The 70,852-nt window shown below is 39.5% G+C and overlaps 2 protein-coding genes across 2 annotated transcripts; one reads left to right on the plus strand and one right to left on the minus strand.

Annotated features, from left to right (window-relative positions):
- Positions 1 to 5,837: 5,837 nt before the first annotated feature.
- On the minus strand, positions 5,838 to 6,878 carry LOC113777170. Its single transcript, XM_027322210.1, has one exon. It carries the CDS (start codon positions 6,876 to 6,878, stop codon positions 5,838 to 5,840), a length of 1,041 nt encoding a protein of 346 aa, XP_027178011.1.
- A 22,404-nt stretch (positions 6,879 to 29,282) lies between these two features.
- On the plus strand, positions 29,283 to 42,439 carry LOC113777171 (zinc finger BED domain-containing protein RICESLEEPER 2-like). Its single transcript, XM_027322211.1, has 4 exons — positions 29,283 to 29,304; positions 41,112 to 41,431; positions 41,564 to 41,827; positions 41,918 to 42,439. The coding sequence occupies exons 1-4, from the start codon at positions 29,283 to 29,285 to the stop codon at positions 42,437 to 42,439; spliced, it is 1,128 nt and encodes a 375-aa protein (XP_027178012.1).
- Positions 42,440 to 70,852: the final 28,413 nt, after the last annotated feature.

The raw sequence follows: 70,852 nt of genomic DNA on the forward strand, positions 1-70,852 counted from the left end.
TGAAATACTTGAAATACGTGGAAATGTGACATGCTAGGCATTATTTGTGACTTGGTTAGGGCTAGACAAGTGTGCCCTTATTCGCACTCGTCCTCCCCTTCTTGAATGATCTTGTACTTGCTTGAATTTGATTGACATGTACTTGAGTTTGTACTTGTGCTTGACTTGTAAGTGCAGAACGGCAGCATGTACCACATTCAAACCTAGTGGGAGGTGCCTCTCATTCCATCTCCGTACTTTTATCTTAATTAAATCGATTAGAGATGTTATCTCATCGACTATACGGACTTCTTGGGAACCCAAACCCCACTGGCTAGTTACTCGAGTCGAGCCGGCAAGGGTCTGGTCGATTAGATAATGAATCTGTCGCGCCCCATTTTTTCGCAATGGAAATAAAGGATGTTTACAAAAGATGTGATTTTATTTAAAAATGAGTAAAAAAGGATCTAAAATGGGACTTTAAAGAATGTGACAATTTGGGTCCAAAATTTAGTCTAAAAGGATTTTCAAGAAAAAGAAGAGTCGCCACTTGGTATTGAGTTTGGGTGTACCAAGTCACCCAAAAAATATTTTTGATAAAAATGAAAGAAAATAAAATAAATAAAATAAAACCCTTTTCGACCACTACAGGTATTTGAAAAACAAGAGAAAATGAGTTTGAGAGTCACGGTTGAAGAAAGGGAAGGCAAAGGTTCAATTAACTCAAACCAAAGGCAACCTTTCAATCTAGTCTAAGTTAGTTGCGAGGTTTAGTCAAAAATTTTCTTAATCTAACCCTTAAATTTATCACGTTTGGATGTTTCCCATATGGATGCAAATCTAAATTTATAAAATATCGAAAGGGACAAAATATCTATTCAAGGGTTTAATTGATACCAATCACATTGATTGCGAATGCCAAAATAATTCTTTGAAGGGGTCACGAGCATGCATGAATGAAATTAAAAGAAAAGAAATTTAAACTATATATATGGGTATAAGTGACCAAAGAATAGAAATGCAACATAATGGGTACGGGAGACAAAAACTCGTGACATAATTTTCTTATACAGGGATAGATGGGGTATTTAAACTAAAAAGTTATAATCACCTATTTCCCATATTTGAAGAATAATTCTCCTAACACAGACAAGCAAATGAACTAACTTATTTCACAATTTCTTAAATGAAGTGCAATTCTAAATGATATGATTAACACATATAGAGGGTAAGGGGCAATAGGATAATATAATAGAAAATATCATGCAAATGAGAAAATATCCTAAAAATAAAATATGCATGAAAATGTAATGAATGTCTGTGACGCCCTCACTTCTCCCAAGGACGAACCCGAGGGTATTTGTGGGACGCCTGCCCAACTCTCGCCAGGACTCGGTACGATTTCAATTCAAACTTATGAATAACCAATCGATACTAAAAATCAAAGATACAAAGGAAGGTCAATTCCTTAATAATTGTTCAAGTCTTACATCATAAGTTACCAAAATATTGTACCATCCCAAAATATACAGCTTCCAAAAATTATCTAAATGAATACATTCAAACTTCTAATCAGAGGCCATCAAGTTGACCTCTCCATAACTCCTTCCATTTCAGTTCCTGTTAAAGAAAGCAAGTCTAACGGGGTGAGCAGATGCTCGTGAGGCCAAGAAAAAAAAATCATGCAAGCAAGTAATTCAAGTAACAATAAAGCTGACATGAGAGATAAAGCAATAACATTCAAGTAAATCTCGAATATTCACAAGACACATTCCAGAAGGATACGGGAGCTCTTAGGAGCTCACTTCCATTTGTTTTACCAGAGTTCCATCTAATAGTCCGTAGAACTTTACTTATTCCATTTATGAGTTTGAGTCGAATGAGAGGTACCTCCCACCCGAATCGGTGTGGTACATACTATCGCTCAGTGGTCGATTGTACGTTTATAGTTCTGAGTTGACATGAGAGGTACCTCCCACCCAAATCGGTGTGGTACATACTATCGCTCAGTAGTCGATGAGACATCGCTCCAATCGACTTATGCTTTGCTTATAGTTCTGAGTCGAATGAGAGGTACCTCCCACCCAAATTGGTGTGGTACATACTATCGCTCAGTGGTCAATGAGACATCGCTCCAATCGACTTAAGGTTTGTTTATGAATCGGAGTCGACATGAGAGGTACCTCCCACCCAAATCGGTGTGGTACATGCTATTGCTCAGGGAATCGATTTTAGCACTGAGACGGTATGAGAGGCACCTCCCACCCAAATCGGTGTGGTACATGCTTCCGCTCAGGGCTTACAAGTTAAACATTTTCATATACAATTACTAATCATATGTATTCAGGTAACAAGTATCACGTAATTAGAAGAGAGGGAACTAGGACGTCCCAACGAGTAGGATTGGTCGATGAGACAACGCTCCAATCGACGTCAAGTCATGTACAAGTATAGATTCAATCATGAGTAAATCGAGTACTAGTCAAGTAAATCGAGTAACAAGTCAAGTAAGTAGAGTAACACGTCAAGTAAAGAGAGCGAGTGGGATAAAGTGCACACACTCGTCTCGACAAGTTAAATTCAAGTATTGAATTAGATACTTTTCAAGTATTTAGCAACTAGTCATGCACTTGACACTCACCAAGTAGACAAGAAGAGATAGCACTCGAAGTTCAAGTATCCACCGTGGGATCCTCTTGACATTCCCCTTATGTGCCTGAGCAATTAACAATGATTTATCACTCAAAAATTCCCAAATATTGAGAAGATTGTACTTAGTGCTCAATCTAAGAAAATTTCATAAAAACGAACCCCAATCACTCGTAAATCGAGGTTCAAAGACGAGGTTTCAAAACACAAGAGTAATCGAGTTTTCGTCTTTGAAATCAAGTATAAAACGTTCGAGTAATATCGAAGGAATAAGGAGAATTTGAAAAACTCCATTTCCTTAAGATTCGGAAATTTCTGTTTTGATACGAATCTTTAAAAAATCGTATCTCACTCTTTGAAAGTCCAAAATTGGAAAAATTAGTACCGTTGGAAACCTCTTTGAAAATATTAAAAGTTCTTAGAAGACATTTTTTTCCATGAATCTAAGTGGAAGGCATTCAAAAATGGGCTTAAAGTTACAGTTTCAGGTTACTTAGGGTTGAGCCGGGGTTGATTTTTCGCTAAATTTGGAAATTCGGTAAAATTCATACGTTGCAAACCATCCTCCAAAATTTATAAATCAATTAGAGTTGCAAGTAAAGTTTAGGACAGATCAAGCGGATTAAGAATCGGAATTTTGAGCACCGAGATACGATCGCTCAAAGTTGGAGGAAAAAATGAAACTGTTAAGCTAGTTTCCAGATTTGAGTTCCAAACTTTGGGACTTTAGTTTGGTAGCAAAATTGACTCGGAACGGCACCAAATTTGGTATGAATATACTACCATATAAGGGCCACTCCCTTACCAAATTTCATAGAAAAATATGAACGGAAAGTCGGTTATCAAAACCGTTGAAATCACAAGAAGTTCTAAGGCTAAGCTGCCTTTGAGCTTCCGGTTTGCCGTTTTCCAAACATTTGGCCAAGAAACAACTCAAACATGATTAATTCCAGTAGGTAATGTCTAAAATATGTCCAAGGTACATGTGATAGGTGATTTACACCAAGAAATTTCGGATAAGAAGTCCCAAATCATTGCTAGTTCAAATCTGTCCAAATGTATGGTATTCCTTCACCAGACCAGATTCGAGTTTTCATCATAAATCACTCAATTCAACTCGGAATTGAGCGTAGTTGGTGGAATTGGAAAATAGACTCATAAGGTTACATTTTCTCAGAAGAAACCATTTTCAAAATCTGTCCATAACCAGCTCGTTCGTGAGCATTAAGTTGCAGCTCATGAGCTGCCTTACAGGAAGCAACGAAACAGGACAGTGGATTTCAAATGAATGGTTTGGCTAGCTCAAGTGGAACCAGGACATGTATTTTATACCAACGGAAATATAGGAATGTCTAGTTTCCAGTGCCACAAACGGAACTCGATTCCGACATCGGAGCAATGAGTTATGGCCGAAACAAGAAGACTGCCTGGGCAGTGACGGGATTAAAATTCCAGTTTTCTAACCTTTCGAAAGTCTAACATTTGAGTGACCAAATCAAGTTATTTTTCAATTAAATTTTTTACACAACCAATATAACATGTAAAAAACATAAATAAGCCATTATAACTTCAAAATTTTGCACAAAAGTGGTCGGACAAGGCAGGGGTAAAATGGTCACTTTTGGCCATTGCACCATCTTGGAGTTTCTAACAATAACCCAACATTATACCACTAATTTAAGCACTAAACCAATATAATTATCATCATCAACCACCAAATCAGTCCATCAACCAAAGTGGGAGTTCATAGAGCCCACACAACCAAATTTCCATCATAAACAAGCTACCCATAAGCATGCAAGGGTTTATAAATGCTATATTACTTCCATAAGCCAAGAATTGAGAGGTTAATCATCACCTACTTGTGTGATGAATCAAAGGCAGAATTTCGGCCCTCTCCTTGTCCAAGAAAACTGTGGATTGCAGCTCTCCTTTGTAGCTTAATGTGATCTCCAAGTGCTAAGCTACGTGTGTGTGAAATTTGAAGTGAATTAGAGGAGATTTGAGTGAGATTTTGGTGATGAAAATTGAAGAACTCTTGGGTGTTCTTCCTTGTGGGTTGCACGCTGGAAATGAAGCTGAAAGAAGGAGTTTTTGCTGCTAATAAAGCTTTTCAAGGAAGCTTAAATGTGTGGTGCAAAATGAAGCAAAAGTCAACTCTCCAATAATGCGCGTACGCGCGCGTTTCGTGCTCGATTTCTCTCGAGTTTATTTCGCTAGTGCACTAAACCTCTAATACACTTATATTCATATAAATATTATCCACTCTTTATTGTCCCAAAATAAGGGTCTAAAGTCTCTTAATTAAATCGCGCGTGTGAAAACGCGTATTTCCAATTTAAGCTCGATAACGCGAAACTTTCAAGAAATTCTTATAACGATAATACTAATAACTATCACTTGAGTATTTAAACATAAAATTACCTAATTTAGGACCATTATACAAGTCTCTAATTTTTCCAAACTTATTATACCCTCAATCGGTTAAAATTTTCAAACACGTTTTCACTATTTTCATTAAACGAGTTTCCAAAAATTAATTTTTGAAACAAGTCACTTTAAAAATATAATGAAACTATAATTCCATATATTTAGGTCTAATAAGGATAGAAAATAATATTCGGGGCAAATATCCAAATAAATAATTAAATGATCCAGAAATAGGGTTTTAAAATAAGAATTTTACGAGTCCTCACATCCTCCCCTCCTTAAAAAGAATTTCGTCCTCGAAATTCATATCTTGATTTATAAATAATCCCAAATACTTTCTCCTCCCGTGACCAATTTTCACCACTTTTAATTCTCCCTTTCAAAACTCACGCTTATTGAACTTAACTATTCTCATGTGCCATTCATGACCTTATTACAGGTCTAGGGGTTTGTAGCAATAGATTACATATACATATAAACTATAAAATCAATTAAAAGTAAGGTAAATTTTCATATGCCATAAAAGATCATAATAGTTACACTAAGTTATAATAAGTTCATCAAATCGTTTCAAAAGAAAATGGGAAGCAACAAGATCAAGATATGCAAAGTCGCAATACCCAACAAAAGGATAGCATCCCCTACACAAACGATTACTGTCTTACAAAAGTTCTAGTCTATACTAAGGTAAAACTACAATCCCTGTTTGTCGAGTGGAGTCAGTTTCACCCCTACTGGTAAAGTTTCCACTACTTGGATTCCTCTTACAATCATCAGTATTAATCACTACTTCTGGCACTCGACTGATTTGCAGTGGATTTAGTAGGTTGTTGAGAATTTCCTTCGCCCTTAGAAGCTCTAGGACAATTCAAAAACTTATACTCGGTACTACCGCATCTCAGACATTTTCCTTGTTTTCTCCAGCAGTCGGCCTCAATGTGGTTAATCTTGCCATAGTATCCACAAGTTATATGGGGAGTCACGGCTTGACTAGTTTGAAATTTCCCCTTTTGTTGACCTCGCCTACCCTGATTTCCTTTTGGCGGGACTTCGCTTGATGGAGTTTCTCCGGGTTTTTCAGGCATCTTCACTCCTCCGGCCCCTTTTTCTATTTTAAGGGGTTGGGTATACCTCTCGGACTGTTTAGGGGTATCGCTTGGGTTACCCCTCTTTTTAGCATGAAAAGCCTTAGATTGAGATTTAGCATTTTCTACCCTCTGTGCCTTATCCAAGGCATCTGTAAAAGTGGTAATCTGGGTAGCCGCTAGGGATTCTTGGATTTCTACATCTAACCCCTGAATAAACCTTCTTATCCTTTTCCGTTCAGTGACTACCAGCTCAGGGGCAAACTTAGAAAGTTTGGTGAATCGTTCCTTATACTCGCCCACACTTAATAATCCTTGTTTCAACTTTATAAAGTCGTCATCCCTCTTTTCTTGTACAATTGGCAGGAGGAACTTGACATTAAACTCCCTCTCAAAGTTTACCCAAGTCCAAGGGGTTTGTTCTCTTTCCCACTTTGCACTAACAACATTCCACCACGAGCGTGCCGCCCCTTCAAATTGGAAAACGGCAAAATTTACTTGCCTTTCCTCGTTATAATCTAAAGCAGTGAAAATATTAACCATCCTTTCAAACCAATTTTTCGCTACTTCGGGATCAGATCCTCCATGGAACTTAGGTGGAGCGAACTTCAGGAATCGCTCCAGGGCTCTATCTTCACCCCTCTCTTGGTCCCTAGGTTGGTTGACTGGTTCAGGTCCCTGGCGCTCAACTAAGCGCCCAAGGATATTGATCATGCGATTAATGGCCGTAGCCATTTGGTCACCTTCTTCATTTCTAGGGTTTTGGTTTGGTCCAGTCGCGGATCCCTCACCTCTCTCGGGAGTGCGGGGTTGCCGAAACCCACGCCCACACCCCCGTCCACGTTCTCGCCGATTCATTTAGCAAGATTCTAAATGCATGATAAAAGAAGATTGCGTAAGCACATGAATTGAAAAGTAGGTGCACATTGCGAGAACACTTTAAATCAAAACATAACTATTCGCATAAGTTAGAAGTCATATCACATGTTAATGTTCATAAAATGAGTTAATAGTATCATATACAGGTCATAGGTAACAAAGTGTCACAAATATATGAGTACATGTAGGCAAAACATAAAAGGTCTCACGGCAGCACTGTGACGCCCCCACTTCTCCCAAGGGCGAACCCAAGGGTATCCGCGGAACGCCTGCCTAGCTCTCGCCAGGACTCGAGACAAATCAATTCAAACTTAACAATATATAACAATTTATACCAGTCTAATAAGGAAAATTCGCTTCCAAAATCGAATATCCAAGTCTTGTACCACGTGTTCAAAATACATCCGTTATCCAATTCTTACGTCAGGATCCAAAAGATACATCAATTCCCAAATATATACAATAGCCAAAATGTCTAGCCAATTACAATTGAACCCTAATACAAAAGTACATCCAAAGGGTTCCAACGAGTTTCACTCCATCCATTCCTGTTAAGGAAAACAAATCTACGGGGTGAGCGAAACGCTCGTGAGGCCAAGAAAACACACATGCAAGCACGTTGTCCAAATAACAATCCCAATATTCAAGTAATTTACAATTCGAGCGAGAAAAAAAAATAAACAGAAACAATTCAAGGATATAGGAGCTCTCAGGAGCTATTTTCCTCTTGCTTCGCCACGGCTCGATCCGATACCCCCTCGTGATGACACTCCGTTATCCTGGTGGGTATTTTATCCGTAGAAACTTCACTTATTACTTCCTCCGACCAACATTCCACCCTCTCGGATCCGAAACCAAACACGCACGAAAAAAAAAAGGCGATACTCGTCGAGTATGCCACACGAGATCTCAGGAGATCAAGTTTTGATTTTTGAACACGCACGAAAAGGGCGATACTCCACGAGTATGCCGAACAAGATCTCAAAAGATCAAGTTGTGTTTTGTTACTCTCTTGGTTTATCAAGCTTCTCGACCAAGCCCATGCCGGCTCGAGTTGCAAGATTGGTTAAGAGAATTGGGCGTCCCCATAAGTCGAGGAGGTTCACTCCACCCGACAACAAGACACGCACGACATACACGACATGCATGGCAACACGACACGCACACGAAAACGGGTATATTTTAATCGACGAGATTCACTCAATCGACTTTGAAAACCAAGTTAATACAAGTAAAGTGCAAGTAAAGGAGAGCGAGTGCGATAAAGTACACACTCGTCTCATCAAGTGATATTCACGTATATAAGCAGGTAAATCAAGTAAATACGACAAGTCATGCACTTGACACTCACCAATTCAAAAGTAATTGAGCGAGAAAATCCTTAGTTGTCCCCTCCGGGATTCTTTTCAAGACTCGCTTGAGCACCTGAAGCAATTAACAAGTATTTTTCACTCACAATCACGTATTAATCAAGAAAGGAGTTACGCTCATTTGGACTAGTCAATACCTCAAACCAAAAACCTTAGCCACTCAAAATAAAGGTTCAAAAGTGAGGTTTTATTAGCACAAGAAAAACTGATTTCCTTCATGAAATCAAGTTTAAGCGATCAATTATCATCAAGAAGGAGTAACAAGTTTTCAAATTTTCATTTTCTAAGAAATCAGCAAATTTCAGCTTTGCGCGTCAAATTTAGAAAAATCAGATCTTGCACTCAGTAGGTCCAAAATTATAAAACTTGGTACCGTTGGAAACCTCTTAGAAAGTACTAAAAGTTCTTAGAAGACACTTTTCCATGAATCTAAGTGGAAGGTATTCAAAAATGGGCATGAAATTGCTGTTCCAGAACATTCAGAATTAAGCCGGGGTTGGTTTTTTCGCTAACTTTGGAAATTCGGAAAAATTCACTCATTGCAAACTAGCCCTTGAAATTTATAACTCAATTAGAGGTGTAAGTAAGGTTTAGGGCAGAATAAACGGATTGAAAATTGGAGTTTCGAGCACCGAGATACGGTAGCTCAAAGTTAGGAAAATTCAAGTCTGGTGAACAATTTCCAGATTTGAGTTTTCAAAATTGGAACCTTAGCTAAGAGTCAAAACGAACTTGGATGTAATATGTTACTCCTATATGAAAGGCATCTCTCTATCAAATTTAAGGGAAAAATACCTTCGGAAAGATAGTTAATTAATCATCCAATGTTCAGGAAAATTTCTAAAGCAACCTGTCTTTTGACTTCATTTCCCAATTCAAATCGTTTAATCAAGAAAGCTATCCAACCATGGTTCATTTGTGAAATAAAGGTCTAAGATACATCCATGATACCTTTGGTAAGTGTTTAGTATCAAGAACATCAATTAACAAGTTCACTCCAATATCTTGTTCCAAACCAGTCCAACATTAGGGTTTTTCCAAAACAGAGCAGTCCACTTGTTTCAGTCACAACTCAGTCAATTTAACTCGAAATCGAGCATGGCTTACGCCGTTGGAAAATACGTTCATAGGGGTAAAATATCACAGAAGAAATCATTTCCAAATTCGGCACCAATCTGGTTCAAAATCGGGCATCAAGTTGCTGCCTGAACACTTCATTCCAGATGAACAGAGCAACAGGACAGCGAACTTAAAACATTTGGTTCGGCTTTCTCACAAAGAATCAGAACGTTCATTATATACCAAATTAAAGCCAGGAATGTCTAGTTTCCAACGCCACCAACGGCACATGATTTCGACATCCGAGGACAGAGTTATAGCCAAAATACTACCACTGGTCAGAATCATACGCGAACAGTTTTCCAGATTGCTAGTTTCTCAAGAAAAATTCATTTGCTCAATCAAACCTCAATATTTTCCAATGAAATTTTTCACACATCTAATACATCCTATAAACATCTAATTCAAGCCATTAAACCATTAAAAATTGGCCTGGAAATGGCCGAACATGGCAGGGGCAAAATCGGAAGTTTTTGCTTCTTACACCCAATGAAGTTCCTACTAATTACCCACCACTAATGCATCATTATAATCACTAAACCAACAATATAATCACCATCAATCATCAAATCAACAACAACAACCCAAGTGTGGGAATTCCAAGAGCCCACAATCACATTTTTACACCATACACAAGCTAACCAAATGCATGCATGAACTTAACAAGGTAAGATAGCTTCCAAACTTCAAGTTTTCAAGAGTGGATCATTACTTACTTTGGGTTGATGTTCAGCAGAATTTTCGGCCCTCTATTACCCCAGAAAAACCGTGATTTCCAGCCCTTGTTTGCAGCTCAAAATGATCCTCAAGTGTCAAGCTAGGTGTGGTGTAAGTTTGGTTAAATTTGGAGATGATTTGGAGTGGTTTTTGAGTGAGATTAGTGAGCAGAAATTTTGTTGCAAATGAGTTAGAGAGAGGAGGGAGCTGGTCGGCAATGAGGAGAGAGAAGGTGGAGGGAAATCTGATTTCCTTTAGCTTCCAAGAGAAGGTGAAATAAGTGGTGGTAATTCACCCAAAAGTCAACTCTCATTAGGGACCGTTTGGTGCGATTACGGCTCGAATTTCTCGCGCGTTTGGTTCACTAGTGCACTGAACCTCCAATGCATTTATATTCATGTAAGTATTATTCACTCTTAATTGTCCCGGAATAAGGGTCTAAAGTCCCTCAATCGAAGTCGCGCGCGTGAAAACGCGTACCGTCAAATTTAACGCTATAACGCGAAACTTTCGGAAAATTCTTATAACGATTACACTACTAACTATCACTTGAATATTTATTCATAAGATTACCTATTTTAGGACCATAGTACAAGTCTCCAATATTCCAAGCTTATTGTGCTACTACGCGGATAAAATCTCCAAGTACTATTCACTATTTTTACGAAACGCGCTCTAGGGAATTAATTTTCGAAACGAATCATTTTAAAAATATAACGAAGTTATATTACCATGTATTTAGGTCTAATAAGACTAGAAAATATTCCTTGGAAATAAAATCCAATTAAATAATTTATTAAGCCATAAATTAGGCATAAAATAATAGTTTTTACGAGTCCTCACATCCTCTCCCCCTTAAGAGAATTTCGTCCTCGAAATTCACACTTAGGATAACAGTCATACCCCTTAATAGTCACACTTATCAGGTCAAACAATAACTTACACTCTGCAACCCATTTCACAATTTCTACTCACCCAATTAGTAGTCAAACTTTGATTCTATCTCATGAATCTAGGATTTTGTAAAAGTGTGCGTCGTACTATAGTCACTTAGAACCTTAATTAAACAATAGAAAGCAAAAATTATACCTTCAATGACCTTAACGGGATTGGAAACCTGTTGATAGCCTAATGTATAAACCCTAGCTGGTGCTTTAGATCGACTTCCTCCAGCACTAGACTGCTTTGCGGTTGACTTTTCAAGCCTTTGAGTACTACCTCCTTCATTCGGTATACTTGGACAGTTCGCGATCTGATGCTCAGTGCTGCCACAATACAAACACTTTCCCGTTTTCTTCCAGCACTCATTCTCTGTATGGTTAGGCTTGCGACAATAACCACAAATAACTTGAGGAGCCACAGGCTGACCACTTGGAGGAGTCTCCCTCGGTTGATCCCTTCCATTGTGGCCTCCTCTTGATTGAGTCTTTTTTTGTGTACCAGATGTCTCTACTCCTCCCGTTCCTTTTTCCTTTTTAGAAGGTGGGGCACCCTTATCTGCTTGTCCAAGAGGATGACTAGAAGTGCCCCTTTTCTTGGCATGAAAATCCTTAACTTGCAGCCTTGCACTTTCGACTCTCTGCGCCTTCTCTAGGGCTTCAGTGAAAGTAGAGATTTGGGCCGCTGCTAACCCCTCTTGAATCTCCACGTTAAGTCCTTGTACAAATCGCCTTATCCTTCTCCTCTCAGTGGCTACCAATTCTGGGGCGTATCTAGAAAGTTTAGTAAATTTTCCTTCATACTCAGCCACACTAGACGCCCCCTGCTTCACTTTTATGAATTCGTCCTCCCGTTTCTCTTGAACCAAGGGCGGGAGAAACTTCTCATTAAATTCTCCTAAAAGATTTTCCCAAGTCCAAGGGGTTTGTGTTCTTTCCCATTTTTCCCTTATCATATCCCACCAAGCACGTGCTGCACCCTCAAACTGAAAGACAGCAAAAGTTACTCGTCTTTCCTCCGCATAATCTAGGGCTGCGAAAATATTAGTCATTCTTTCTAGCCAATTCTCCGCTACCTCAGGATCAGGCTCACCAATGAACTTAGGTGGGTTGAACTTTAAGAATCTCTCTAAGGCTCTATCTTCCCCTCTATCCTGGCCCCCAGGTTGGTTAACTGGCACTGGTTCCTGTCTCTCAGCTAATCGTTCTAGGATGTCAGTCATCCTATTAATGGCAGTAGCCATTTGGTTAACCTCCATATTTTCTTGTCCTTGGGTCGGTCTAGTGGCCGATCCTTGTTCATCCCCTTGAGGTTGGGTTTGTCCAGTCCCTCGCCCACGGCCTCGACCACGGCCTCGACCCCTTCCTAGCCCTTCCATAACCTAAGTATGCCTAGTGCAAGAAATAAATCAATTACGCGAGAAAATACTTGAAACAAGGACCAATTGCGAAAACATTGAAAATAATAATAATTTACATTCATTAACATGTCAAAATCCATACAATTAGCAAGTCAGGGGAAAATCACAAAAATATAGTACACAGGTGCCACAAAAGTACTTTTACTCACAGAAGACTAAAGTCAAACAAGTGCCCCAAAAGTAGGCCATACAGTCATGCAAAATACAATGGCCTCAACACTTAGCATCACCCCTGACAATTCTAACTATATCAGTCAAAAGGGTCTAGTTTTTTTTTTCTCGTTCATTTCCCATAATGGAGATCTCAAGTCCAATACAAGAATCCTCCGGGCTCTAACCTTTGCCATCAGAATTTATCTCAAATCCACTTATGATTTTTATTCACACTATAATATACGAGACTATATCTCTTTCGAAGTCACAAGTATTCTCTCAGAAAAAGTATTTAGTACTCAAGTACAAGAATCCAGAACTAAGAGAATTTACAACTCAGGCCGTACGCTCCCAAGTGCAAATTAACAAAGTTTAAGATCCCTACCTGACGTACATATCTATCTACCTCAAATAGCATGATAAAGGTTTTACACTTACCACTTTCATAGTTCACAACTTACGCACAAGAAGAGTACTTAGTCTTTTATACATATTCACATAATTGGGACCATATCACGTCTTGGCCCAAACTCACTCCGTGCAGAGGCCACGCGAAGTTACTCTGATTTTTTTTTTTTCCTACAAGTAGTCACTTAACTTTCAAACCAGTCCCACAGTCCGGTATCCTAAACTTTTAAGCCTAGAATACACTACAAAGATCTAAAGCCTAAGCTCTGATACCAACTGTGACGCCCCCACTTCTCCCAAGGGCGAACCCAAGGGTATCCGCGGAACGCCTGCCTAGCTCTCGCCAGGACTCGAGACAAATCAATTCAAACTTAACAATATATAACAATTTATACCAGTCTAATAAGGAAAATTCGCTTCCAAAATCGAATATCCAAGTCTTGTACCACGTGTTCAAAATACATCCGTTATCCAATTCTTACGTCAGGATCCAAAAGATACATCAATTCCCAAATATATACAATAGCCAAAATGTCTAGCCAATTACAATTGAACCCTAATACAAAAGTACATCCAAAGGGTTCCAACGAGTTTCACTCCATCCATTCCTGTTAAGGAAAACAAATCTACGGGGTGAGCGAAACGCTCGTGAGGCCAAGAAAACACACATGCAAGCACGTTGTCCAAATAACAATCCCAATATTCAAGTAATTTACAGTTCGAGCGAGAAAAAAAAATAAACAGAAACAATTCAAGGATATAGGAGCTCTCAGGAGCTATTTTCCTCTTGCTTCGCCACGGCTCGATCCGATACCCCCTCGTGATGACACTCCGTTATCCTGGTGGGTATTTTATCCGTAGAAACTTCACTTATTACTTCCTCCGACCAACATTCCACCCTCTCGGATCCGAAACCAAACACGCACGAAAAAAAAAAGGCGATACTCGTCGAGTATGCCACACGAGATCTCAGGAGATCAAGTTTTGATTTTTGAACACGCACGAAAAGGGCGATACTCCACGAGTATGCCGAACAAGATCTCAAAAGATCAAGTTGTGTTTTGTTACTCTCTTGGTTTATCAAGCTTCTCGACCAAGCCCATGCCGGCTCGAGTTGCAAGATTGGTTAAGAGAATTGGGCGTCCCCATAAGTCGAGGAGGTTCACTCCACCCGACAACAAGACACGCACGACATACACGACATGCATGGCAACACGACACGCACACGAAAACGGGTATATTTTAATCGACGAGATTCACTCAATCGACTTTGAAAACCAAGTTAATACAAGTAAAGTGCAAGTAAAGGAGAGCGAGTGCGATAAAGTACACACTCGTCTCATCAAGTGATATTCACGTATATAAGCAGGTAAATCAAGTAAATACGACAAGTCATGCACTTGACACTCACCAATTCAAAAGTAATTGAGCGAGAAAATCCTTAGTTGTCCCCTCCGGGATTCTTTTCAAGACTCGCTTGAGCACCTGAAGCAATTAACAAGTATTTTTCACTCACAATCACGTATTAATCAAGAAAGGAGTTACGCTCATTTGGACTAGTCAATACCTCAAACCAAAAACCTTAGCCACTCAAAATAAAGGTTCAAAAGTGAGGTTTTATTAGCACAAGAAAAACTGATTTCCTTCATGAAATCAAGTTTAAGCGATCAATTATCATCAAGAAGGAGTAACAAGTTTTCAAATTTTCATTTTCTAAGAAATCAGCAAATTTCAGCTTTGCGCGTCAAATTTAGAAAAATCAGATCTTGCACTCAGTAGGTCCAAAATTATAAAACTTGGTACCGTTGGAAACCTCTTAGAAAGTACTAAAAGTTCTTAGAAGACACTTTTCCATGAATCTAAGTGGAAGGTATTCAAAAATGGGCATGAAATTGCTGTTCCAGAACATTCAGAATTAAGCCGGGGTTGGTTTTTTCGCTAACTTTGGAAATTCGGAAAAATTCACTCATTGCAAACTAGCCCTTGAAATTTATAACTCAATTAGAGGTGTAAGTAAGGTTTAGGGCAGAATAAACGGATTGAAAATTGGAGTTTCGAGCACCGAGATACGGTAGCTCAAAGTTAGGAAAATTCAAGTCTGGTGAACAATTTCCAGATTTGAGTTTTCAAAATTGGAACCTTAGCTAAGAGTCAAAACGAACTTGGATGTAATATGTTACTCCTATATGAAAGGCATCTCTCTATCAAATTTAAGGGAAAAATACCTTCGGAAAGATAGTTAATTAATCATCCAATGTTCAGGAAAATTTCTAAAGCAACCTGTCTTTTGACTTCATTTCCCAATTCAAATCGTTTAATCAAGAAAGCTATCCAACCATGGTTCATTTGTGAAATAAAGGTCTAAGATACATCCATGATACCTTTGGTAAGTGTTTAGTATCAAGAACATCAATTAACAAGTTCACTCCAATATCTTGTTCCAAACCAGTCCAACATTAGGGTTTTTCCAAAACAGAGCAGTCCACTTGTTTCAGTCACAACTCAGTCAATTTAACTCGAAATCGAGCATGGCTTATTCCGTTGGAAAATACGTTCATAGGGGTAAAATATCACAGAAGAAATCATTTCCAAATTCGGCACCAATCTGGTTCAAAATCGGGCATCAAGTTGCTGCCTGAACACTTCATTCCAGATGAACAGAGCAACAGGACAGCGAACTTAAAACATTTGGTTCGGCTTTCTCACAAAGAATCAGAACGTTCATTATATACCAAATTAAAGCCAGGAATGTCTAGTTTCCAACGCCACCAACGGCACATGATTTCGACATCCGAGGACAGAGTTATAGCCAAAATACTACCACTGGTCAGAATCATACGCGAACAGTTTTCCAGATTGCTAGTTTCTCAAGAAAAATTCATTTGCTCAATCAAACCTCAATATTTTCCAATGAAATTTTTCACACATCTAATACATCCTATAAACATCTAATTCAAGCCATTAAACCATTAAAAATTGGCCTGGAAATGGCCGAACATGGCAGGGGCAAAATCGGAAGTTTTTGCTTCTTACACCCAATGAAGTTCCTACTAATTACCCACCACTAATGCATCATTATAATCACTAAACCAACATTATAATCACCATCAATCATCAAATCAACAACAACAACCCAAGTGTGGGAATTCCAAGAGCCCACAATCACATTTTTACACCATACACAAGCTAACCAAATGCATGCATGAACTTAACAAGGTAAGATAGCTTCCAAACTTCAAGTTTTCAAGAGTGGATCATTACTTACTTTGGGTTGATGTTCAGCAGAATTTTCGGCCCTCTATTACCCCAGAAAAACCGTGATTTCCAGCCCTTGTTTGCAGCTCAAAATGATCCTCAAGTGTCAAGCTAGGTGTGGTGTAAGTTTGGTTAAATTTGGAGATGATTTGGAGTGGTTTTTGAGTGAGATTAGTGAGCAGAAATTTTGTTGCAAATGAGTTAGAGAGAGGAGGGAGCTGGTCGGCAATGAGGAGAGAGAAGGTGGAGGGAAATCTGATTTCCTTTAGCTTCCAAGAGAAGGTGAAATAAGTGGTGGTAATTCACCCAAAAGTCAACTCTCATTAGGGACCGTTTGGTGCGATTACGGCTCGAATTTCTCGCGCGTTTGGTTCACTAGTGCACTGAACCTCCAATGCATTTATATTCATGTAAGTATTATTCACTCTTAATTGTCCCGGAATAAGGGTCTAAAGTCCCTCAATCGAAGTCGCGCGCGTGAAAACGCGTACCGTCAAATTTAACGCTATAACGCGAAACTTTCGGAAAATTCTTATAACGATTACACTACTAACTATCACTTGAATATTTATTCATAAGATTACCTATTTTAGGACCATAGTACAAGTCTCCAATATTCCAAGCTTATTGTGCTACTACGCGGATAAAATCTCCAAGTACTATTCACTATTTTTACGAAACGCGCTCTAGGGAATTAATTTTCGAAACGAATCATTTTAAAAATATAACGAAGTTATATTACCATGTATTTAGGTCTAATAAGACTAGAAAATATTCCTTGGAAATAAAATCCAATTAAATAATTTATTAAGCCATAAATTAGGCATAAAATAATAGTTTTTACGAGTCCTCACAAGCACCACCCCTACTAGACTAGGCATGATCCAAAGGAAAACCATAAGCCTAGTTAGGAACAAAACTAGAAGGATTCACAATACCAGGCCACATCATTCGAATGATTATAAATTTCAAATTCCATTCAAAAGCCTAAGCCACTTTCTAAATTCTTAGCCAAGAACTTCCTACGAGTACAAGTTTTCCTTACTAAATTCAAGATGAAAATCTCTATACAAGTTAGGGTAATAAGTCAAACTAAAAAGAATGCAAGGATGCCTCACTTTCAAGTTCAAGGTGGAGCCCAAAGTGGTTCAAATGGTTCAACTTTACTTTTCGGAATGTTCGGCAAGCAAAAGGATAAAGGAAGCAAAGTTCCTAACCCTCAAACTCACCAGATGGTCATTTAAATTTCCTAATCTTGATTCACCCCCAATCTAACCTGAAGATTAAAGTCTCATATTATTTTGTGAACAAAATGGTGCTTGAGGTAAAGTCACATTGCACTTAATACACAATCAAGTCCCACAGTCCGGCATCCTAAACTTTTAAGCCTAGAACACTCTACAAAGATCTGAAGCCTAAGCTCAGATACCAACTGTGACGCCCTCACTTCTCCCAAGGGCGAACCCGAGGGTATCTGTGGGACGCTTGCCCAACTCTCGCCAGGACTCGGTACGATTTCAATTCAAACTTATGAATAACCAATCGATACTAAAAATCAAAGATACAAAGGAAGGTCAATTCCTTAATAATTGTTCAAGTCTTACATCATAAGTTACCAAAATATTGTACCATCCCAAAATATACAGTTTCCAAAAATTATCTAAATGAATACATTCAAACTTCTAATCAGAGGCCATCAAGTTGTCCTCTTCATAACTCCTTCCATTTCAGTTCCTGTTAAAGAAAGCAAGTCTAACGGGGTGAGCGGATGCTCGTGAGGCCAAGAAAAAAAAATCATGCAAGTAAGTAATTCAAGTAACAATAAAGCTGACATGAGAGATAAAGCAATAACATTCAAGTAAATCTCGAATATTCACAAGACACATTCCAGAAGGATACGGGAGCTCTTAGGAGCTCACTTCCATTTATTTTACCAGAGTTCCATCTAATAGTCCGTAGAACTTTACTTATTCCATTTATGAGTTTGAGTCGAATGAGAGGTACCTACCACCCGAATCGGTGTGGTACATACTATCGCTCAGTGGTCGATTGTACGTTTATAGTTCTGAGTTGACATGAGAGGTACCTCCCACCCAAATCGGTATGGTACATACTATCGCTCAGTAGTCGATGAGACATCGCTCCAATCGACTTATGCTTTGCTTATAGTTCTGAGTCGAATGAGAGGTACCTCCCACCCAAATTGGTGTGGTACATACTATCGCTCAGTGGTCGATGAGACATCGCTCCAATCGACTTAGGTTTGTTTATGAATCGGAGTCGACATGAGAGGTACCTCCCACCCAAATCGGTGTGGTACATGCTATTGCTCAGGGAATCGATTTTAGCACTGAGACGGTATGAGAGGCACCTCCCACCCAAATCGGTGTGGTACATGCTTCCGCTCAGGGCTTACAAGTTAAACATTTTCATATACAATTACTAATCATATGTATTCAGGTAACAAGTATCACGTAATTAGAAGAGAGGGAACTAGGACGTCCCAACGAGTAGGATTGGTCGATGAGACAACGCTCCAATCGACGTCAAGTCATGTACAAGTATAGATTCAATCATGAGTAAATCGAGTACTAGTCAAGTAAATCGAGTAACAAGTCAAGTAAGTAGAGTAACACGTCAAGTAAAGAGAGCGAGTGGGATAAAGTGCACACACTCGTCTCGACAAGTTAAATTCAAGTATTGAATTAGATACTTTTCAAGTATTTAGCAACTAGTCATGCACTTGACACTCACCAAGTAGACAAGAAGAGATAGCACTCGAAGTTCAAGTATCCACCGTGGGATCCTCTTGACATTCCCCTTATGTGCCTGAGCAATTAACAATGATTTATCACTCAAAAATTCCCAAATATTGGGAAGATTGTACTTAGTGCTCAATCTAAGAAAATTCCATAAAAACGAACCCCAATCACTCGTAAATCGAGGGTCAAAGACGAGGTTTCAAAACACAAGAGTAATCGAGTTTTCGTCTTTGAAATCAAGTATAAAACGTTCAAGTAATATCGAAGGAATAAGGAGAATTTGAAAAACTCCATTTCCTTAAGATTCGGAAATTTCTGTTTTGATACGAATCTTTGAAAAATCGTATCTCACTCTTTGCAAGTCCGAAATTAGAAAACTTGGTACCGTTGGAAACCTCTTTGAAAATGCTAAAAGTTCTTAGAAGATATTTTTCCATTAATCTAAGTGGAAGGCATTCAAAAATGAGCTTAAAGTTACAGTTTCAGGTTACTTAGGGTAGAGCTGGGGTTGGTTTTTCGTTAAATTTGGAAATTCGGTAAAATTCATACGTTGTAAACCAGCCTCCAAAATATATAACTCAATTAGAGTTGCAAGTAAAGTTTAGGACAGAACAAGCGGATCAAGAATCGGAGTTTTGAGCACCGAGATATGATCGCTCAAAGTTGGAGGAAAAAACGAAACTGTTAAGCTAGTTTCCAGATTTGAGTTCCAAACTTTGGGACTTTAGTTTGGTAGCAAAATTGACTCGGAACGGCACCAAATTTGGTATGAATATACTACCATATAAGGGCCACTCCCTTACCAAATTTCATAGAAAAATATGAGCGGAAAGTCGTTTATCAAAACCGTTGAAATCACAAGAAGTTCTAAGGCTAAGCTGCCTTTGAGCTTCCGGTTTGCCGTTTTCCAAACATTTGGCCAAGAAATGACTCAAACATGATTCATTCCAGTAGGTAATGTCTAAAATATGTCCAAGGTACATGTGATAGGTGATTTACACCAAGAAATTTCGGATAAGAAGTCCCAAATCATTGCTAGTTCAAATCTGTCCAAATGTATGGTATTCCTTCACCAGACCAGATTCGAGTTTTCATCATAAATCACTCAATTCAACTCGGAATTGAGCGTGGTTGGTGGAATTGGAAAATAGACTCATAAGGTTACATTTTCTCAGAAGAAACCATTTTCAAAATCTGTCCATAACTAGCTCGTTCGTGAGCATTAAGTTGCAGCTCATGAGCTGCCTTACAGGAAGCAACGAAACAGGACAGTGGATTTCAAATGAATGGTTTGGCTAGCTCAAGTGGAACCAGGACATGTATTTTATACCAACGGAAATATAGGAATGTCTAGTTTCCAGTGCCACAAACGGAACTCGATTCCGACATCGGAGCAATGAGTTATGGCCGAAACAAGAAGACTGCCTGGGCAGTGACGGGATTAAAATTCCAGTTTTCTAACCTTTCGAAAGTCTAACATTTGAGTGACCAAATCAAGTTATTTTTCAATTAAACTTTTTACACAACCAATATAACATGTAAACAACATAAATAAGCCATTATAACTTCAAAATTTTGCACAAAAGTGGTCGGACAAGGCAGGGGTAAAATGGTCACTTTTGGCCATTGCACCATCTTGGAGTTTCTAACAATAACCCAACATTATACCACTAATTTAAGCACTAAACCAATATAATTATCATCATCAACCACCAAATCAGTCCATCAACCAAAGTGGGAGTTCATAGAGCCCACACAACCAAATTTCCATCATAAACAAGCTACCCATAAGCATGCAAGGGTTTATAAATGCTACTCCCTCCGTCCCATTGAAACTGTCATGCTTTCCATTTTGGTCTGTCCCAAAATGTTTGTCACATACTCAAAATGGAAAAAAAAAATTCTCTTGTTTCAATTTTTACCCTTCAAAATTCCCTCACTCTTTACTTTTATTAGTGGGGCCCTTCGATTTTCATTTGCTCTCAACTCAAGTTGCAAGACATCCGTGAGATACACACAAGGTTTAAAGTGATGCGTGAGAATCACTCTCTGTTGGCGGATTGCATTTCTTGTAAGTAGTTTTGGCCCCACATGTCATTTTTGTCTCCTTAACCACTAATGACCACACATTCTAGTGGCAAAATCGGAAAACAAATCTGAAACTTAACACTGTGCATAAAACGTTCAGCTCCCAAAGCACGACAAAGTTTTCGGGACAGAGGGAGTATATTACTTCCATAAGCCAAGAATTGAGAGGTTGATCATCACCTACTTGTGTGATGAATCAAAGGCAGAATTTCGGCCCTCTCCTTGTCCAAGAAAACCATGGACTGCAGCTCTCCTTTGTAGCTTAATGTGATCTCCAAGTGCTAAGCTACGTGTGTGTGAAATTTGAAGTGAATTAGAGGAGATTTGAGTGAGATTTTAGTGATGAAAATTGAACAACTCTTGGGTGTTCTTCCTTGTGGGTTGCACGCTGGAAATGAAGCTGAAAGAAGGAGTTTTTGCTGCTAATAAAGCTTTTCAAGGAAGCTTAAATGTGTGGTGCAAAATGAAGCAAAAGTCAACTCTCCAATAGTGCGCGTACACGCGCGTTTCGTGCTCGATTCCTCTCGAGTTTATTTCGCTAGTGCACTAAACCTCTAATACACTTATATTCATATAAATATTATCCATTCTTTATTGTCCCAAAATAAGGGTCTAAAGTCTCTTAATTAAATCGCGCGTGTGAAAACGCGTATTTCCAATTTAAGCTCGATAACGCGAAACTTCCAAGAAATTCTTATAACGATAATACTAATAACTATCACTTGAGTACTTAAACATAAAATTACCTAATTTAGGACCATTATACAAGTCTCTAATTTTTCCAAACTTATTATACCCTCAATCGGTTAAAATTTTCAAACACGTTTTCACTATTTTCATTAAACGAGTTTCCAAAAATTAATTTTTGAAACATGTCACTTTAAAAATATAATGAAACTATAATTCCATGTATTTAGGTCTAATAAGGATAGAAAATATTATTCGGGGCAAATATCCAAATAAATAATTAAATGAGCCAGAAATAGGGTTTTAAAATAAGAATTTTACGAGTCCTCACAATGTCACACAAAAATGAATCTAACGTACGAACGATCTAGGGGTCTAGCATTGGACTAGCCCATTTCTAAAAAATCCTTACTAGCGTTGGACTAGCAAATAAATGGAGGGAGACGTCACAATTAGCGTTGGACTAGTGTGGTGACGTCACGCATTAATAATACATAGTAAGAGAAATAGGCATAAATTAAAACAAATAACACATAAGAGTACGTAGCACGTAACACGTAAACATAATATTTAGATGCAAAAATCATAAGGAAACGAGTAAACACATAAGCACACGAGCATGCAAACACATAAACAAATAAAAGCGAATAAAAACCTAACTATTACATTTGGGGCCCTAACGACAATCTAAGGGGGACAAGAGTAAAATAATACCCTAACTATTACAATTTGGCATTTGATTGCCTCTCAAATAATCATCAAATTTAAATTAAATTTATGAAACTTAAAACGAATAAAACAAATAACTAAAAAAAATCACTCAAAACATGTAAATTCACACATAAAAAACACATAAGAGAATATAAGATAATTTAAAATAAAACAAGAACATACCTCCCTTGAAGTAGTAGCTAATTGGGTTTGGTTTTACCTATTTAACTCCAAAATTAACAAAAATCATCAAGATACCAATTTAATTAACAAATGAATCATAAAAAATGGAAATAAGCATGAAATCTATCAAATTGAACACTTTAATGAAGTATAATCAATAATTAAAGAAGAAAAGTAACTTCTATTTAAGAAAATCAAATCTATCAGGGACCTAATTGCAAAAATTAACATAAGTTTTGGGGTCAAATTATTATTATCACAAAGATCCAGGGTTAAAATTAAAGTAAAATAAAGTTTAGGGACCTATTTACAATTAAATTAGAAACCTAATTGAAAGAAATATAAAGTATTTAGAGCCACAATATAATTATTCAAAAGTACAGGGACTGTTCTGCAAATTTCTCACCAGATCACTTAAGAAATTGGGCCATTGGGCCATTTTTATTTCTCCCTCGGGCTAAAATCAACTCAGCCCAAGTAAAGTCCAAAGGAAAACTAGCAGGCCAACCCACGTTTATTTACCGAATCAGCCCAATCACAAATGCATGGGCTCTAGCCTTCTAACCCAAGCCAAAAATCCCAATAAAATAAACTAAAACCCATTCCTAAAACCCAAACAAAATAGCCTAGATTTTTATACAAAAACCCATCTATCAAACCTCAACCAAAACCTCCAACTATTTTACCAAACCAAATCAAAATAATAAATCTATCAAAATTATTAAATCTTAAATTTCATCCTAAAATTCATAAATAATCTGTAAAAAAAAATCATATTAAAATATGCCAAAGAAAATTTAAATTTAAAGGGGCAGAATTGATTATTTGCAGAAGTTTTTGAGCCACAGTGAAATTAGGTAAAAATTGGGGTATCAAAAAATGAAATTTTCAGAAATTCAAGCATCTTGCCCGAAGCTTTCCTCTACAGTTTCTGGGTTTGCTTGTCCGGCCAACTGAAGCTCCGTCAGCCACGGCGGCGCTGACTGAAGAGGTGATTTTTGGTGGGTAGTTGAACCGACCAGAATCAGGCTCCTCTGAGATGAAGTGAGGTGTATCCTCGTGGTCGAAGTGAATGGCGGGGCTTCTCTCCTGGGAGCACTCCGACGATTAAGTTAGTATGAGAACGAGAGAAAAGCAGTAGTATTGTCAAATGAACAGTATGCTTACTTGTTGGTAGTGTGTGTGAGGTATTTATAGAAGGAAAGTAGAGGACAGGGCGGAAGGCCCATACTAGTGGGACCCACTCTCTGGCATTACGGCTCTGTCCCGTGTCAGGAAACCTGTCCCTGACACTGTAGCCTTCTGGGCATGATGACGGAGAGTATTGAGCAGGTGCCATTAAGTGCCTCCAGTGCTTTTCAGATAAAGCACTGGTCCCGGATGATGTCAGGCGGCTTGACATCATCAGCGTGCAGCTGAGGTGGAGGTGCCGAGGTCACCTTCAAGGTAGACTAGTGATCCGGCCGAGCTCAGGGGTTATGCCAAAGACACGGATGAGCTCTGATGAGGGATGAGGTGGGTTCACCTCGGACATGAGGATGGCCGAGGTGAGCCTCCTCAATAAGCCCCCCAAGCCTCGGGAGCTCCGGGTTAGGGAGGTGCTGAGGCTTCCTTGTGCCGAAGTCGTAAGAGTCGGGGTCCGGAAACTGCTCCGGAAGATGCGGGGACGAGACACGTGGGCGAGTCAGTTGACGGGACGTGGTCACTGGTAACCGTCGCGTCGTGAAGTAGTGGGACGTTTCGTGCAGAGGTTGTCAGTCGAAAGGACGGGGCATTAATGAGGAGAGAGGGACGTCTTGAATTCAAACGTGGCCGTCTTTTCGCATTCTTGCCGCCTCTTCGGATTCTCGCCGAATCCCTATAAATAGGGGGTCCTTTTCACCGCATGGCCCCTCACTTTATCTCTCAGCCTTTGACTTGTAAAATTTGCGAGTGTTGCCGAGATCAATCCTGCCAGCCGAGATCCCAGCCGAAGTCATAACTTGATTAAGAATTCAAGCATAGTATAATTTGAGGTTCTCAGCGTGCCAAGACCTCGGCACTAATGAGCCATCTCGGTAACTCAGTTTACAATATCCCTTAAGGTCAGACTCCACAACTCAGTAAGGGCCTTCCCATTTCGGGCATAATTTCCCTTGTGGTTCAGCTCGGCTGACTGAGTTTTTTCTAAGAACCAAGTCTCCAGGCTGGAATCTACGGTGTCTGACGCGGGCATTGTAATAGTGTGCCAGTGTGTTCTTGTAGGAAGCTGTCCGGGCGGAGGCGAGGTCCCTTCGCTCATCGACGAGGTCGAGATCCAGCTGTCTCTCATCGTTGTTCACCTCGGCGGCATAGGCTGCCAGCCGAGGGCTGGGGGTAAGGATCTCGGCAGGGATGACAGCCTCGGCTCCGTAGGTCAACGAGAAGGGGGTCTCTTGCGTGGCTGACCTCGGCGTGGTCCGATAAGACCACAGGACACTGGGGAGTTCTTCGACCCAAGATGTTCCAGCCTGGTGTAGTCGGGTCTTGAAGCCATGCAAGAGAGTTCGGTTGAAGTTTTCTATTTGACCGTTGGCCTGGGGGTGGCCGACCGAAGTGAAGTGTTGTTTGATGCCAAGGTTTGTGCACCAAGTTTTAAAGGGGTTCTCGGCAAATTGCCTTCCGTTATCCGAGATGATGACCTGAGGTATGCCGAAGCGGCAGACGATGCATTTCCAAAAGAATTTTTGAATTGCCCGGCCGGTGATGGTCCTCAGAGGCTCGGCCTCAACCCACTTGGTGAAATAATCCACAGCGGTTACCAGGAAGGTATAACCCCCGACGGATCTGGGGAAAGGACCTATGATGTCTGTCCCCCATTGATCAAACGGCCAAGGTGAAGTGATGGGGACCATGAAGTTTGCGGGCTGGTGATGCTCGGGTGCGTGGACTTGGCAGGAAGGGCAGCCGAGAACGAGGTCCTGGGCGTCTTGCCGAACTGAGGGCCAGAAATATCCAAGAAGCAAAGCCTTCTTGGCAAGCATTCTGTGGCCGACGTGAGCTCCACACAAGCCTTCGTGGATCTCGTGGAGGACGTGGCGTCCTGTCTCGGGAGTGACACACCTCAGCCATGGGCCGAGGTAGGAGCGTTTGTACAGCTCTCCATCGCGGAGAGCGTACCGAGCTGCCTTGCTTTGTATTTTTCTCGCCTCGGCTCGGTCTTCGGGGAGGGCTCCCTGACCCAAGAAAAGGATGAACGGGGTCATCCAGGTTTCTTCAGAGTGCACGGGGCAGGCCACCTCTTCCAAGTATCCTGGTTCACTCAGGACTTCCACTAAGACTGTTTTGTTGAGGTCAGAGAATGATGTGGAAGCCTGCCGGGATAAGGCGTCGGCTCGCTTATTCTGGGACCGGGGTATTCTTTGGATTTCGAAAGACTCGAAGTACGCGGTGAGATGGTGAACTTTGGAGAGGTACCGTTGCATGGTCTCATCCCTGGCCTCGTATTCACCAAGAATTTGGCGTACAAGAAGTTGGGAGTCACTGTGGACGTGGATTTGCTGGGCGCCGAGCCTGCGGGCCAGTTGGAGTCCAGCAATTAAGGCCTCGTACTCGACTTCATTATTGGTGGCTGGGAAGCCAAAGCGGAGGGCGTAAGAGCACACTTCCCCCTGAGATCCTTCCAGGAGCAGTCCAGCTCCGCTGCCATCCCCATTAGAGGACCCATCTACGTACAGCGTCCACGGGGAAGGGGTGGACACCTCGGCACTGGCGGAGGTGGATTCTGGACCTTCCTTGAATGTCAGCTCGGCCAGGAAATCAGCTAGGACTTGAGCTTTTATGGCTGTGCGGGGCTCATATGACAGGTCATATTCTCCCAACTCGACAGCCCACTTGGTAAGGCGACCGGAAGTCTCGGGTCGCACCAATATTTGCCGAATGGGCTGGTCGGTCCGGACGGAGATGGGATGAGCAAGGAAGTAGGGCTTCAATCGCCGAGCCGCGTGGACTAGCCGCAGCACCAGTTTTTCCACCTGAGTGTATCGAGTCTCCGGCCCGCGGAGAGCTCGGCTGACGTAGTAGACTGGCACTTGGGTGCCCTCATCCCGGATAAGAACAGCGCTGACAGCCTCGTCGGCTGCGGAGAGGTAGAGGTAGAGCTTCTCCTCGGGCCGAGGTGAATCGAGAGTGGGTAAGTGATGAAGGTATTGCTTCAGCTTGTTGAAAGCAGCCTGGCACTCTTCCGTCCAGGCAAACTGATCAGCCTTCTTGAGCACCTTAAAGAAGGGCAGAGCTTTCTCCGCTGATTGGGACCGGAAGCGATTCAGCGCGGCCAGGCATCCATTCAGCCGTTGGACTTCTCGGATGTTCCGAGGTGGGGACATGTCCTGAATGGCCTTGACCTTCTCGGGGTTGGCCTCGATTCCCCGGTGGGAAACCAGATACCCCAAGAATTTTTCCGAGGTGACGCCGAAGACGCACTTCTCGGGACCTCGGTACTGAAGCTTAGTGTCCCGCATGTCTTCTCGGCGAGGACCTCGGCTCTCCCGGTGGGAGGCACTTCGATTGAAGGTTCCATCCTTGCGGACGAACTGCTTCAAGTATCCCTGGCGGATCAGGTTTTCAATTTCTCGCTTCAAGTCGTTGCAATCTTCGGTCTCGTGCCCCACATCTCGGTGGTAGGCACAGTAGAGGTTGGAATTCCTCTTATCCCTTCTTCCAGGGATTTCAGGGGGAGTTCGGCCGAGGTGATTCTGTCTCATCACAGCCAAAACATGGGATCGGCTGGAATTGAGGGGTGTCAGTTCGGCGTCCGAGGTGGACGATCTGCCTTTCACGATCCGGTCGAAGACACTCCGGCGGTCTCGGAGTTGGGTTGAAGTGGCACTTGGGCCTGGTTCACCTCGGCCGGTGTCTTTCCTCCTCCGGGGATCCTGCCCCGTACGAGATGCTTGGGCTTCTCGCTTCATGCGATTTACATCTTCACTTCGGATTCCCTGGTCCACTCTTTCCCAGAGCTCCCGAAGTGTATGGGGGTACTGCCGATGGACTTCGGTGTTGAAGATCCCTGCCACTAACCCGTTGGTGAAGGCAGCGATAGTTACCTGCTCATTCTGATCAGGTATCTGCACATTCTCCTCGTTGAACCTTTGAGCATACGAGCGAAGTGACTCGCCCTGACCCTGTTGCAGGTTCAAGAGGTAAGCAGAAGTCTTTGTGATTGGTCGAGACGACACAAAGCGGTGGATGAACCGGTCTAGTAGCTCATCCAAGGAGGAAATGCTCCTTGGTTCCAAACTCCAGAACCACTTCCGGGCAGTCCCGTGTAGGAAGATGGGGAAAGCCCGGCAGATCACGGCGTCGGGGACGCAGTAGAGTCGGAATGCGGAGATGAAGGCGCGGAGGTGATCCTCGGGGTCACCTCGGCCGTCATAGGTGTGCAAGTTTGGAAGCTTAAAGTGTGGGGGCACCATCTCCCCGTTGATGTCATCTGTGAAGGGCGGGGCCCGTATGTAGTCAGAAGCTAAGCCTCCGGGGCGCCGAGGCGGGTCCTCAGCTTTTTTCCCTAGCAGTCCCCGGGAAAACGCCTTGGAGATGGAGGCAATTTTAGAGGTCGCCTTGGAGGAGGCGCGCCTAGAGGTACTCCGAGAGAGACGCCCCTCATCGGAGTCCTCGCCTGAGGGCACTTCAGGAGACTTCGTCGGTCTCCTCTTGGAAGATTCGGCTTTTTCTTTCCCCCGTCTTTTGAGGTATCTCCCTAGCTCCTCAAAAATGTTGGGGTTGTCTGATACGAACTCGGCCATCTTGGCGATGGCGTCTTCGTTGTGGGGCTGGGTCCTTGGGGACCCTTGTTCTTCAGAAATACGATCTTGCTGGGCTCCGGACGTCTGCCCAGTCCTGGTCGAGGGGACTCTTCCACTTCTAGAGCGCGTGGATCTCATTTTAGTAATAGTAGTCTCATTCCCACAGACGGCGCCAATTGAAGAGGTGATTTTTGGTGGGTAGTTGAACCGACCAGAATCAGGCTCCTCTGAGATGAAGTGAGGTGTATCCTCGTGGCCGAAGTGAATGGCGGGGCTTCTCCCCTGGGAGTACTCCGACGATTAAGTTAGTATGAGAACGAGAGAAAAGCAGTAGTATTGTCAAATGAACAGTATGCTTACTTGTTGGTAGTGTGAGTGAGGTATTTATAGAAGGAGAGTAGAGGACAGGGCGGAAGGCCCATACTAGTGGGACCCACTCTCTGGCATTACGGCTCTGTCCCGTGTCAGGAAACCTGTCCCTGACACTGTAGCCTTCTGGGCATGATGACGGAGAGTATTGAGCAGGTGCCATTAAGTGCCTCCAGTGCTTTTCAGATAAAGCACTGGTCCCGGGTGATGTCAGGCGGCTTGACATCATCAGCGTGCAGCTGAGGTGGAGGTGCCGAGGTCACCTTCAAGGTAGACTAGTGATCCGGCCGAGCTCAGGGGTTATGCCAAAGACACGGATGAGCTCTGATGAGGGACGAGGTGGGTTCACCTCGGACATGAGGATGGCCGAGGTGAGCCTCCTCACTGACGCCTGTCGCCGACGATTTCTCCGATCGCCAAAAATTACTGAAGTACACATCTCCATTCGATTTTTCGCGTAGATTCCATTTCCGGAGTTATTTTTTTTTACCAAAAAAATAAATTAAAAGTGACGAAATTGCCAAATTACAACCACGAATTTATTTTCCTAAAATCACTCAAATCTCTCCCAAAAATTGTAAATTTTATACCAAAACACTACTTGTGACTTCTACAACCCAACCATGACCTTGAATTAGCAAAAATAATTCAATTTAATTCAACTCTTCATTTTTTGGCATTTTTCAAACAATTAGTACGCATATACAAAAATTTATTTTCTTTCCCCTTAATCTAGTTCATAACTTAACCCCAACATTTGGCAACACAACATCGACAATAAAATCCAAAAAAAGCAAGAGAAACTAAGCAATCAACATGAATTTAATTTGCTTCAAAAAATTGAGAGATACCTCATTGAAAGTGGAGTTGGTTAAAATGCTTTGATGAAACTCCAAACCTCCAACTGTCCAATGGCTTGCTCTTTATTTTGTTGTTTTCCTGGTAGGTGTCTGAAATTGAGAGGAGAAACCGAGAGGGAGAGGAGTTTTTTTTTTTCCTTCTCCGTTTTCTTTCTTCTGCCCAAGTCCGAGAGAGGGAGAGAGTTTTCCTTTTTGACCTTCCTCTTCTGTTCGTTGAGCCCGAGGATCTCTGGAGCAAATTTTTTCTTGTTTTGTTTTTCCGCCGCCTAAGCCGAGAGAAGGATTGATAGAGGGATCCCGAAGCAATTTTTTTTCTTTTTCCGTCTGTTGCCTCCTCTTTTTCTCTCGTTGGATGCCTTCGATCAAAAGTGGCATCATGATTTTGGTGGCATCATGATGACCAAGTCATCATGATGTTTCCTTTTTCTTTTTTTAAATTTATTTAATTTATTTAATTTTTTATTTTTACAAAAATCAATTTTTTTTGTTTTGTTTTTTCTGTTTTATTTTTTCTTTTTCTAAAACAAACCTGCAAAAATGAGAAAATTACACATTAAAATGCAAGAAAATAAATACCTCATTAAATATAAAAAGTCCAAGAAAACATTAAAAATTGACAAAAATTTGATGTCTACAACTTGCCCTTCTTTGTCTAGGGCTTCGAAGAAATTTAAGACAAAAACATAGACACCAAATTGTTTACGTGTTTTTTCTAACTGCAACTAAGCTAAAATAACAAGCCAACATTTGGCCAAAATAATTGGACAAAAATGATGCAATAATGTTGCAGAAAACGTGACCGAACTCATGTAGAGTTGTCTACGTATTCCACCATGAGAATCAGGTCAAATGTAGTTCGAATACCAGTGAACCACAATGAAACGAGTGCATTGACCATCTGTGATCCTTGCAAAGTCGAAGAAATCTGAACTCTCAGAACTTCTAAATATGAAACACAAAATAACTGAGAAAGCATAATTATTAATAAAAATAGTCAATAAAAGTAGATTTTCATAATTAGAAAAAGATGCGCGAAGGGGCGCAGTTATGCTCTAATAGGAAATTAAATTTGATTGTCAAGATGGAGTAGAAGGATGCGCGGTGGACGCTGAGACTCACCAACAGAAAATTAAATTTTGATTTTTTTTATCTGTCAAGAAAGGAGGTAGAAGGGTGCACGGTGGACGTTGAGATTCACCAACAAAAAATTAAATTTGATCTTTTGATCTGTCAAAAAGGGGGCTAGAAGGGTGCGCGGTGGACGCTGAGACTCACCAATAGGAAATTAAATTTGATTGTCAAGAAATAACAGATTAGTGGGATAAAACCCGACCCCAACAAAATAAAACGGTCAGTGGGATAAAATTAGAACCTGCCGTAGTTGGTGGGATACAACTTGAACCTGCCAGAAAATTGGTCAGTGGGATAAAAGCCAAGCCTTCCATAAGATTGGTTAGTGGGATAAAATTCAAACCTGCTAAAAAATACGTTAGTGATATAAATTCAATGCTAACAGTAAAAGAAAAAATACGTTAATGAGATAAACTCGATGCTAACGGTGAAAGAAAAAACACGTTAGTGAGATAAACTCGATGCTAACGGTGATAGAAAAAACACGTTAGTGAGATATACTCGATACTAACGGTGAAAGAAAAAATACGTTAGTGAGATAAACTTGATGCTAATGGTGATAAAAAACCACGTTAGTGAGATAAACTCGATGCTAACGGTGAAATGAAAAACACGTTAGTGAGATAAATTCGATACTAACGATGAAAGAAAAAACACGTTAGTGAGATATACTCGATACTAACGATAAAAGAAAAATACGTTAGTGAAATAAACTCGATGCTAACGGTGAAAAAAAAGGCACGTTAGTGAGATAAACTCGATACTAATGGTGAAAGAAAAACACACGTTAGTGAGATAAACTCGATGCTAACGGTGAAAGAAAAAATACGTTAGTGGGTTGGACCCGAAACTAACGGATATAAAAGACACATTAGTAGGTTGGACCAGATGCTAACGGTGATGAAAAAAACACGTTATTGCATGAAAAAATTCTTGAATACTTACCTGAAAAATCTTTTCAAAAATTGCCCCAAGTTTGAATCAACTTTTGTACAACCAATCATTTGATTTGCATTATGGCATTGTTGCTCCTCCTTAAAGTCTTGATTCGCATTTCCTCTTCTATTTGAACCCTGAATGTTTAATTATTGGGCGACATTCCATGACTTTATTACAAAATAATTTTTTCCAGTTTTGCTATGTGAAATAATCAAAATAATGCCACCACCATGTGATCCCTTTGGCTTTGAGAACAATGCAAGCATGATCTTTCGATGTCAAAACTGCTCCCCAAGAGTTGTGCTGGGACTTGTCTCAAATCTTCTCAATTTAATTTCAAGTTTCGGCATCCTGTCTTTTCGTTCATGATTCTCTTGTGCTCCAAAACCTCATCTTGATGACCTTAACTTTTCAGATTTTCACTAAGGTCACCTTTTTTTTTCCTTTTTTCTTTTTTTTTTTAAAAGGCGTCATTTCGGGTTTTCACCTAATGAACAAATCTTGCCGATAGCCCTTATCAACTCAGACATGTGTTTTAAGAAATGATGGCATCAGTACGACAATCCTTCCTTTGCAAAATTGGTGAAGGTGTATTGACATCATTTGTCATTTGATTAATTGATTTTTATTAGAAATACTACTAAAGCGGAGGTTGGGACTTTATGATTTTTATGATGGGGTCAGGTGGGGTGTAGAAGAAATGTTAAGGCTTGAAAGCAAATCTTCAAAGAGGTTTCAAAAACTCTAAGACCGCGTTCTATCAATATTTGCCCCAGTATGAGGGCATTAAAACTAAAACAATTGCTCCAGTTTGGCTTTTGACTCTTTTTTTTTCTTTTTTTTTCACAAATAGGAGATAAAATTTGTCCCAGTGTGGGGTTTGGCGATCTTTAGGGGGACTATCAAATGAAGGATTAAATTATTTTGGAGGTTCAAAGGGGAAAACTAGGGGTAAGATGTTCAAAGAGAAAAGAAGAAGGTCCGCCTTTAATCCACCCTATATGGTATCTGAAAAAGAAAAATCACATAATCAGATAAAGAATTTCTTACACATATCTGAATTGATTAGCAGATGAAAAGCCTGTCCATCTAGTTCCATGAGAATGGGCGTTCCTCTGGATAGCACTCTTTGAACAATAAATGGTTCTTGCCAAGTTGGAGCAAACTTTCCTTTAACCTCCTTTTGCATCGGAAAAATTCGTTTTAAAACCTTATCCTTTACTTCAAATAAGCAAGATTTGTCTTTCTTACCATAAGCAACGAACCATCTTTTGTTGATAGCATTGTCCATAACATTCAACCTCTTTTTCATCCATTGGAGACAGCAATTCATTGTGCTCTTTGATCCATTTGATTTCTTCCACCTGAGTCTTCGTCAAAATACACAAGGATGGAATCTCAATTTTGGTAGGTATTACCACTTTCATTCGAAACATAAGAGGATAAGGTGTTGCCCCAACTTAGAAATGTAATTTCCAAGTGAAATGCTCCCAAAGTTCAATAGTCAAAATTTGCAAAATTGAAGGAAAATTTCCCTTTTTTTCACTCTTTTTTTTTCTTTTCTCTTTTTTTTTTCAAGTTGGCTGCTGAAGTATGTACTCCTTCTGAATAAATAGCCGACTCTCCACTTTGCAATGTAGCATTATTGCCCCCTTTTTTATTCGTGATTGCCCTCCAAATTTGCGAAATTTTGAGTTGTGCTTTTCCTCGATCTCAACCATAAACGCCTGCACAAGGGAGATTTTTCAAAGCACTTGAATTTTTCAAAATTCTTTTCTTTTTACTTTTTTTTTTGAGCAATGATGTAACAATTAAGGTTCATGCAAAGTGCTGACTTATCAAGATTTGAAAAATATATACTTGACCTTGGGCATACCCTACAAATGTATTATAAAATTTTACCTCAATTTGAACTTATTTGGTGAAATCTCACAAATATATTATAAAAAATTTGCCCCAATTTGGGCTTATTTTAGTTGCAAAATAATCACATGCAATGTAAATAGAAACTATAATTTTCAAATGAAGAATTTAAATGTCGTATCCAAACTCATATAGAAGATTTCATGATAAATCTCTTAAAACAAAACCAAATTCAAAAGATCTCTTCCTCATTTTGGGATCGGTGTTGAGGGAAAAAGATCCCCTTCTTGTTAGCTCATCTTTTAGGACCAATCAAATGGGTATTATTCATGATTTTGAGGTGGTTCAGGGAGATGGTATGTCAAGATCTGTCTTGTTTTTGTGCCCAAATTTTGTCTAACCTATTCAATATCACATCTTAGTGAAAGCAAATAGTTTATCACTCTTATTTCTTGAGAAAATTCAGTCAACATATAAGCTCTATAGGTTTGTAATGTATGGGTAGAAACGATAGCTAAACATATGAAAATAGGTTATGGCCTTATGATCATGAGTGATTGGTAGATTCCTTAGAGACACAATCCTTATTTCAAATTGTCATGAAAGATAAGTCAGCAATGGATTTTATTAGTTTGTAATGTGATTTGACAACGATAGCTAAAAGAAATAGAATTTCCAAGGACAATGCACTTAAGATCACATTCCTTCCAAAAAATTACCCCAGTTTTGGACTCAAAACCCGGGACCCCATTTTGACTCCTTTTTTTTATCAATCACTAGAGGGAATTCAGCATTGGATGTCTTTGCATTTTTCTTTTCATTTCATCATTCATCATTTCATTTTTTTTTCTTTTTTCTTTTTTTTTTCTTTTTTTTTCTTACCAATACTGAAATCCCAACTGTCAATGATAGAATGGAAAACTCCCTAATTTTGGAGTATAGTTGGCCCCTCTTTCTTTCTAATATTGAAGATCAAAATATCAATGGTAGAATCAGATTCTCCCAACCTGTAATTTTTCTCTTTTCTTCTTTTTTTTCTTTATTCTCCTTTTTCTTTATTTGATGCCCCTTTCAAAAATTTTGAGCATCTTTGCCATTTTTTTTAAATTCTCAAATCTCCTTCCCCAGTATAGGGTGCAATCATAAGTGCTTTTGAAACGAACCACTAATTTAGGCTCAAATGAGGATGCAAAGCATAAAAAGTGTTTAGATGGTAGAAACGATGGCCAAAACATCATTCTTATTTCTCATGACAACCAAAGTAAAGAATAGCCCGTTGAGAATCCATTTCCTTTTGACATTTGAAATTTTTCCATGTAGGGTCATGATCATTGAGGCTTTTACTTGAACGAAATTCTATTTTTTAAAGTCTAAAATGGGAAAACAAATGATAAAATCTGTATGGATAGAGAAACGAAAGCCTAAAGCATCATTCCAAATTTTCAAAACAAATAAAAAGTAATGTACATTTTTGCTTTCACTCAGATGTGGATTGAATCTGGTTAGACACACTGGACATTTTCACGGTAAAAATTGTCTTACTTTGAAGTTAATCAACCAATGCGACTGACTTTGTAGGTTCGATAGAAGTGGACAAATATATAAATTGTAAAGAATGAGAGAGAAAAGTGTCGGGATTGATCTTTTATGACAAACTATCAAATTTGAGTGACCCATTTTGTTTTCGACTACTCTCATTGAATAGTTTAGACCACAAATTTAGTGTATACAAAGATTTTTGAGAATTGGACACACACTCATGAATTTTCAAACAAGAAGTCAAAAAATCTCAATTTAGTCTCATTTCTTAGAATTCATCATGAAATCTCCCAATGAGTAAATAAAGAATGAATATATACAAAACAATAATTGTCTAAGTAAAAACTTTATTATTCAAATGTTTGAAATTTTTTTTTACTCAAATATAATACATATGAGAAAATAAAAATCTCTAAAGAATACACTTTCAAATATATACACACTTTCTCTTTCTATCTTTTGAAACAAAATGTATTGGAAACAATGAATCAAGAGATTTTTGAAATGCTTCAAGAGATTATCAAATGGATTTTTTATTTTATTTTTTTTTACATTGTAGGATCTGCCCAAGAATCAAGTAACACTTGTAACTTTCAAAATTTATCAGACCAAAATTATTATCAGATATAGGAAAAATATTTTTTTACCTTATTGAAACAACTTTTATAAATGCAGGGGAGGGGGAAAAATAAAAGAAAAATACTCAGAGTTAGTAAGCAAAATTGTAAAATCGGTATGCATGTCCTATGGGGGAGCCCTTTTATGCCAAGGGTTGGCCTAGCATGAAAAATGCAATTCTCTAGGGTAAGCACCATACAATACCTGGTGGATCCGATCGACTTATTGAAATTCAAATAAAAGACAATTTTGAAAATTTTGACTAATTGGAGTGATAAGAGACAATTTGTCCTAACAAAATGAGGATAAAGTCCGAATGGATTGATTGATTTAATTGACACATAAAGTGATATTAAAAATCAATTTAGTGTGAAAAACTTATTTTTAAAAGGATTGAAATGTCTCGATTAGTTTCTTCGGTGAACCATAAATCGAAACTTTAAAAGAGAATAAATAGGTTAAATGGATCGAATGAAATTGATGGTTAGTTCAAAAATTGATTGGATTATCCTAAAAGTGAATGATGAATTGGATGGAATTGACAGTTTATTCGAAAATCGACTGGATTGCTCCCCCATTTGTAATTTTAAAACTCACAAAATTTGTTGCAATGCATTAGTCTATAAGCCTTCTAACATCAAGATTTGGCCTCGATATATTTATTATCTTAACAATGAGGATTTATTTGTAAATTTCTTCAATTTAATGTCCGTTATGCAAGGGATTTTTACCAGTCTTGACAAAATGGCAAAAAAATGATTATTAGAGACTCATATTCTAATGTACAAAAATTGTTCCTTCATCTTCAATGCTATCAACATGGAAAGGACCAAATCCTACCTTACCTTGTGCACTACCCGTTTGAATGGTACAAAAAATATTAATGTGCAAGTCTCATTGGATTACATATCCGAGACACAAGGTGGCTTATTCCTAACGTAAGATTTCCTATGCGGCATTCCCTTTAAGGTTGATGCATGATGCCAATTTATTAAACCAAGTAAATATGTGATAATATGAATTAAACATGACCTAAAAGAACCCTTTTATATGCCAGGGTAATCCTAAAAATGAAATGTAATACATATGCGTATTATTAATGCAATTAGCTAAAATTTAAACGTGCTTGTTATAAAAGGCGATCTTGTCCTAAACGAGTATCATGCTAGGACTCTTATTTCTAAGGTTTGTGTATGCAGGAAAAGAGAAAACAAAGAGAGGTCAGTTCAACAAATAACACATAACACATTGTAGCAAAAAATGATACAAAAATATAAAATAAAGAATGAGGGGTAGAATCTCTCCCCTCGTGTCTAATGTTCTTAGTTGGATAAGATCGACTCTATCCTAGGCAATTTTTAATATGGATGCATGAGGTTGGCCTCCTTAATGCATCTAGACTCCATAAAATTTCAGGTTCCCAAGCCTTCAGACAAAAGGGCGAAGGGTCATCAATTCCAAAGCTCTTAGTCAGTGGATCGAGTGATTCCCCAGACATTGCTACGTGCACGTCGTGCCATGGCCACATGTTCAAGTGGATCGATCCTAATCCTAACAGGGAGGAGTGGTGTGACAACCACTAAAAGAAAATAAGATAAATGGTTAAAAAGTAATAACATATGCACGTATGAAGTACTCCTTTGAGAGGAGGAAGTAATACCATTAAATATGCATGAAGGCTCTAGGGTAATGTCGCTCCCCATTCCCAAATGCAAAATGCGATACGAATAAGTAAATAAACAAAAGTAAATAGATAAACCATTCATCACATACACAAAAAACGAAAAACAATTATAAGTGCGAAATGCAAAACATCCTAAAAAAGAAAAATGCAACCTAAAACATCCAAATATGATAAGTGAAAAGGGTTAGAAAGAGAAAAAAATAACTAAACCAAGTGCTTGGACTCTCAAGCATCCCCAGTAGAGTCGTCCAGTTGTCACGCTCTATTTTTTCACGATGGAAATAAAGGGTGTTTACAAAAGATGTGATTTTATTTAAAAATGAGTGAAAAATGACCTAAAATGGGACTTTAAAGAATGCGACAATTTGGGTCCAAAATTTAGTCTAAAAGAATTTTCAAGAAAAAGAGGAGTCGCCACTTGGTATTGAATTTGGGTGTACCAAGTCACCCAAAAAATATTTTTGATAAAAATGAAATAAAATAAAATAAATAAAATAAAATCCTTTTCGACAACTCCAAATCTTTGAAAAATAAGATAAAATGAGTTCTGGAGTAGGGATGTAATCGAGCCGAGTCAAGCTCGAGTAGTGCTATACTCGAGCTCGACTCGACTCATATATCCCTTGGCTCGAGCTCGATCGAGTCAAAAAAATTGATACTCGAAACTTGACTCGATGTACTCGCTCTAAGCTCGAAACTCGACTCGATAAGGCTCGACTCTTAGTCAAGCCTTATCAAGCCGAGTCTAATCAAGTTTTTTGACTCGACTCGACCAAAAAACTGAGGCATTTTTTAGACATTTTTTCTTTTTAGGTATTTTTATAATTATGTTATTACTTTTTTACCGTTATAAAATTTTATTATAAAGAAGAGTATATTGTAAATTCCGTATAACCTATACCCATAATAGTCATTTTATAATTATAATACATATATATTATTTAAATTATAAATATATTATTTAAATAGCCCGGCTCGACAAGCTACTCGACAAGTCTCGAGCCAAAAATTTGAGACTTGAAACTCGACTCGAACGCCAATCGAGCTACTCGAAACTCGGCTCGAACTCGGGTTGACCGAGTTCGAGCCAAGCCGTTGACCGAGCTACTCGCGAGTAGCTCGGCTCGCGTACATCCCTATTCTGGAGTCACGGTTGAAGAAAGGAAAGGCAAATGTTCAATTAATTCAAACCTAAGGCACCCTTTCAATCTAGTCTAAGCTAGTTGCGAGGTTTAGTCATAAATTTTCTTAATCTAAGCCTTAAATTTATCACATTTGGATGTTTCCTATATGGAAGCAAACCTAAATTTATAAAATATCGAAAGGGACAAAATATCCATTCAAGGGTTTAATTGATACCAATCGCACTGATTGCGAAGGCTAAAATAATTCCTTGAAGGGGTCACGAGCATGCATGAATGAAATTAAAAGAAAAGAAAGTTAAATTATATATATAGGTATAAGTGACCAAAGAATAGGAATGCAACATAATGGGTACGGGAGACAAAAACTCATGACATAATTTTCTTATACAGGGATCGATGGGGTATTTAAACTAGGGGTTCTATCAAGTCAAACCGCTCGCGAGCTTGGTAAAAAGCTTGGCTCGAGCTGGAGCTCGAGCTACTCGTTAATTTAAGGAGTCGAGTTCGAGTTCCGAAAATAACTACTCGAGTGCTCGACGAGCATAATCGAGTTTTAGTATTATATTTATATTATATATTTTAATTATGGAATGACTATTATGGGTTTGTGTTTTAATAAATTTAAATGAAATAATGTTTAGTTAAAAAATGTGATGGATGGCAAAATGGTAATGTGATAAAACTAAAATGTAAAAATTAAAAACAACAAAAAAAAATCACTCTCGTTTACCTTATTGTCTGAACTCTGAACAAGAATGCACTCTCACAATCTCACTTTCAAAGTTCAAACCTTTACCTTTAGTACTTCATCGCAACTCGCAGGTGAGTAAAAACCAGCGTCGCGCAGCGCTTTGCTTCTCTACAAAAGCCACTGGCTCTCAAGTCTCATCTACTAATTTGCTTCTCCTTTTGGTTTCAACTTCACAACATGATCCTGCTGAGCCGCTGATTATCTCCTCTGCGCTTGTAGCATGACTAGCAGCGGAATGTCACTCGATTGTAAAGCACTTGGCAGCCGGCAGTCAATGCATCTCATTTGAGGTAATAAAAGACTGACCGTGGTATTTGGGTGTGAATTTTGGAGTCTAAGTTCCCATTCTACTTCAGAATATGAAAACCTAATTTTGGGTTTGTGGTAAAAATTGTGGGTTTTGTTGACAGTGAGTAGAGGCTATTAAATTAGCAATTTGCGGCTTAAATTTAAGGTGAAATCAAAGGGGAGTAAAAGCTATTGTAAATTTTTGGAGAAAAAATGTAAAGTGACACTGGCTCTTCTACTGGTGGTTCAAGATTAGCTGCTGTACCTCTGGGGCTAGGTAACCTGCTGATTCATTTTGATCTTGCCAGTATACTTATGTAGCTTTTGATGTTTTGCACTTTGTCTCTGTTATTTCTCCATGAGTACTGGATTTTGTACTTCTGGCAAAGCAGAGAAGATTTTTTTGACCTTCTCCGCTATTCATGTAGCAACCTTTATGATAATTATTAGGAAGCAAAGCTATTGAACCATTACATGTTGAGTGTGCATCATTGACACTGGAAACTGTAATGACGAAAAACAGGAGGGCTAGGAGTAAAAAAAAGAGATAGGAAAGAAGCTTTCTTGAAACTGATTTCATTTCCCCTGTGGATATAATCTTTGTTTTTCATCTGATTATCCTATATAGTGTGCTCTACTTTACTAGTGATAGTGGATTGCACACTACTAGCAGAGGGACCGCACTTCACCTAACTCAGTATGGTTCGCATTTTTGTTATTATCTTTGTTTCAAATATTGAAGATGCAGAATTAACAAAACATTTATGCTTGGACTAAGAACATTCTTGACATCAATACAGGTTTGATGGTTTTTGTTTAAAAGTATCTTGCCAATCTGTAAACGAAATGAATTTGGTTCTTAGAATTAACAAGCCCAAGTCCCCGAGAGGGAGTCTGAGAGTGAGTCCAGCAGAGAGTTTTTCTTTCTTTCCCCTTTTGTTCGTTGAGAGCCAGGGATTTCTTTCGCAAATTTTCTTAGAATTCCCTATTCTGTTGCTTCGTAATCTTTGGTCAAAAAGGATTGGAGGCATCATGATGGCCACCCGCATGATGATGTTTGGTGGTCATCATGATGCCACCATTTTTTATTTTTTTTATTATATATTTTTATTTTTTTACATTTTTAACAAAAACTAATTTTTTTTTTATTTTTTATTTTTGCTTTTTTCCTAAAACAAACCTGCAAATATAAGAAAAATGCACATTAAAATGCAAGAAAATAAATAACTCATTAAATAGAAAATAATCAAGAAAACATTAAAAATTGACAAAAATTTGGTGTCTACATTAATTATAGCTAATGGTTTTTTTTTTTTGGCAAATTGAAGGTGGATGTAGTCCACCTGAGGTTTCTTCTATCCCTCAGCTATCAAATGTAGGTTCATCCTCTCCACTATTGCTCGATAGTCCTGTTTTTATTAGCAACAACACAACTCCAAATCCAGAAATACATGTGACTGATCAAGGAACTGAAAAAACTCCAGTTGAGAATGAAGGAACACAAGTGAATGCTATGGAGAAAAATGTAAAAGAAGAAGAGCAAAATAAAGGTGATGATGAATTCCACATTCCAAAAAGAAGTAAAACATCACAAGTTTGGGATGATTTTGAAGAAATTGAAGAAAATGGCACATTCTATGCCACGTGCGTCCATTGTAGGAAAAAACTTTCAAGGGGCAAATCTAAGAAAACTTCAAGCATGTTAAGGCACCGGATTTCGTGTGCAGCTTGAAAAATGCATCTTAGAATGGAAGCACAGCAAACAAAACTGAATTTTTAGCCAGCTAATGAGATATTTTCGACTTTACCGGCATTACATACTGGCAAGTTTGATATGGAGGCAATGAGGGAGGCTGCTGCACATTGGGTGTTAATGCATGAGCATCCATTCACTGTCTTGGAGGAAGAAGGTTTTAACATCATGATGAGACGGGGAATGCCAGAGTGGCAAAAGATCTCTCGGGGAATAGCAAAAAATGATTGTGTGACAGTCTATGAAGTTGAAAAGAAGAAGTTGAAGAACAAGTTGAAGCATGTGCAAAAAGTGAGCATCACAACCGACCTTTGGAAATCTAAAAATTAGAAAATAAAGTATATGGTCATCACCGGACATTGGATTGACTCAAATTGGAAGCTTCAGAAGAGAGTTCTCAATTTTGTTCATATACCACCACCTCGACGTGGGGTGGAGATTGCTGCTGCAATTTTTAAGTGTGCGAAGGAATGGGAAATTGATCACAAGATACATACTATATCAGTCGATAATGCCTCCAATAACGATGTTGCTATCCGACTTTTGAAGGATGACTTCTCTAGATCAAAAAAGCTGCTATGTGGAGGCAAACTTTTTCATGTTCGATGTTGTGCACACATCTTGAATCTTGTGGTTCAAGATGGCCTTTCCAAGATAGTGGATATCACCAACAATATTAGGGAAAGTGTGGAATTTGTCAATCGCTCCAAGGGAAGAGCTTTGCTATTTGCTGAGATTGCCCAACAGCTCCGAATACCAGGGAAAAAATTGCTTTATGATTGTCGGACTAGATGGAATGCCACTTTCGAGATGCTGAATTGTGCCATCAAATTCAAAGATGTTTTTCCCCGCTTTCAAGATAGAGAGCCACATTATGATTTTTGCCCATCTCCTGATGATTAGGATAAAGTAGAAAAAGTTTGCTCTATCTTGGAGAAATTTTGGACAGCCACACATATTATGTCTGGGACTGATTATCCTACAAGCAACTTGTTCCTTCAAGAGGTGGCAAAAATTAAGAAAGTTTTAGATGCTAAAGTCAATAATGAAGATGACTTCATCCGAGCCATGGTAACAAAGATGAAATCCAAGTTTGATAAATATTGGGGCGACTATAATTTGCTAATGGCAATTGCGGCCATTTTAGATCCGAGACAGAAAATGCGAGTTGTAGAGTTCGTATACCCTCAAATGTATCCTCATTTCCAAGCTCAAGAGCATATTTCAAATGTTCGAAAAGTCCTATTTGATCTTTATGAGGAATATGTTGCTTTAATGGCAAGTATAGAAGGAAGAGCAATGGAAGATTGTTCTTTAGAAGGGCGGCGAAAAAATGCACCAGCTTCTTCTTCTTGGGATGATTTCGATATCTATTGTGATGAAGTTGAGACTAATGAACCCCTTAAGTTGGAATTGGTTGATTATTTAGATAAGTCTCGCCAAAAGACTGGAGTAGACCTGAAAGCATTTGATTGCTTGGAATGGTGGCAAATAAATCGAATTTCCTATCCAGTGTTGTCTCAAATGACTTGTGATATCTTGGCCATTCCAGTAAGTACAGTGGCATCTGAGGCCACGTTTAGTGCCGGGACTCGAGTAATGGACTCTATCGAGCTTCACTTTACTCGGATACTGTTCAAGTGTTGCTGTGTGCCGGAGATTGGTGTAGAAATCTCCATGGAGTCAAAAATAAAATGAAGGTAATATTCAGTATTTTAGTATTTGAAACCACTATTTGTGCATAAGTTACTCAATTTATTATTTTCTAAATTATTTCTAACTTTAAATGTTTTGTTTTCTTTCCTTTTCTTCTAATATGCAGCAAGTTAAGATAATTAAAGAAGTTGAGTTGCCGAAAGTATGAAGATGTCTCTCAAACAGCCAGGTTTAGTAGTATGGTCCTAATGGAATCTTGTAGTTCTTAATTGCTTTATTCTTACTTTTGTCCCTTGAATTGATACAACTGCATTCTTTATAGGACTGCAATTTTTGAATCTTGGGTTGGCCTCTGATGCATACTGGGATGCCAAGCAGATTAGCACCTTTCTTTTGTTAAACAAGCTGTGGTTGCACTTGTCCTTTTGAATCTTGATGCATACTGGAATCTTGTGTGCTTGCCTTGCGGTGGTTGTTCATTTTTTGATATCTTGATGGACTGATCAGTGATAGTTCAAGCTGACTTGTTACTTTTGTATTTTGTAATGCTAGAAACTTTTGACACTAATTTGGGGTGTTAATTGATCAGTGGTTGGTTCAAGTCTATTTCGATATCTTGTTAACTTTTATTTGTGAGGATATTAACTGTGTGAGAAGCCGAAATTTTCATATTTTCTAGGCTTTATTTTAATTAATTGCACGCCGTTTCTATATTTTCTTTATTAGGAAAATTTTCTAGATAATTTTTATGAGTGAATATAGTTTTCAAATAATTTTTCAAGTCTAAATTAGTTTTTGAGATTTTAGGAGTGTAAACCGGACGTGGGACCCGCTAGTGCGGTCAGTGCGGTAAAATTCGGCCAATTAGGTTAAGTTTTGTATACAGGGATTAATTTACAAGGTGTTAAGAGGTAATTAGAGGTCACCTAGATGGATTAGTGTTGGAGAGACAAGAGAATAAGTTTAAACCAAAAAGGTGACAAGTGTCACTTTCCTATTCACCCTTGGACTTTGACCATCTTACACTAACTTTACTAAATAACCAAATAGACCCAAAAATCATCTTCATTCTTAGCATCTTGGCCGAAACTCTTGAGGAAAGAAAAGAGAGAAAGCCTTCAACTTTCTTCATCCCAAGCTTGCTCAATCTTCAAATCTAACCGTTAAAACTTCAAATTTCTCCATAAAAATCCTTAGCTAAGTAGTATTGAGTTAGTTGGTGAAGTAGTTTGGAAAGAGGAGGTGCCAAGTTACTTCTTTTCTTGAAGTTGCAAGGTGAGTGGCTAAGGAATGCTTCTTTTGCTCTTGATAATGTTTAATTAGTGACTTGTGCTAGTTAAAGAAGTGATTTTATGGAAGATTTCATGACTTATGGTAGAGATTGATGAATTTTTATTTTTATTCATGATTTTTCTGATTTTATAGGATTAATGTTGGTTGGCCATGGATGATGGTTTGGTATGGTCTAAAATGGTACTTTGGTGTGTTAATTGTAGTTATTTGCGGAAAATTTTCGCTTTGTACGGAAAATTTCAGATTTAGGGTTTTGAATTGGGGCTTTTCTAGGGTTCTTATGGAACTCTTGAATTGGCTTTGTTTAAAGGGTATTGTAATCCTAATAAGGCGTATTGAATGATGTAGGACTTGTAGTTGTAGTTGTGGTTGTATTGGTTGAAAATGCATGATGAATTGTAGGTTGGAAATCTGAAATTTTAAGGGGAAATCGTGAGAACCCTCATTTTTAAAATACAATTTCCCCAAACTACATGCCTTGCACCAAGATTTAAACCACCTCTTATATGCCCTAGTATTATATTTTACAATGTGTTACAACAAATCCCTTGGATTGACCCTCACTTTAAAACACAATTTTCTTATTTACATGCCTTATTGTAAGATCTAGACCATTTAATATATGCCCTTACAATATATTTCCTATGTATTATAATAATTTTCATGCATTACATTTCATTTCATTTTACTTGAAGTAAAATATTATCTTGAGTTGGATTCTAATAGTTCACCACTTGCATTTTACCAAGTGTTCTTTTATTAGAGGAAGAAACTTTATGTGAGTGATTAGAGGTGTTAAATTAGGATTGGTACATTTGGAAAGGTATAAATACCATTAGTCAAAGGATTAAGAGAAGTTGTGGTCAAGAAGAGAGAGATGTGGCAAAACCCTAGCCATGGACTTGTTTGACCAAAGATTAAGAGGACAATTTAAACTAAACTTGGCTCTTTTTTTTAGTATGTTGGCCGAAATTCCTAGCTTCAAAAGAGAGTTAGAGAGCTCCATAAACTTGTCTTTTACCCTTAGTAAATCAAGAGCAACCAAATCAAAAGAGAACGATCTAGAGTTTGTGAGAAAACTTTTTCAATCCTAGTGGTTGATTCAAGCTTTGAGGTTTTCTGATAGCATCATGGTACGTGGGCAGGCCAACAATGGCTCGGGTAATCGAGGAGCTGAGGATCACGTGCTCGCCCCAAGTGGACCCATTACTCGGGCTCGCGCAAAGAAACTTCGTGAGCAACTCAATGTACTTATTCAGGCCATACACAAGTCCTTTGAAGGATTCATGCATTCAAGTGAAGGTGGTCGCGGTCCGATAATGAGCATTGAAGCTACACCCGAGGATTAGGGTTTTGCCAAACCCTCATTTCCGTTTTAGCATCATAGTTAGTTATTTCCACATTAGTTGATTAGATTGAATAATTGGCTAAGTGCATATCGCACGTAGAAACGCCAAGGGTAGGATTGCTAATTTACTCATTATTATTTGCTAGAGTGGGCTGCCTAGGAAGGAAAGTCCACGTGAGGCCCAACCCGTCGGGGGTTAAGCCTCCTTTGTTAGGGCCCATATCCACTGCGCCCTTAGTCCATTTTCTACTAGATTAGGGTTTTCACTTATAGCCTATATAAGGCACCATATTACATCAATAAAGGGTAGACACTTTTATGATAAAAATATTGAGAGAGTTTTGTCCATAGCTTTCGAGCAAACCTTGAACAACTTAGAGTTATACTCTAGTGTTCTTGTTCGGCTTATCAATTCAAGAATCGCACTTGAATTGTGGCGCCTTCTACACTTGCCTGAGGTTCACTAATTCGTTTGATTACGGGTTGAGATAGTATCAACAAGTTCGTAGTCACGGGGATTAGAGGGGTCGTAGGGTTTCCGCTGCCACCGTTTCTTGCACCCGACGTCAAATCCAACAAGCGATCTTGGGTCGCGAATCTTCTCAGTCTTGGGTCATTTGTTGTGTCTTTCATTCTCTCCCATTCGAATGCCAAGCATTTGTTGACCTTGGTTGGTAAACGATCCAAAAATCCAGCAACGCAAAAGGAACCAACTTCCTTGTCGGCTAGGTGTTTGAGCATCATTCTTAATTTTTTGTAGCTTTTGTGTCAAGTCTTTTCTCGATTTTTGTTCTTGAATATATTCTATCACTCCATTCTTAGTGTCCTAATTTTGTTTTCCCAGAAAATTTCCACTCTTACGAACCTCAAATTCTAGCGTGAACTTGATTTTTAAGCTAAATTTGAGCACTTGAGGAGCTCTACTTTCTTCAAGGTTTCGCAAGGGGCTGTGAGAGAATATTTTGGTGAGCTTATTAGAGTGATTTGAGTTACCATATACGAGTGTGAGAGTAAACACTTAGGGAGTGAAGTGACAAAAAAAAAAAGCAAAAGAAAACATTACTTTTTTCCCTATTTCCTTTGCTACTAACCCTTGCAGGTACACTTGAGACTCCATGTCTAGTGGAAACGAAGGAGTATCCCGTCCCATGAACTTTGAACAGATGATGGAGCAAATGGAGAGGCGTTTCCAACGCATGCTAGAACCCATTCAAGATGAGTTGCTACAACTCCGAGCGTCTGGAACACCAAAAACCTCTAAATCCATGCGAAGGCGAAGGGGCGTGGAGGAGTCGTCCGATGGTTCCAATAATGATGATGATGATGAGGAACCTCGAATTCGACCAAGGCAAAGGAACCAGACTGGACCTACCGATGTATTCAAGGGAATCAAGATGCAAATCCCTGAGTTCAAAGGACGGTCCGATCCCGAGACCTTTCTCGAATGGTTATCCAAGATCGAAATGGTCTTTTCTTGCCAAAACTACACCGAGGTGCAAAAGGTGCAATTGGCCACCATGGAATTCACTGAGTACGATGTGGTTTGGTGGGACCAAATCAAGAAGTCTAGAAGGAGAAATGGGCTACCTGAGCTTATTCCATGGCCCGAGCTTCGAGCCATGATGCGCACCCGCTTTGTACCTGGACATTACACTAGGGATTTATACCACCGGTTACAAACCTTGGTCCAGGGCAACCGGAGTGTGGATGAGTACCACAAGGAGATGGAGATCCTGATGCTTAGAGCGGATGTACAAGAGGATCCTGAAGCCACCATGGCGAGATTCTTGAGCGGGTTACGACCCGATATTGCTGAACGACTGGAACTTCAACATTATATGGAGTTGCATGAGCTTGTAGACAAGGCTATTAAGGTCGAGCAAAGGCTCAAGCGGAGGGGTACCACTCGATCGAATTTCGGCAATACCACCTACTCTACCAACCGCCCATTCCAACCAAGGAATGATTCTCGGCCTTCACCAAATGCTCCTACACCAAAGCCGAGATTCGAGGGAGGTAAGGTGGGCAACCCTAGTATTAGTAAGCCGCCCTCTTCTACTCCAAAATTTGAGGAGTCTAGGGTACAAACTAGAGCTCGTGATACTCGATGCTTCAAATGCCAAGGTAGAGGCCATATTGCTAGTCAATGTCCCAATCAAAGGACTATGATTATGATGCAAAATGGTGAGATCGTGAGTGAGGACGAAGCCGAGTACGAAGGCATACTACCTCTTGACGGAGGTAGTGATGGGGAATCACCAAATGAAGAGGAGTTTAGTGCACCCGAGGGTCATTTTGGGACTGCATTGGTTGCACGGAGAGCATTAACTGCACGTGTTAAGGAGGACGAGCTTCAACGGGAGAACATCTTCTACACCAGGTGCTTCGTCAACCAAGCACTTTGTAGTGTGATTATTGATAGTGGGAGCTGCACAAATGTAGCTAGTTCACTCATGGTGGACAACTTGAAGTTGCCTACAAGGGATCACCCGCGACCCTACAAACTCCAATGGCTCAACAACTCTGGGGAGGTTCGAGTAACCAAGCAGGTTCTTATATCCTTCCAAATCCATAAATATTCTGATGAAGTATTATGTGATGTAGTTCCTATGCAGGCTAGTCACATTATACTAGGTAGGCCTTGGCAGTTTGACAGACAGGTGATTTTTGATGGTGTGACTAATAAGTATAGTTTCTTGTACAACAGTAAGAAAGTCACACTAGCTCCCCTTTCCCCCAAACAAGTGCATGAGGACCAATTGAAATTGCAACAAGAGTTTGAGAAGTATAGTGCAAAAAGAAAAGAAAATGAGAGAGCCGAGGCAAAAAAAGAGAGAAAAAAGGCTATAGATAGCTCGGCAAGTGAGGTAAAAATTGAGGGAAAACAAATGCTTCTGATCAAAGCCAAGAAAGTGAGGAAGTTAATGAGAGATGAGCAGCCACTTCTTATGCTTGTTAGCAAAGAAGTAGCTCTGAATGTGCATGAACTTGATACTAACATACCTCTTGAGGTTAAGTCTCTGTTGCAGGAATATGCTGATATCTTCCCCGAGGACGTGCCAAGTGGATTACCACCGCTTAGAGGCATTGAGCACCAAATAGACTTCGTCCCTGGAGCTTCGTTGCCAAATCGGCCAGCTTACAAGAGCAACCCGGAGGAAACTAAGGAGTTACAAAGGCAAGTGGACGACTTGCTTGGCAAAGGATGGGCACGTGAGAGCTTAAGCCCGTGCGCTGTCCCAGTCATTTTGGTGCCCAAGAAAGATGGTACGTGGAGAATGTGCACTGATTGTAGGGCCGTAAATGCCATCACGGTAAAGTATCGCCACCCTATACCTCGCTTAGATGACATGCTTGATGAGTTACATGGGGTTGTGTTCTTTACCAAAATTGATCTCAAAAGTGGGTACCATCAAATTAGGATTAAGGAGGGGGATGAATGAAAAACTGCCTTTAAAACTAAGTATGGATTGTATGAGTGGTTAGTGATGCCTTTTGGGCTCACTAATGCACCTAGCACCTTCATGAGGTTAATGAACCATGTTCTGCGTCCATTCTTAGGAAAATTCGTGGTAGTTTACTTTGATGATATCCTAATTTATAGCAAATCTTATGATGAACACCTCGAGCATATTAGGGCTGTTATGGATGTACTTCGAAGAGAGCAGCTCTATGCCAATCTCAAGAAGTGTAATTTTTGCACTAATGAGCTTATGTTTCTAGGGTTTGTTATAAGTGCGCAGGGAATGAAGGTGGATGATCAAAAGGTGAAAGCTATTCAAGAGTGGCCAACACCAAGGTCTGTGGGTGATGTTCGAAGCTTCCATGGCCTTGCGGGTTTCTATAGGAGATTCGTGAGGGACTTTAGCACTATTGCTGCACCCTTGACCGAGTTGATTAAGAAGAATGAGAACTTCCATTGGGGAGATTCTCAAGAACAAGCCTTTCGCGCTTTAAAGCACAAACTGACACATGCACCTGTACTTGCTTTACCTGACTTTTCTAAGACATTTGAGATTGATTGTGATGCTTCAGGTATTGGAGTTGGAGCTGTGTTGAATCAAGGAGGAAGACCTATTGCCTACTTTAGTGAGAAACTCAATGGGGCTGCACTGAACTACTCAACTTATGATAAAGAGTTGTACGCCCTCATTCGAGCACTACAAGTTTGGCAGCACTACTTAAGGCCTAAGGAATTCGTGATACACACTGATCATGAGTCCCTTAAATACCTTAAGGCCCAGCACACCTTGAGCAAAAAGCATGCAAGGTGGATCGCATTCGTGGAGTCCTTTCCGTACGTAATTAAATATAAGGCTGGTAAGTCTAATGTGGTTGCGGATGCACTCTCACGAAGGTACTCTCTACTCACTTCCTTAGATGCTAAGTTGTTAGGGTTTGAACTGATTAAAGACATCTATGCCCAAGATAGTGATTTCGGTGAACTTTACCTTTCTTGCAAACACACTGGGCAAGGTAAATTCTTCATTTCCGATGGTTACTTGTTTTATGCTAATCGGCTTTGCATCCCACATGGATCCATCTGCGAACTTTTGGTACGAGAATCCCATTCGGGTGGCCTTATGGGACATTTTGGGGTTGATAAGACTCTTGCCATGCTGCAGGAGCACTTCTATTAGCCGCACATGAGGAGAGATGTTGCACGGGTGGTGGAGCGATGCTTAGCTTGTAAGAAAGCTAAATCCAAGGTACACCCGTATGGCCTTTACACCCCGTTACCTATTTCTAGTGCACCATGGGTCGATATTTCTATGGATTTTATACTTGATTTGCCTAGATCCAAGTATGGTCATGACTCCATTTATGTGGTAGTTGATAGATTCTCTAAAATGGCACACTTCATTGCATGTCATAAAACTGATGATGCATCTCATATTGCTAACTTATTCTTTAAAGAGATTGTGAGATTGCATGGCATTCCTAGGACCATTGTCTCAGACAGAGATGTCAAATTTCTGAGCTATTTTTGGAAGACACTCTGGTCTAAGTTAGGCACCAAATTGCTATTCTCTACTGCCAGCCACCCCCAAACTGATGGTCAAACTGAGGTGGTAAATCGTACATTAGGTACCTTGTTGCGTGCCATCATAAAAAAGAACTTGAAATCATGGGAAGAATGTTTACCTCATGTTGAGTTTGCTTATAATAGGGTTATCCATTCTACTACTGGTTTCTCTCCATTTGAATGTGCTTATGGTTTTAATCCACTAACACCACTTGATCTAGTGCCATTACCTAGTAATGAGCGCGCACACTTGGATGGTAAGAAACGTGCAGAGTTTGTTAAGCAACTGCATGAGAAAGTCAGGGCTAACATTGAGAGGAGAACTGCTCAATATGTCAAGCAAGCTAACAAAGGTCGCCAAAAGTTGATTTTTGAGCTTGGCGATTGGGTGTGGTTGCACATGCGCAAAGAACGCTTTCCTGTTCAAAGGAGGAACAAATTACAACCACGGGGTGATGGACCTTTTCAAGTGTTGGAGCGCATAAATGACAACGCCTACAAACTTGACCTTCCTGGTGAGTATGGAGTTAGTGCTACATTTAATGTCTCTGACTTAGCTCCTTTTGATACAGATGATGCGTTTGATTTAAGGGCAAATCCTTCTCAAGAGGAGGGGAATGATAGCATCATGGTACGTGGGCAGGCCAACAATGGCTTGGGTAATCGAGGAGCTGAGGATCACGTGCTCGCCCCAAGTGGACCCATTACTCGGGCTCGCGCAAAGAAACTTCGTGAGCAACTCAATGTACTTATTCAGGCCATACACAAGTCCTTTGAAGGATTCATGCATTCAAGTGAAGGTGGTCGCGGTCCGATAATGAGCATTGAAGCTACACCCGAGGATTAGGGTTTTGCCAAACCCTCATTTCCGTTTTAGCATCATAGTTAGTTATTTCCACATTAGTTGATTAGATTGAATAATTGGCTAAGTGCATATCGCACGTAGAAACGCCAAGGGTAGGATTGCTAATTTACTCATTATTATTTGCTAGAGTGGGCTGCCTAGGAAGGAAAGTCCACGTGAGGCCCAACCCGTCGGGGGTTAAGCCTCCTTTGTTAGGGCCCATATCCACTGCGCCCTTAGTCCATTTTCTACTAGATTAGGGTTTTCACTTATAGCCTATATAAGGCACCATATTACATCAATAAAGGGTAGACACTTTTATGATAAAAATATTGAGAGAGTTTTGTCCATAGCTTTCGAGCAAACCTTGAACAACTTAGAGTTATACTCTAGTGTTCTTGTTCGGCTTATCAATTCAAGAATCGCACTTGAATTGTGGCGCCTTCTACACTTGCCTGAGGTTCACTAATTCGTTTGATTACGGGTTGAGATAGTATCAACAAGTTCGTAGTCACGGGGATTAGAGGGGTCGTAGGGTTTCCGCTGCCACCGTTTCTTGCACCCGACGTCAAATCCAACAAGCGATCTTGGGTCGCGAATCTTCTCACCAACGAGATTCGTATCATTTTCATTTTGGTGGATTGACTTGGTGGTCCAAGCTACACACAAGAAAGGTAAGTACACCTTAAATGGTAGTTTTATGGTGATAAATCATGTGTTTCAAGTGTTAATGGCAAATCATAAGTTGTCTGGGTTGTGAGTTGAAGTAATCTCTTGAATTGGACAAAAGAGTAATTAGTTAGAAAGCATGCCTACCAAGTGTTTGATGAAATGCATGCACTTTATTCATGGTTGTTTATGAAATATTAACATGTTTTAAAGCCCTTTTGAGTGAGATATAACACTTGGTATGTGATTTAAGTGGAAATCATGAAAGGATGAAAGCTAGAAAATTTGGAGAAGGTGCTGTCCGAAATTTCAAGGACTTGCTGCCCTGTTTTGCTTGGTTATTTTCGTGCTTAATTTGGCTACAAACGTGAGGGATATATGTTGTGCTATGTGTGTGGAGGTTGTCTACAAAAAATTAGCCAATTTGGTTGGATAAATTTTGAGTTATGAGCAAAGAGGCAAAACTGGACTAGGTCCAGGAATTTTCTGACCAGTGATTTTGTGAGGGTCATAACGTCTTCCTCGATGATTGGAATTGAGTGCCGTTTGTGGTATTTGAAAGTAGACTCTTAGAGCTTTAAAATGGTACCAAGCTCATTTTCTGGTTCGTCCCAAGCGATTCGTGGCGAGTCTTGAAAGTTGGCTGCCCGTTTATTTCTGTTCATCCAAGACTGTCCAGAAAATTCATTTGGTTGCTTAATTTTGAACTGCTTACGTTTGGATTTTGGAAATGGTTTCTTCTACACAAATATAGCCTTTTGAACCTAGTTTCCAACGCCACTGATGGAACCTAATTCCAACTTTTTTACAGTGAATTATAACCGTTTTCCCGAGACTGTCGGGAAGACTGTTCAATCCGAGAAAAAAGGAACCCTTAAGCCTAAATGAAACCTTTCTTTTGTTGAGCTTTCATGTACACATTAAACTTATTTTCTCATGAACTTTTACCATGGTATGGACCTCATTGCATGCCGGATTAAGTATCCTAGACTACTCACTTGGTTTCTTACTAAACCTATAATTTAGTAAGGAACGAATCTAATTGTTAACAATTTCACTCGTTGCCCTAGGTTTGGGGAAACGAAGGTGACCGTAACTGAGGCGTTTGACGTTGATTACTACTTTTGCTTGACAGGTGAGTGTTCCACTACATGCTACTTGTTATCTGAATATTTGAAATACTTGATTTATGACTGTTGGAGCCAAATACTATTTTGATAAAATGGAGGCGAGCGTGTGCTTTATCGCACTCGACCTCACTTGTTTTCCAATGAGGCTTTGTATACTGTTATTATGAGATGTGATTTCTCTATTTATGACTGTGTTTAAGTTGTTTGGGTGATATCCCATCAACTAATGCTACTGTTTGGGTACCCAACCTCTTAGGTGAGTCGGTTGTATCGAGCCAGCAAGGGCTTGGTCGAGAAGGCCGATAAACCTTGGGGATTGATGTTTGGAGGTCCCTGGTGAAGTATAGCCGTTGTGCTTGCTTGTTGTGTTGCCCAGCACCACCAGTGGTAAAATCCTCGACTTGATCCTGTTTCTTTGGAATCTTGAATTCCTGGTATATTCGAGTATTACCAAACTACTGTTTCTGGCGTACGGACCCGGTAGGGGATTGATTGGTGGACGGAGATTGATGAAAGTGGTGTTCTACGGACCCTATATACTGTGCATACAAGTGTTGACGGAGTGTCAACAGGAGGCAATTATGATTAAGCTCAAATGGATCTTTGGCTTTTGAAAGCCACTCGTATCCTTGAATTGAACTGTGATTAAACTGTTATTCTTCTGTACGGTGTTTATTTGATTATTTTGTGACCTTATGTGACTATGTGTTTACTTGTTTTACTTGGAATCTCACTGGGCTTTAACTCACCCCATTCCATTTGTTTTCCTTAACAGATCGGGGATGGATTGATCAAGAGCTTTCTTAGCTTTATTTTGTTTTGAACTTGTATTTTGAGGTTGTAACCTTTTGTTTAAGGAGACCTTACTTTTGACTTCCGTAAGATTGAATCTATAAGTTCGACTTATGTTATGTAAGTTATGTGTGGAGTGATAAGTTGACATTTAATTATGTGTATGCTAAACTTTTAGATTGTTGGTGTAGTGTTTATGTTTAATTGGGGTTACACTCCCGTGAATGGAAGATATCTCATCCGCTTCATTTGAGTTATTAGTACTTTGATTGACTGAGCCCCGGCGAGAGTTGGGCAAGTAGTCCGCTGATACCCTAGGGTTCACCCTAGGGAGAGGTGGGGCTGTCACAGTTGGTATCAGAGTTTAGGTTTCAGATCCTTGTAGTATATCCTAGACTTAAACGTTTGGGATGCTGGACTGTTGGATTGGTTTAAAAGTTAAGTGACCATTAAAAGGGATAAGAATTAGAACCTAGAGTTGAATTGGCCTGGACGAGTTAGATATTTTCGACTTGAGAATTATATGTGATTATTTTCCCTTAAAAGTACTTACGTTTTATCTGCACTTTGTGTAGGCTGGACGGATCTTGTGGCCCTAGCGATAGACCGGTTGGCGAGACACCCTGTGAAGACTTACCGATGATTAGATACCAGACCAAGTCCGGAGGAGTTAGAGCATATTGGAGCCCATCTGACCGCTATAGGCATTGCGAGTGTCGGCATATTTACACTTATCCTAATGAAGTAGTTCTGGCCGTAGTGAAGGAGCGGAAGGTCCTAGCGAGGGACAATACTAGGCTTGGATTTGAAATGAATTACCTGAAGAAAACTACTGAAATGCAAGCTGAGCGGATTAAGGAACTTGAGTATGATGTGGTCAAGGGCCGAGAAAGGGTTGATGACCTGAGCGCACAGCTTGGCGAAACTCAAGAGCGCATGGTTAAGAGGGTCAGGAAAGTGAGGAATAGAGCAGAGTCCATTCTGAATATTTGTGATGATCTGTTGGGAGAAGTGAGTGACGAGACTTCTCACATTGGAGATGACAAAGTAGTTGAACCCGCCCAGTCTGGGGGGTCAACTAGCCCTACGACGGATTAAGCCTCTACTTCTAGGCTATTATTTTGGATGATTTTGACTATTGTACATAGAAAGGATAGGGGAGATTGTGACTCGGTGGTTGTACAGCTTTCTTTTGACCATTTGTGCTAGATTTTTGTTTGATATGACTGTACGACTATATCTGTACTCTTGAGGCTCGTACTTGCTACTTTTGGTCCTGTTATTTTATAAATGACTGTTAAGAACCTTTATGTACAGTGTTTTGACTGTTGACTTGGATCTTTGACTTTTGACTTTGACTTTATTTCGGCATTGGCCTTTAACTGCTTTTCAATTTCACTCGTTTATCGTGACTCCGATTCCATTTCTTATATGACCTTTAAATATGAATAAGCATATATTGTATACCCCTATTTGCTTACCCTGTTAGTTATAATACTTGGGCCCTAGACTAGTGAGTAATAAGGAGACTAGACGACAATATGGTTGGGGCCATGGGTGTGGATCTAGGTAGGTCCAGGACTAAGAGGAGGAATAAAGGTCTGTAGTCAATTAGAACCAAGGACCCGAATGTGAAGAAGGAGACCAGGTAGCTACAGCTATCAATCGTATGACTGATCTACTGTTTACTGACCCGTTTGGTTGACCATCGAGGTCAAGTACCGGGTAACTAGTAAAGGAACCTTGAAGTAAGTGAAGATAGGGCCCTGAAATGGTTCCAAAGTTCGTTTCCCCTAAATTTCTTAGAGGACCAGATTCCAAAACTGTCAAGAACTGGTTTGAAAGAATGGAAGATATTTTTACTGCTTCGCGTGGTCCCTGCGCGGAGTGAGTTTGGGGTCAAATGGTGTTATTGTCCGATTATGTGGGTAAGTGGTAAGGATTAGGTGCTCTTCTGGGGCGTAAGCTATGAATCATGACTGTTATAAGCATGAACCCTTTATCAGGATACTTGGAAGAAATAGATATGTACGTCGGGTAGGAATCTCTAATATGGGTGATTTACTCTTGGGACCGTTCGACTGGAGTTGTGAATTGTTTTATTGTGGATTCTTGTACTTGGGTACCAAATACTGGAGAGCGCTAGAATAAGGGTTTGTATCTTGATTGCATTTGAGGTGAGTTTTGATGGCAAAGGTTAAGGCGTGGATGATTCTAACACTTGACTTAGTTAATGGACTGATTGAGGGAATGGATCTCGGAAGTTATCATGGACTAATCTAGAAATAGTCTATTAGGGTTTCTATAGACGGTGGCTAGATTGTAGCGTACGTCAAAAAATTTGCAGTGAAGACCTATTTCCTTCTCCTATGACTGTGAAGACTTGATAAGTGTTTATTTTGAATGTGAGGCGGTTTGATTGCAACTATATGGATATTTCTACCCCTCTTGTGATATTCTTTCCTATACTTCCTTGACACCTATCCACTAATGTCTAAGTATGGACTTGACTCGATTTTTATCGTGGCGAGATTGTGAGTTTTGTAATTATGCATAGGGATTTGAAAAAAGAATTGGGTTCTATACCTATATGCAAGAGTTTGAGATAGGATGTGAAACTTTCGACATACAAAGTAAGATTTAGGGATTCGTTATGTATATAAGTGGCAATGGTACTCCTTGTGTTAAGACTCCAGAATAGGAATAAGTGACACAGTATTTTGAAGTATTGTCCCACTTGTGTTCTACTTTCTCGTCTATCTCATTTGAGAATAGCTAAGTTTAATTCCTCGTGATCGGATTGGAAATGAATGAACTTAAAAGTTATATGACTAGAGCTTCCATGAAGCCAGTCGTAATTGGAGTTGCCTGGCAAGCTATCATTGAGTTAAGTAAATCGGCAAGATGACAAATGTGACTGATCTGCAAAAGAAAATAGAGATTATTTGAAAGAAAGTAGAGTTCCGAAAGAGAATAACTGAGCACTGGGAAGGACGAAGGAAACAAGAATATTTGGAGAAAATTGAACTACGGCACCAGAACATAGAATTGAAAAAGAAATATGAAGGGATTCCAGAAGGGGTACGCAATAAGTTTGAATTAGCGCATTTGCCTAGTCGAATAGCATCTCAAGACATCCCTTGTCAAGTTAGCCATTAGTGAGTGGTTGGGCAGTATTGGATCCTTGCCCATGAGTCTATTGCTATAATTTAGTCTTTAAGTTAAGTGAAAATTTTCGTTTGTTGTTCCAAAGGAATAAACTATTTAACGTATAGTGTATGGGTTTGAGAGCTAGCAAGAATGGTAGCCAAGTTTTAACTCTTCTTTTATTGAGATTAAAGTTTGTGTCACATTTTTCACCTTGACTAAATCAAAAAATTGACCAAATTGTTTTCATTTTCCTCTTGCTTGGCCGAACAAATGGAGAAGAAAAAAACCAAAGAGAGACCTTCAACTCTAACCTTAAATTTGTACTTGAATCTTGAGTTTCAACCAACTAATTTGCAAACTACTCTATAGAAATGATAACTAAGGTAGATTTCAAGGTGTTGGTGGGGTGATTTTGGAGGAAGAACCTCTAAGTTTTCATCTTTCTTGAAGTTACAGGGTAACTTTGGCAATAAACTTTCCTCTACTTTAAATATATGCAAACTAATGGTTTAGGGTTTCAATTTCGGTTGTTTTATGAGAAAATATCATGGTTTGAAGTTGTGTTGTGAAATTTTCAATTTTATGGTACTTTTCTGTCCACGTATGATAGTTAAGTGTTGGCCATGGTTTGGTAGCTTTTCTATGTGAAATATCTAGATTTTATATGCTAGTTTGACTTGCCTAAAGAAACTTCCAGCTTGTGATTAGGAATTTCAGCTTAGGGTTTCATTTTCTAACTTGAATAGGTGACAGTTATATGCTTGATGTAGTGAGTTGTTGGCTTGATATTTATATGCTTGAGTTGAAGTTATTTCATGGGATGAATGAAGCCTCGAATGGGCTCGAAAAAGTTAGTAAACACAAAGGAAGTGCCGCTGAAAATTTTTTCGCAGGGAACCTTGGAAAGTTTTACGAAATCTGTTATATCTTGATGTAGAAAAGTCAAAATTGAGTTTCGTTTATTATGTTTGAATCTAGGTTCAGAGTATCAGTATTGTTTTCAATTCCCATGAATATCTATGATTTTTCAAAGTTGACTGAAATTGTATACCTGTTCTGTCTGTTACGGGGTGAAGCAGCAACTTTAGATTGGAATTTGACTGACTTGTGGATTGGATCTTACAATAGTACCTTCTAGAAAGTTGTAACAATTTGAATCTATATTCCGACGGTATAAAGTTTATAAATTTTGGACATAGGAATCTCGAGATATGATTTTCAAATGAGATCACGCAAAATTGGAAAATTTCTATTTTCCTAGGATTATTCCTACTTACATTTCAACTTTAGGATTGGAATTGGTAAACTATTTTGAGGTTGGTTATGAGTGGATTGAGGCTTAAATAAAAGGAAAATGAGTTCTTCAAATCATTTTAGGTCAGACAGTTTACAACTTTGCATTTTGAACGTCTTTTCTACTTTCTCCAAACGTTTGGCTATAAGTGACACTTTTCTACTCTAAATGACTTTTGCAACATTGATTAGTAAGGACATGAGGATTATTCCTCGATTGGAATAAGCTAGTATTATATTTTGATAGGTTATACGAGTATGAAACTTGTAAATTGATACATGTTCTAAATAAAGATTTGGAGCCTCAATTCCTACATAATATGGCTTTGTATTGCTGGTCTTTTATTCAAACATGTGCTCACAGGACTCAAGAGAGTTAAAAAGGATATTCACCAAAAATATTTTGAACTACTCAATAATCAAGTTGAGAATTTCGAGGGCGAAATTCTTTAAGGGGGAGAGAGTGTGAGAACCCTCATTTTTAAAATACAATTTCTCCAAACTACATGCCTTGCACCAAGATTTAAACCACCTCTTATATACCCTAGCATTATGTTTTATAATGTGTTACAACAAATCCCTTGTATTGACCCTCACTTTAAAACATAATTTTCTTATTTACATGCCTTATTATAAGATCTAGACCATTTAATATATGCCCTTACAATATATTTCCTATGTATTATAATAATTTCCATGCATTACATTTCATTTCATTTTACTTGAAGTAAAATATTATCTTGAATTGGATTCTAATAGTTCACCACTTGCATTATACCAAGTGTTCTTTTATTAGTTGAAGAGACTTTATGTGAGTGATTAGAGGTGTTAAATTAGGATTGGTACATTTGGAAAGGTATAAATACCATTAGTCAAAGGATTAAGAGAACTTGTGGTCAAGAAGAGAGAGATGTGGCAAAACCCTAGCCATGGACTTGTTTGACCAAAGATTAAAAAAACAATTTAAACTAAACTTGGCTTTTTTTTTTAGTATGTTGGCCGAAATTCCTAGCTTCAAAAGAGAGTGAGAGAGAGCTCCATAAACTTGTCTTTTACCCTTAGTAAATCAAGAGCAACCAAATCAAAAGAGAAAGATCTAGAGTTTGTGAGAAAACTTTTTCAATCCTAGTGGTTGATTCAAGCTTTGAGGTTTTCATTTTGGTGGATTGACTTGGTGGTCCAAGTTACTCACAAGAAAGGTAAGTACACCTTAAATGGTAGTTTTATGGTGATAAATCATGTGTTTCAAGTGTTAATGGCAAACCATAAGTTGTCTGGGTTGTGAGTTGAAGTATTCTCTTGAATTAGACAAAAGAGTAATTAGTTAGAAAGCATGCCTACCAAGTGTTTGATGAAATGCATGCACTTTATTCATGGTTGTTTATGAAGTATTAACATGTTTTAAAACCCTTTTGAGTGAGATATAACACTTGGTATGTGATTTAACTGGAAATCATGGAAGGATGAAAGTTAGAAAATTTGGAGAAGGAGCTATCCGAAATTTCAAGGACTTGCTGCCCTGTTTTGCTTGGATATTTTCGTGCTTAATATGGCTACAAATGTGAGGGATATATGTTGTGCTATGTGTGTGGAGGTTGTCTACAAAAAATTAGCCAATTTGGTTGGATAAATTTTGAGTTATGAGCAAAGAGGCAAAACTGGACTAGGTCCAGAAATTTTCTGACTAGTGATTTTGGTCATAACGTTTTCCTCGATTATCAGAATTGAGTGCTGTTTGTGGTATTTGAGTGTAGACTCTTAGAGCTTTAAAATGGTACCAAGCTCATTTTCTGGTTCGTCCCGAACGATTCGTGGCGAGTCATGAAAGTTGGCTGCCCATTTATTATTGTTCATCCGAGACTGTCCAGAAAATTCATTTGGTTGCTTAATTTTGAACCAGTTACGTTTGGATTTTGGTAATGATTTCTTCTACACAAATATAGCCTTGTGAACCTAGTTTCCAACGCCACCGATGGAACCTAATTCCGACTTTTCTACAGTGAATTATAACCGTTTTCCCGAGACTGTCGGGCAAGACTGTTCAATCCGAGAAAAAAGGAACCCTTAAGCCTAAATGAAACCTTTCTTTTGCCGAGCTTTCATGTACACATTAAACTTACTTTCTCATGAACTTTTACCATGGTATGGACCTCATTGCATGCCGGATTAAGTAGCCTAGACTACTCACTTGGTTTCTTACTGAACCTATAATTTAGTGAGGAACGAATCTAATTGTTAATAATTTTGCTTGTTGCCCTAGGTTTGGGGAAATGAAGGTGACCGTAACTGAGACGTTTGACGTTGATTACTACTTTTTCTTGACAGGTGAGTGTTCCACTACCTGCTACATGTTATCTGAATATTTGAAATACTTGATTTATGACTGTTGCAGCCAATTACTGTTTTGATAAAATGGAGGGGAGCGTGTACTTTATCGCACTCGACCTCACTTGTTTTCCAATGAGGTTTTGGATACTGTTATTATGAGATGTTATTTCTCTATATATGACTGTGTTTAAATTGTTTGGATGATATCCCATCAACTACTGCTACTGTTTGGGTACCCAACCTCTTAGGTGAGTCGGTTGTATCGAACCAGCAAGGGCTTGGTCGAGAAGGCCGATAAACCTTGGGGATTGATGTTTGGAGGTCCCTAGTGAAGTATAACCGTTGTACTTGCTTGTTGTGTTACCCAGCACCACCAGTGGTAAAATTCTCGACTTGATCCTGTTTCTTTGGAATCTTGAATTCCTGATATACTCGAGTATTACCAAACTACTGTTTCTGGCGTGCGGGCCCAGTTGGGGATTGATTGGTAGACGGAGATTGATGAAAGATGTGTTCTACGGACCCTATATACTGTGCATACAAGTGTTGATGGAGTGTCAACAGAAGGCAATTATGATCAAGCTCAAATGGATCTTTGGCTTTTGAAACCCACCCGTATCTTTGAATTGAACTGTGATTAAACTATTATTCTACTGTACGGTGTTTATTTGATTATTTTGTGACCTTATGTGACTATGTGTTTACTTGTTTTACTTGGAATCTCACTGGGATTTAGCTCACCCCATTCCCTTTGTTTTCCTTAACAGATCGGGGATGGATTGATCAAGAGCTTTCTTAACTTTATTTTGTTTTGAACTTGTATTTTGAGATTGTAACCTTTTGTTTAAGGAGACCTTACTTTTGCCTTCCGTAAGATTGAATCTATAAGTTCGACTTATGTTATGTAAGTTATGTGTGGAGTGATAAGTTGACATTTAATTATGTGTATGCTAAGCTTTTAGATTGTTGGTGTAGTGTTTATGTTTAATTAGGGTTACACTCCCGTGAATGGAAGATATCTCATCCGCTTCATTTGAATTATTAGTACTTTGATCGACTGATTCCCGGCGAGAGTTGGGCAGACAGTCTGCTGATATCCTAGGGTTCGCCTTAGGGAGAGGTGGGGCTGTCACAAAAATGCTGTCCAAATGTTAGGTTCATATGATTTCTTGGATTTGGGTTGCTAGAGTGTTAATTAGTGACTTTGTGGTTGTCTAAACCCTTAGCCCCAAGTGTTTCTTATATCACTTTCAAATTATATCGGCCTTACACTAGTGAGATGTGGTTTGGGTTTATGACTCGTATTTGAGTCTCATTGTGTTTCTTGAATGTTTTAGGACGTGTCGGTGATTCAAGGCGCTAGTTGGGTGGAAATTTGTGAAAACTTCCTTTGCTTGATTGGTGAGTGTACTACTCACGTGAAAGTTACTTCATGGTTTTGTGATACTTGCAATATATGATTTGAATACTTATGTATACTGCTAAGATTGGTTGAGACGAGAGTGTACTTTATCACTCTCGCTCTCTATGGCTTATGTGACTGTTTACTGTATCAATTGACTGTCTCTTGAATATATTTGAACTGGTGTCGTTTGGACGTGTATCCAACGAATTTTACTGTTGACATTGAGCTCAACCCCGTCGGCGGTCGATTGACTCGAGCCAGCAAGAGCATGGTCAAGGAGATTGACAAGCCATGTGGACTGTTTCTATGGAATCATTGGGTATGAGACTCTTGATTCCGGTATACTCGAGTATTACCATTGTGAACTGATTGGAGTTCGGGCCCTGTAGGGGTATGTGAGGTGGAAGGAATTGGAGAAAGTGGGGTCTACGGTATTAGTTACTCCTTAAGCGTTGACGGAGGGTCAACGGGGTAAGATCAAGTACGGCAAGCGAGGGAAAAAGGCTCTTGAGAGCCGACCGTATCCTTTTAAATATCTCGATTGAAATGTGGTACTTGTTGACTTATTTATTGAACGTATTTGGAATGAGTAGCTTTGTGCTTATCTGAACTTCATTACTTGAGTGATGGTACCTCATTTGGCGAAAGCTCACTCTATTGTCTTTGTTTTCATTACAAGGATATGAATACCTTTTGGGGAACTGTGATTTTGAAGCCGAGTTGAGCTAGTTTAATATTCTTTTGTATAGCTCCTCGATGGTTGGAAAACCTTACATGTATTTTGATACAACATTCCCTTTGGGGTTGTAAATTTGCAACTATATGTGTATAAAAGTGTTTAGTAATGTTTATGTGTACCATTCTGTTTGTAAATGTCTATTTTCAAAGTTTATATGATTTAATGGTAATCGGTTGGGTTCCAGACAGGTTCGGATTTCAAATGACAAAAGAAAAATTTGGCGGGAAAAGGCACAGGGGAATCCGGCCAGATCTTGGCCGGATTGCTGGCCGGATTGTCCTGGAATTTTTGAATCCGGGCAGTTGGTCTCTGCCTCCAATCTGGCCAAGAATCTGGCCGGAAATCCGGCCGGATTGTGACGTGGTCGGCACTGTTCACGTGTGGCTCCGATTTTTCATTTTCGTTTCGTGATTTTTGATTCGTTTGAGCGCGCTAATAACTTTCGGAACGTTTTAGACTATATATAACCGTCTTAGTAGTCCCGGCGAGAGTTAGGCAGACAGTTCGCTAATCCATTTGGTACGCCTTTTGGGAAGGTGGGACTGTCACAGGTGGTATCAGAGCCTAGGTTAGTGATGACCTAGGCAAGTTTGAATTTTGTACCTTAGGACCTGTGTGAGGGAAGTGTTAAGGTACCGTTAAGTGTGATTATGCTTTTGTTGTCTAAGATATGAATCCTTTTGCTATTCTTGTAGGCCATGGCTGGAGCAAGCGGAGAGGGCGGGGGTGAACCGCCTCAGAGACGCCCTCGTGTGATTGACTGTCAAGAAAGGGAGGTCCGATTCGATTTTGGTATACCGCCAGTCGGGCCCGTGGTTGTAATCGTTGTCAGAACCACTCCTACGTCGATCATGTGGTCATGGCGGTGTTAGGTGAACGGAGAAGACTTAGGGGTGCCGCCGCCAGGGATCACACGGAGATACTTAGATTGAGGGGCATCACGAGGATGCAAGCCGACCGGATAGAAGAGCTCCGAGAGGACATAGCTATGGTGCAAGAACACACTAATGCTCTTAGGGAGCAGTTGCAAGGGGTCAACCATCGTCTTACCAATGTCGTCCGGGAAGTTAGAGACCGTTCCGGTGGCATTATTAACCAGTGCGAGGCACTAATCCAAGGTGTGATTGACGTCAATGCGCAAGTGGAGGCTCCTAGTGATGGAACCTCTGGAGAGGGAAGCACCCCTAGTTCTAGCCAAGGGGGAGAGTCTGTGGCCTCCGTAGGGAGTTAGGTTAGAACTCTTTTGAACCACTTTTGATTCCATGGGAACCGTAGATCGAGAAAAAAACCCTTAGCTAGCCGTTTTTGTACGTTTGGACTAGCTTTGTATATATAACTTTTGATGACGCTGTTCTCTCATGGACTTTCTTTGTTTGTACTTGACTGACAGTTAATGTGTGACTTGTTTGACACTGTTGTGTGATATGTGTATATGTTTTGCTTGTAAATAGTTTGGCTCCTTACTTACGTTTACCGTTATTGTTAATGTTATATCTACATTTTACCTTAGATCGATTAAACTCCATGGAAGGAACACGTAGTGGTCGGGGTCGTGGGCGTGGTGGTAGGCAACCCACAACTGCAGGAGGTAGTCGAGAAGCCATGCCTGAACCCAATCTTGAGCCTAGAATCGACCCTAACGCTCAAGTAGCTGCCGCCATCCAACGAATGACGGACCTGCTAACTCATGTGGTGGAGCATCAGGGTCAAAACCCTCAACCTCAACCTGGAAACACTAATCCTGGCAACCACGTAGAGAGCGAGGATAGAGCTCTCGAAAGATTTCAGAAGTTTTCCCCACCCAAGTTTAGTGGCGGGCAGGATCCTGATGAGGCCGAGAGATGGTTGGAAAAGATGGTGGACATCTTTGCTGCGTTACATTATACGGAGGAGAGGCATGTGACTTTCGCTGTCTTTCAACTGGAAGGGGCTGCCCGTTCTTGATGGAACGTCATACGGTAAAAGTGGGAACGAGAACAGACACCAAGGACGTGGGTAAATTTCATGAGGGAATTCAACGCCAAGTTTTTCCCTCTTTTGGTTCAGGAAAGGAAATAAGACGAGTTTATTCGGTTTCGCCAGGGGACTCAGACTGTAGCTGAGTACGAAAGCCAATTCACTCACCTATTCAAATTCGCCCCCGAACTAGTCATGACTGAACAACGAAGGATAAGGCGCTTCGTCCAGGGCTTGAACGTGGAAATCCAGAAGGACCTCGCTGTGGCCCAAATTAACGCTTTTAGTGAGGCCGTGGAGAAGGCTCAACGAGTGAAATGCGCCAGGCTCCAAGTGAGGAACTTTCAAGCTAAAAAGCGAGGATTTCCTGGTAGTAGCTCAGGGCAAGGGGATAAGAGTACCCTCCCAAGTTTGGACGGGAAGTCGGAGGTGGAAGGCAACCGGGAGTATCGAGAGGGGCTCAGTCAAGGGGTGGCCAAGCTGGGCGAGGCCAAAGAGGAAATTTCCAGGGGGCCTCAGCTTCGGCATCTCGCGGTCCCTGTGGCCATTGTGGGAAGTCAAACCACATGGAAGACAATTGTTGGAGGAAGGAAGGAAAGTGTTTACGCTGTGGGAGTGCAGACCACCAACTTGCCATATGCCCGGTCCTAAAACGAGATGGAAAGGGGAGCCCACAACCGCCGAAGACCAATTCTGGACCGGCTAAGGGGGAAGGGACTAAACCTAAGGTGTCGGCTCTAGTGTACTCACTAGAACCACAACAGGTCACTAACTCTTCCGAGGTCGTAGAAGGTATGATCCTTGTATTCCACCGATTTGCGAAAGTCTTAGTAGATCCCGGTGTCACCCATTCCTTTGTTAACCCCAATTTTATGTGCGAAATCGATATAAAACCTGCTAGTTTACCATATGACCTAGAAGTCAGTACCCCCACGGGGGACCACCGTCTGATCACTAGCATGGTTTTATAAGAATTATGAAGTTTGGGTAGGAGAGAGAATGTTGCTAAGGGATTTGATAAGCCTGTCCATTAAGGGGTATGACGTAATTTTAGACATGGACTGGTTAGCCAGGTATAATGCTCAACTTGATTGTAAGAAGAAAGTAGTAGAATTCCGTATTCTTGGGGAGGCAACCTTGAGGTTGGATATAAGGGGTAGGTTGGCCTCATCTGCATTAATTTCGGGTATTCGGCTTAGGAAATTATTAAGTAGAGGGGCGCAAGGGTTTTTAGCCTTTCTAATCAATACCCCCACCGATAAATTGAAGGTAGAGGATGTGCACGTAGTGAAGGAATAGCTAGACGTATTTTCTGATGAGTTAGTAGCCCTACCTCCGGAGAGAGAGATAGAATTCAAAATTGATCTGTTACCGGGAACGTCACCTATCTCTAAAACCCCGTATCGGATGGCACATGCTGATCTTAAGGAATTGAAATTGCAGTTACAAGATCTTTTGGAGCGAGGGTTTATTCGAGAGAGTGGGTCTCCTTGGGGAGCCATTGTGTTGTTTGTGAAGAAAAAAGATGGGAGTTTACGGATGTGTATAGATTATCGGGGGCTGAATAATGTAACAGTTAAAAATAAGTATCCACTGCCCCATGTCGATGAATTGTTCGACCAGTTGCAAGGAGCAGTGGTCTTTTTGAAATTGGATTTTCGACAGGGGTACTACCAATTATTGATTAGGAAGGAGGATATCCCAAAAATTGCTTTCATTTTAGGCCAGATCTTGGCCGGATTGTCCTGGAATTTTTGAATCTGGGCAGTTGGTCTCTGCCTCCAATCCGGCCAAGAATCCGGCTGGATTGTGACATGGTCGATACTGTTCACGTACGGCTCCGATTTCCATTTTTGTTTCGTGATTTTTGATTCGTTTGAGCGCGCTAATAACTTCCGGAACGTTTTAGACTATATATAACCGTCTTAGTAGTCCTGGCGAGAGTTGGGCAGGCAGTTCGCTAACCACTTTGGTACGCCTTAGGGGAAGGTGGGGCTGTCACAAACTGATATTATCTGTAATTTGGGATGAATTTGAAAAGGCAAACCTGTTTCATTATATACACTTGTTAGTCATGGTTTATATTCGAAGTCTGGAATTCTGGAATTCTAGTTTATATTGGAAAGGCAAACCTGTTAACATGAATCTGGAAGTTTGGATTTGACGAAATAGGAACTCAAGCTCGAGCTCGATCTCGAGTAGCTTAGGCTTGATATTTACTCGAACTCAAACGAGTCGAGCTCGAGTTTAGTTTTCATTTTATCGAGTCAAGCTCGAGCTCAAATTTATATAATCGTTCGAGCTCAAGCTCGAGCTCGAGTAATACTGATTGAGATCGAGTTCGAGCTCGAGTATGGGGTTACTCGAGCTCGGCTTGACTCGATAGCAGCCCTAATTTAAATTAAAAAGTTATAATTACCTATTTCCCATGTTTGAAGAATAATTCTCCTAACATAGACAAGCAAATGAACTAACTTATTTTACAATTTCTTAAACAAAGTGCAATTCTAAATGATATGATTAACACATGTAAAGGGTACGAGGTAGCGGATAATATAATAGAAAATATCATGCAAATGAGAAAATATCCTAAAAATAAAATATGCATGAAAATGTAATGAATGTCACACAAAAATGAATCTAACGCACGAACGATCTAGGGGTCTAGCATTGGACTAACCCATTTCTAAAAAATCTTTACTAGCGTTGGACTAGCAAGTAAACGGAGGAAGATGCCACAATTAGCGTTGGACTAGTGTGGTGACGTCACGCATTAATAATACATAGTAAGACAAATAGGCATAAATTAAAACAAATAACACATAAGAGCATGTAGCACGTAACACGTAAACATAATATCTAGATGCAAAAATCCTAAGGAAACGAGTAAACACATAAGCACACGAGCATGCAAACACATAAACAAATAAAAGTGAATAAAGATCTAACTATTACATTTGGAACCCTAACTACAATCTAAGGGGGATAAGAGTAAAATAATACCCTAACTATTACAATTTGGCATTTGATTGCCTCTCAAATAATCATCAAAGTTAAATTAAATTTATGAAACTTAAAACGAATAAAACAAATAACTAAAAAAAAATCACTCAAAACATGTAAATTCACACATAGAAACACATAAGAGAATATAAGATAATTTAAAATAAAACAAGAACATACCTCCCTTGAAGTAGTAGCTAATTGGGTTTGGTTTTACCTATTTAACTCCAAAATTAACAAAAATCATCAAGGCACCAATTTAATTAACAAATGAATCATAAAAAATGGAAATAAGCATGAAATCTATCAAATTGAACACTTTAATGAAGTATATCAATAATTAAAGAAGAAAAGTAATTTCTATTTAAGAAAATCAAATCTGTCAGGGACCTAATTGCAAAAATTAACAAAAGTTTTGGGGTCAAATTATATTATCACAAAGATTCAGGGTCAAAATTAAAGCAAAATAAAGTTTAGGGACCTATTTGTAGTTAAATTAGCGACCTAACTAAAAGAAATATAAAATATTTAGAGCCGCAGTACAATTATTCAAAAGTACAGGGACTGTTCTGTAAATTCCTCACTAGATCACTTAAGAAATTGGGCCACTGGGCCATTTTTATTTCTCTCTCGGGCTAAAATCAACTCAGCCCAAGTAAAGTTCAAAGGAAAACCAGCAGGCCAGCCCACTTTTATTTACCAAATCAGCCCAATAAAAAATACATGGGCTCTAGCCTCCTAACCCAAGCCAAAAACCCCAATAAAATAAACTAAAACCCATTCCTAAAATCCAAACAAAATAGCTCAGATTTTTATACAAAAACCCACCTAACAAACCTCAACCAAAACCTCCAACTATTTTACCAAACCCAATCAAAATAATAAATCTATCAAAATTATTAAATCTTAAATTTCATCCTAAAATTCATAAATAATCTGTAAAAAAAAAATCATATTAAAATATGCCAAAGAAAATTTAAATTTAAAGGGGCAGAATTGATTATTTGCAGAAGTTTTTGAGCCACAGTGAAATTAGGTAAAAATTGGGGGATCAAAAAATGAAATTTTCAGAAATTCATGCATCCTGCCCGAAGCTTTCCTCTGCAGTTTCTGGGTTTGCTTGTCTGGCCAACTGAAGCTCTGGCAGCCACGGCGGCGCCAACGCCTGTCGCCGGCGATTTCTCCGGTCGCCAAAAATTACCAAAATACACACCCCTACTCGATTTTTCGCGTAGATTCCATTTCTGGAGTTTTTTTTTTACAAAAAAAAAAAATGAATCAAAAGTGGCGAAATTGTCAAATTACAACCAGAATTTATTTTCCTAAAATCACTCAAATCTCTCCCAAAAATCGTAAATTTTATACCAAAACACTACTTGTGACTTCTACAACCCAACCATGACCTTGAATTAGCAAAAATAATTCAATTTAATTCAACTCTTCATTTTTTGGCATTTTTCAAACAATTAGTACGCATATACAAAAATTTATTTCCTTTCCCCTTAATCTAGTTTATAACTTAACCCCAACATTTGGCAACACATCATCGACAATAAAACCCAACAAAAGCAAGAGAAACTAAGCAATCAACATGAATTTAATTTGCTTCAAAAAATTGAGAGATACCTCACCGAAAGTGGAGTTGGTTAAAATGCTTTGATGAAACTCCAAACCTCCAACTGTCCAATGGCTTGCCCTTTATTTTGTTGTTTTGCTGATAGGTGTCTGAAATTGAGAGGGGGAAAGGAGAGGAGAAACCGAGAGGGAGAGGGGTTTTTTTTTCCTTCTCCGTTTTCTTTCTTCTGCCCAAGTCTGAGAAAGGGAGAGAGTTTTCCTTTTTTTCCTTCCTCTTCTATTCGTTGAGCCCGAGGACCTCTGGAGCAAATTTTTTCTTCTCTTTTTTTTTCCGCCGCCTAAGCCGAGAGAAGGATTGATAGAGGGATCCTAAAGCAATTTTTTTTCTTCTTCTGTCCGTTGCCTTCTCTTTTTCTCTCGTTGGATGCCTTCGGTCAAAAGTGGATCATGATTTTGGTGGCATCATGATGAACAAGTCATCATGATTTCTCCATTTTCTTTTTATTTATTTATTTTATTTATTTTTTATTTTTACAAAAATCAATTTTGTTTGTTTGTTTTTTCTGTTTTAGTTTTTCTTTTTCTAAAACAAAGCTGCAAAAATGAGAAAATTACACATTAAAATGCAAGAAAATAAATACCTCATTAAATATAAAAAATCCAAGAAAACATTAAAAATTAACAAAAATTTGGTGTCTACAGAACCATGGGTCTCTAGTTTTGTCGAGTGGAGTGTTATCTTCTCGACTAATTGGTATGCTCGAGTATTACTACTAGTGTTTATCTTGACATCGGGCCCGGTAGGGGGTTTGAATGGTGGACGGAAATTTGAGTTAAGTGGTGCTCTACTGGACTTATTATAATTCCATGGTTGACGGAGTGTCAACAAATTTTGAACAAGTGGTCATGGAACTTGCTCCCCAGAGTAGACTGTATCCTTTTACTTGGAAATGTTGGATATCTAATAATTTGCTATTTGAAGTGTTATTACTCATTTTTATGAACTCTTATGCTCGCTACTTTGATATTTTCACTTTTAAATAGTGGTCAACTTGATACTTGGATCTGCATGATGTTTTGGAACCTCACTGAGTTTTAACTCACCTTAT

The sequence above is a fragment of the Coffea eugenioides genome, chromosome 7 (assembly GCF_003713205.1).
Source record: "Coffea eugenioides isolate CCC68of chromosome 7, Ceug_1.0, whole genome shotgun sequence".
In the NCBI taxonomy this organism is placed as follows: Eukaryota; Viridiplantae; Streptophyta; class Magnoliopsida; order Gentianales; family Rubiaceae; genus Coffea; species Coffea eugenioides.

Bases quoted from the DNA above. Each gene is read 5' to 3' on its own strand.
- LOC113777170 (XM_027322210.1), bottom strand. From the start codon at position 6,878: ATGGCTACGGCCATTAATCGCATGATCAATATCCTTGGGCGCTTAGTT.
- LOC113777171 (XM_027322211.1), top strand. From the start codon at position 29,283: ATGAGCTCTGATGAGGGACGAG. The intron at 29,305-41,111 runs GTGGGTTCACCT...GGCAAATTGAAG, and splicing joins GAGCTCTGATGAGGGACGAG to GTGGATGTAGTCCACCTGAG. The intron at 41,828-41,917 runs GTGAGCATCACA...TCAAATTGGAAG, and splicing joins AGTTGAAGCATGTGCAAAAA to CTTCAGAAGAGAGTTCTCAA.